Source organism: Hyperoodon ampullatus (assembly GCF_949752795.1).
Source record: "Hyperoodon ampullatus genome assembly, chromosome: 2".
Classification (NCBI taxonomy): domain Eukaryota; kingdom Metazoa; phylum Chordata; class Mammalia; order Artiodactyla; family Ziphiidae; genus Hyperoodon; species Hyperoodon ampullatus.
The window spans coordinates 188,655,596-188,727,684 of NC_136915.1; the positions used below are offsets into that span (position 1 = coordinate 188,655,596).

Here is a 72,089-nt window from a genome sequence, read left to right on the forward strand (position 1 = left end):
AAATAATAGAACACTGGATTTGACAATATGTAGTGGTGATGACTTGACAGGAAGAGATTGCAGAGTTATGGGTACTGAAGCTAAATTGTAATACTATATATAGAGAGAATGATGAGTGAGAAAATGCAGACTGTGGGCATACAAAACTCATTTGAATAATTTGCTTTGAAGAACAGCAGGAAAAAAAGGATAATAGCTGGAGAGTAATATAAGGAAAGTGAGGATTATTTAAGAGTTAAGATACTAGAGTAGATTTCTGTGCTAACAAGAATGTTCCAAGTCCAAAGGGCACAAGTTATGACAGAAGAGAGAATGGGAGAATTCATAAACACAGAAACAAAAACTGCTCATTAGAAAATATTCAGAGCCACATAAAGGTAAGTGATATTTTGTAAAGATAACTCTTAACAATTAGATATTCTGTTAATATAATCCTTGTAAGTAGCTAACTCTGATTTTTTTTTTTAAGCAACTTTAATTGAAATAGCATGGACTCAGACTATTAGGGCTCAGAAGCAAATTCTGCCAATTCAATAGCAGTGAATGCCCTGTAACTAGCATGTGAAAAGAAAATGATTATCTAACATGGTCAAGATAGACAGCACTCTAGCTAGTCTTGGCTGATAGTTTCATCAAAACCTTCGGGAGAATCTGTGACAAATTATGCACTTTGCATTGTAGTTTGCATTATTTATATGCTACTCGTAAAGTGTATGTAATTAATCCCGAGTATATGTTCAGGGTGGGGGTCAGTATACATCCTTCTACTGCCTTTGTAAATGAACCACAATAAAAGAATTTTTAAGGAGAGAAATCAACTGGTAGTCATAATCGTTCCTTTTTTTGTTTTTGTTTTGGTCATTTGTTTGTTGTTCCTATTTTTCCTGGTTTCTGGAGTCCAGAGTACATCTGTCACCTTGTTAGAAGTTTCTCTTTGAGTGTGCAGAGTGTCTCAGTTAAAATAGGATCACAATGCAAGCACAGTCCAGTACTTCTTTTTAAGAACATTTGGAACATACTCCTATTACAACTAGAAATGTGACAGAAAATGTGCCTGGACATTTCAACACTGGTACAGGAATCCCTTCAGACACTCGCCCTTTCACTCACCAGTCCCTTCTGGTTTACAGCTAAACTTCTCATTGCCTCATCCTCCACCACATAGTAACATGAATCCAGACATCTTTCTCATGGCTAACAGGTACTTCCTTAGGACATTAAAAGGGGCTAATCTTGATGTGAACAATGTGAGAAAAAAAAAGCAGCAGCACAATAAATGAACAAATTTTATTTCATTTTCCTTCATTGAATCTTGCTTTTTTACCTTTTTTTTGACATTTTGAGAAGATACCATGACTTTTCAAGTAACCTTCAAATATTAATAAGCATTCTTATTTTTCAAGTGTTAAATATTCATCTCCAGCTTAATAAAAACTCAAGCCTTATTGATAACACCAAATGCTGGCAAAGATGTGATGCAACAGGAACTCTCATTCATTGCTGGTGAGAATCTCATTGCTTGTGAGAATGCAAAATGGTACAGCCACTTTGTAAGACACTTTGACAGTTTCTTATAAAATAAAACATGCTCTCACCATAGAATACAGCAATCATCTTTCTTGGTGTTTGCCCAAATGAACTGACATCATATGTCCACACAAAAACCAAAATCCACATGTTTATAGCAGTCTTATTCATAATTGCCAAGGCTTGGAAGCAGCCAGAATGTTCTTTGGTACATGAATGGATGAATAAACTCTGGTACATCCAGACAATGAAATATTATTCAGCAGTAAGAAGAAATGAGCTATAAAGTCATTAAAAGCCATGGAAGAGAATGTTATGCGGTTGAAATCATACAGTATGTAGAACTTTCAGACTGGTTTCTTTCACTTAGTAATATATATCTACCATTCTGAGAAAGGCAAAACTATGAAGACAGTAAAAGGATCAGACCAGGGTTTAATGGGGAGGGTGGGATGAATTGATAGAACACAAAGGATTATTAGGGCAGTGAAATGTCTACTACAATGGTGGATACACGTCATTATATCAAGTCATTTGTCCATACCCATAGAGTATGTAACACCAAGAGTGAACCCTAATGTAAACTATGGACTTTGTGCAATCACGATGTGTCAATGTAGGTTCATCAACTATAATAAACATGGTGGGAGATGTTGATAAAAGGGGAAGTCATGCATGTGTGGGGACAGGGGTATACAGGAACTCTCTGTATTTTCCACTCAATTTTGCTATGAACCAAAAACTGCTCTAAAAATAGTCTATTTAAATATGTACATACATACACCAGAAAATTTAAAGGTATACTATCCTGGTTATATGAAAAACATTTTTGATTAAACTGTTGAGATAATTGTAAATTCACCTGCTTAAGAAATAATTCAGAAAGATCCCATGTATCCTCTACCCAGTTTCCCCCAAGGTAACATATGGCAAAACGAAGACATGGATATTGCTATAATGTAATAAATACACAGAACATTTCTATCACCACAAGTCTCCCTCAGATTGTTAAACATTAGGAATTCTGCTCTTCGATTTGATGGAAGTTCTTCCCATACTCTTTTTAAGTATGCCAGCTGACCTTTTAGAGCTACTCCCACTCTCACTGCCTCTTTAGCCCCTGGCAAGGACTAATCTGTTCTTTATTTCTACGTATTTTTTTAAATTCCAAGAATGTTATATAAGTGGAATCATAAGTATGTAGCCTTTTGAGATGAATTTTTTTCTCTCTTGTCCTTGAGACCTATCCACATCGTTGTGTGTATGAATCATCTGTTTCTTCTTATTGCTGAGCAGTATTCCATGGTATGGATGTACCATTGTTTGTTTAGTTACTCACCTGCAGAGGGACATCTAGGTTGTTTCCAGCTTGGGGCTACGAAGAATAAGGCTGCTATAAGTATTTTTTAAAAATCAAGACTTTGGACTTCACTGGTGGAGCAGTGATTGAGAATCCACCTGCCAATGCAGGAGACACAGGTTCAAGCCCTGGTCCAGGAAGATCCCACATGCCACAGAGCAACTAAGCCCATGCACCACAAGTACCGAGCCTGCACTCTAGAGCCCACGAGCCACAACTACTGAGCCTGCGTGCCACAACTACTGAAGCCCACGTGCCTAGAGCTGTGCTCCACAAGAGAAGCCACCACAATGAGAAGCCCCTGCTTGCCGCAACTAGAGAAAGTCCGCACACAGCAACGAAGACCCAATGCAGCCAAAGATAAATAAATAAATAAATTTATGGGAAAAAAAAAATCAAGACTTTATCCAACCTACATATTTGTGTCTTACAACTCAGGCCTGACACAGGGCAGGAAACCTACAGTGGGTGGGGTACCATGTCAATTTCTACTCACTTTTCAGCTTTACTTCCTCTCCCATTTAGTAGCATGGCTCCTGGGTGGGAGCAATTGGAGATGGTGGATAGAGGGTTTAGGACATATTCTTCCTCCAGGTCACATATTCCTATAATCTGGTTTGGTACATTCTGTGTGGCAGATGCTGGCAGTGGGGGAACTCTTGCAGACTCTTCAGAAAGTTCCCCAACAGAGAATCCTGGACTTGAATTTTCTCAGTTCCAGAGATTCACTCCCCGGGAGCTTGTCTTCAGATAGCACACTCCAACACAGATCACCTCTGTGAGATCCATGTTCCTAGGGCATGCTGCCTCATAAATAGTACCCTTTCAAGCTGATTCAAGCCCAGGTAAATTATCTGATACTTGCTATGGAATAGAGGAAAAAGTAGTTTCTCCTTCGGGAAATTGGATATAAAGTTATCCATGTGTTAAAGCTCTCTCTTTCCCCTGTTAACATTAACATGCCTAATTTTCCTTCTTCATCATATAAAATAAAGTTATAGACAGATGCAATTTTCCAGAATTAGTACCTTGTTCAGGAGAGAGAGATTAGACATTTGCTGTCTTATGTAGTTAATTATATACAGCTTATTCAATGTTTTAAAAAATGTTTCTCACTGACTTCCCTCTTATATAACTGATAAAGTCATATCTAAAGTAATTGTAAAAATGAATAACGTAATTGTATATATTTTGTCATGCTTTGTAACAAAAGAAAAAAAAACTTATAAATGAATTTGTTATGAAAATGACTCAGTTTCCACGTACAAAAAGATGAAACGGACACAGCTAAGATTTACAAATTTATTTATATATTTAGATGGTCAAAGAATATAGGTGTGTATGCACAAAGAACTGCATTCAATATTTTTAATTTTTGAATTATTTTGTGATGATAGAGAGCTCATTTAAAAAATATAAAGTACTAAGCTACTGCCTGTACTTACTACCTTAAAACTTTAGCTATTTTGAACCTTTTTTTTTAGACACGAGAGAGAAGATATGGGGATATATGTATACGTATAGCTGATTCACTTTGTTATAAAGCAGAAACTAACACACCATTGTAAAGCAATTATACTCCAATAAAGATGTTTAAAAAAATTTTTTTTTAGCTATTTTGGTTAAACTAGTGGGATTCACAATAACCTGAAATATTATTATATGAGACATAAAAATTTACAAAAAGGTACTGAAATCTCAAGAGACGAGACAGCAAGTATCTTCCTAAGGATAGAGATTTTCTGAATGGAATGAGATATCAAATACAGTGCAATACCTTCCTTTCTGAGTTAGGGCTATACCTCAAATAATTTGTGTGTGTGTGTGTGAGAAAGTAAACAGAATTTGACCATTGCCTCCAACCACACATACTTATACTAAGCTGTTTAAAAATTATAAGAAATAAATTTTTCAGCCTATTAAAATTTATTTCAGAAAATAATGTCTTTATTTTTGTAAATGTAGATACATTTTTTTCAAATCACGAATAACCTCAAACTTAAGACAGAGTGATAGTTTCCTGCAGTGTCATGCTGTAATGTGATGCTTGTCAAATCACCTATGTTGAAAGTCATACAGAGAAAGAAAGAGGTAGTTGGGCTATAATTTTATTGTTATGTTTACTAGATTTGTTCATCTGTTGAAAAATCAACACTTTCTCTCTATTGTGTTTATTCTTTTCTTGTAAAAATCTTATCTTATACTGACAGAGATGTTCCTTACATTTTTCACTTGATTTGAAAACTTCTTCATCCTGTCTCTTTCGTTTAATGGCTCAAGTGCTTGAAAACAACATAAGATGAAAATCTTGAACTAAGTGCAGATGTTGCACAAATACTGCACAAGACTGTTTCACCATAATAGGCAAAAATATTGATTGAACATAACACTGGCAATTACAGTCCTGAAAGAATATGACTCTTCTATTTAGCAATTCAATAAATCTATTTACCACTTCAATCATTAAACAAATTTGTATTTCCAGAAATATTTCAGGAAAACACAGTAGAGTCTTTTTGTATTCATAACTACATCTCAAAAAATTTTTAAAACAGCAATATAAATCAATATATAGCTGTTAAAAGCCCTAACTAGGAATACACAAATACAAATACACACACACAGACACTCACTCCAAATTTGCGGCATTTTCAGTGACAGGTAGAAATTTCTGTACTGGTTTAAATAATAAATCCAACAATGGATGAGTTCTCTAAAACCACACATATGTTATCATAAACAAATATTATGCAGTCACATAGTCTGCCTAAATTGTAAATTAATAATGAAAGTAAAATTAATTTAGCTAGGTAATAGAATCCCCAAGCAAAGAATGAAGACTCAAGATTAGAACAAAGAAAGAACTTAAAGGAAAAGAGGGTCATTACATAAGGATAAATATTCAAATTATCATTAAGATGGTGTTGGGGTCCAGGGTAGGCCACCCCCAAAATGTATCTCCCATGGCATATTGATTATTTTGAATTAAAGTTACTAAAAAATGGCCAGTGCAAGAGGGACAGTCTGACTCTTTCTGTCTCCCTGAGAGCAGGAAATAAATCTCTCATGTGAAAGGCGCACTCCCTACATCTGAAGGGAGATGGACACCATTATCTTATCACTAGAGACAGAGAATTCAGGGCTGAGAAGCCTATATAAAGAAGTTACAAGATTTGTATAATTCACAACCCCAGTCCAAACTCTCTTTAGATTCTTCACTGAGTACCTGTGAAACCTGAGTTTCTTTATTCTGTCAATTCCTCACAAATGTATTCTTTCTTTGTCTAAAAAGTATAAAAGCTGCCTTCTTTGGCCACTTCTTCAGTCCCATTTCTATGAGACTGAACTGAGCAGGACCCTGTGGGGATCCACAGAAAGCTTTCTGTCCCCCTGTTCCTTGTAGGCAAGACTCCAGCCTCCAGGATCTTCTCTGAGTTCCAAAGGGCAGATTTGAACAGTTGCTAATCAAGGGAGGAACAGCCAAGAAACCACCTGAGGCGAGATTAAAGGGACCAGAGAAGCTCATCAAGACTAGGAGACCTACCACCTGAGACCCAGCGCACACCCTCATCTTGCCAGCAACCCCGCCCTTGAACTACCGCTATAAAACTCATCAAATCCTCCCGGGTTAGGACACAGAGTCCTGAGGGCATTAGTCCACTGTGTCCCCCTTTGCCTGGCAAAGCAATAAAGCTATTCTTTTCTACTTCACCCAAAACTCTGTCTCCAAGATTCGATTTGGCACCAGTGTACAAAGAGGCTGAGCTTTTGGCGTCAAGATCTCCAGGCACATGAATTAAAATTTGTTTCTTTTTCTCCTGTTAATCTGTCTTGTGTCAACTTTCTTATTAGTCCAGACACAAGAACTCAAGAAGGGTAGAGGGGGAAATTTCCCCCTCCCCAACAACAGAAACACTAGAAATGTGTGTGCACTTACTAATACAACCTTAAAATATGTGTAACACAACAAATGACAGAAAATTAGGTGAAAAAGATAAAGTCACAATCGTGGCAAGAAATTTTAACACGTCTTTCAATAAATAATAGATTAAAAAATAGTAAGTAAATATATAGATTTAAGCAATACAATCATCAAGCTTTGTGTGAGGGTCATGCTTAGAAGACTGCATCAAAAGTATCAAGGTACAGGACTTCCCTGGCGGTCCAGTGGTTAAGACTCTGCACTTCCCCTGCAGGAGGCCCGGGTTCGATCCCTGGTCAGGGAACTAAGATCCTTCATGCTGCACCACGTAGCGCCCCAAAAAAGAATCTAGGTACAAATATTTTTCAAGTACCTATAGAAAGTTTATTTTAACATGAACTCTACAGTTAGACATATCATTTAATAAAATATATTTACTACCTGATAAAAATATAACAGGACTCTTAACAGTAAGTATTCTGTATGAGAAAAAGAATAAAATTACTGCAGCTCTTAGCTAGCATAATAGGACAAGTTATAAAAAAAGCAAGTATTGAGAAAAATATGTAGTTATTCATGCTTGATAATTTTCTACGGTCTACATAAAATCTGTAAATAAATAATTAAAATATCTGGGCTTTGTAAAGCTGCTAATTGTAAAATCAATATGTAGAAATAAACTATTTCTATATAGCAACCAGAGATTTCAAAATTAGAATTTTAAAAAGATAACATTTATAGTTCATCAAAAAAATATAAAGCACCTTGACTAAATCCAACAAAAATGCTAAAATCTTGAAAAGAGAAAAATAATAGTTTTTAAGGATATTAATGAAGAAAACATAAAAGAAATGTGCAGTGTTCATGGTTCAGAAGACTAAAAATTATAACTATGTAAATTCCCCAAATTGATCAAAAATCTATAAGACTCCATTCAAATTTCCACCAGCTATTTATTCTCCTTTTTTACTTGTTTGTTTTTGTGCTTGGAAACTTGACACAGTTATCATAAACTGTATATAAAAGTACAAAAGTTCAGGAACAGACCTGACACACTTGAAGACCAAGAAGGATGAACTGCCATCTCATGTAAAAAGACATAGTCAAAATAAGAGAATTTAACGTTGTGTGAAATTGCCAACAAGATAACTAGAACAAGGGAACTGAACGGAGAGCCCCCAAGTAGCCATGAATATATCAACATTAAGATAAAAGAGAACTCTTACAGGCCACTCTTGAAAGAGTAGAGGACAGTAGGACAGCTGGTTTTGTATTTTAAAAATATTTACTTTTTGGTTATTTTTCCGTTTATAGCCTCATAACAGTTCTCTCCCCTTCTCTACCGTTTTTGTTTCCTGGGGAAGCTGACTTTATCGACTGTATGGCATAGTCTTCCTTTCCCTCTGGCTTCTGGCTGAGTTTAACCAATAGCAGGCAAAAAGTAATAGGAGAGAAAGACAGACGTAGTATTCTCCTCTGCAGCCTTACTGCCTCAGCTGCCGCTGTCTCTCCATGACCACAGCCCCTTCTGGGTGGCCCCTTCCCATTTACTCCAGTGACTAACAGACTCCTTCAAACTTGGGGTGGCAAGGACTGCACCAAAGGCTGAAATCTGCATGCCTAAACATTCCTCATTTGTTTTATTAATTCCGTTAGCACCTCTGTAACAAGGCTCTTAAATAATCTCTTTGCCAAATCCAAGTTGACTCCACCTTTTGTCCCTGGCTGCTCCCCTGATTAATATAGAACTATAATGTGCAGTCTCACTTCATTTTTGATATTTGACTGCTGACAGCTTTCAAGCCTCACTTTTCCCTCTTCTCCCTGAGTGCCACATCTGGGAAAGCTGGTAAGAAGGATGCTTCCTCCTTCTGTGCTGGCAGGAACTCAACCCATGTGAGCCCAGCCCCATTCTCTAACCACAAGAAAATCCTCAAGCCAGTCTCCTTTCCCTCCTTTCTCAAGGCATTTCAGACTTACTTGAGAGATACACCATGCTCCACAGACAAACCTCAATATTGTAAGTAATAAACACTTCATACCCTCTTAGCATGTATGTGGCATCATCTATTGCAACATCTAAGCCAAATTTTTAGTAAGAGTCATTCTGACTCTGCAGGGTAGTCCCAACAGTTGGTGGATAAGCAGGATGACTGGGCAATGGTCACTACCACCCACCTGGGGTCTTTAGTTTCTTGCTTTGACTTGCTAACTGGCTCTGATGCCTGAACGCAAGCATGCACTTGGGAGTTATAGCCTGCTGACTAGCTTGACCTTCCAGCTGTGCCCCTTGTGTTGCACTGGTGAGTCCTCCTCAGCCTCTGCTATAGAGTTAGCTGACCTAAGTCAGAAATTTCTATGTTTGGCATTTAGGGACAGGAATATGAGATCAGAGCCCTCCTTAAAGTGGCCCTGGGTCGTGTGTCTTAGCCCAGACCAATCTCTGTGTCTTAAAATGAATCTGTGACTGACAGTAGGCTCAGGAAAAAAAAACTATATCCTGTGATGCCATGGGTGTGTGTCTCAAACAAGCATTGACTCTGATCTATGTCACACTGAGAGGAAAGACTCCCTGTGGGAGACACAGATGCATCAAGTGGTCACTTATGAAAGAGAAGTCAAAAAAGAGGGAGGAGGCGGGGAGAGAGAAGAGGATAATATAGGAGTCAGTATGTAACCTGCTGAGATCCACACTTCTAGGAGCAGATTGCTCACCAGGATCTGTAAATATTGCTGCTATGCCTCTGTTGCAACAAAGATCCTGATTTTCTCTGTTACAGGAAAACCATCCAGAGCACCAAAACGAAGGGGGTGATCTAAACTAGAGCTTGCAGTCATTAAATTCTATAAAGTAACTATTTCCATTGTTAAAAAACACAAAACTCAAGTAAATTTGAAGATCTGACTTTACTCAAAGACCTATAAATCAGGCAGCATCCCATCAGGCAACTGGAAGGACACAGAGTGGTACAGACTGGGAAGTTCTTATAGGCAGGAGGGTGGAGCAAGAAGGTATTAGCAAAAAAGAAAAAAAAAAGAGAAAGAAAGAAAGGATTGTTTCAGGTCCAGCCTCTTCTTTGGGGGTAAGGGATCTGCAGGGGTCTCTATCATGCAGATCCCTCACTAGTGTTGATCGGAAATTTCAGATTGACTGTATTAAAGGTCACATTTCTAGGAGGGGTTGAAACCAATTAAGTCTTGGATAGCTGCAGTGGGGGGCAAATGACTCCACTTGGACCCTGCTGCTGCTTTAACACCATGAAGGAAATTTATAAATAAGAGCATGATAGAGTTTCCTCCACCCTGAAATATATCCAGTGAACTAGATAAACAAAAATAAAAAAAGAAGGAAGGAAAGGGAAGTAGGAAAGAAAGAAAGGAAGATAGAATGGAAGGAAGGAAGGAAGGAAGGAAGGGAGGGAGGGAGGGAGGGAGGGAGGGAGGAAGAGTGGGAGGGAGGGGGTGGGGGAGGAGGAGAAATGCAGAATGAATCTTGGATACAGGAGGAAAAAACAAAAGAAAAACGCAAGCAATGAAACAGAGGTCCACAATATGATCCAACTGGAAATCTAGATAATTACAAGAATTTATACAACCAAACAATAAATGGTTTTATGCCTCTACAACATAGGTTGATTTAACATCTACGTCTGCTGAAGTTCATCAACTGGCAAACTTCATGGACTTAATCAGTACTGGAGATGGAGTTACTTATACATGGGGACCCCACTAAATGTTAACAAGGTATTGCCTATAATCTTAGGAGACTTACAATACATAAAATAGAAGACAAGTATGCCTCATCTGAACTAAAGTCTTGCCTAAATTCTCCATGGTAATGCCACCCATTGCCCTTAAATATCCCATAGTGAGTAAGAACACTGATCCAGTAAGTAATAAAGTAAAATTAAGTTTTTGGCACTTCCAAACTGGCAGGACAAAAATGGAACACAAGGACCGTTCCTTAAATGTAAATAGTGAATATGGCCTAACAGGGCTTTCAAGATTGAAACAGAGATTTCAAGGTTCAAATCTTAACACACCAGGCCTAGATTGAAAACGAGTGATTATCGCTCCACTACTTCTCCACTTAACAACACAATTTGGTCTCTTTCTACACTTGGAAATAATCAGTGGTGTGCCTCCCTCGTGGTGGATTACTGAAATCTTAATATTGTCCTTCTATCTATTAAGGTCTCATATACAATATTATTGAAATTACTGAATTACCCAATCAGCAACTAGGAAATATTTTTCTATGATAAATTTGGCTTACGTGTTTTATTACATGTCCATTTTGACAGCCTCTCAGCCTCAGATTCTTTGACCTCCAAAGGGGCACAACATCCCTTTACCCATGGGTACCTCAATAGCCTTTGCACTGCATACAACCTTTGCAAGCAGGATCTTAAGTGCATTCAGTTTTCTCCAGAAGCACAGGCATTGCATCACATTAATGACATCCTCCTCTGAGGACATTCATCTGGCACACTGATTCAGGACAAACACATACAAAGGAGCTCTACAAAGGGGATGGGCGATTGTCCCACATATAATGCAATGCTCTCCACCTCGGTTAAATTTCTGAAACTTATTTGGTAAAGTGAGAGCTGCTCCATGCTGAGAGTGTCAATAAATAGCTACTGATCAACTCAGCACCCATGATATTAAAACAAGCCCCCAAATTTTAGGTCTTTCTGGCTTCTGGAGGCAATATGGTTTGCACTTACACTGTTATTTGCAAATTGGCCCACCTTGAATGGGGCCCCCTCCAACAAATGGCTCTAGAATTTATCCAGATTGCAATGTGACAAACCATACCACTAGTACCCTTCAGAGACTCCTTCACTCCAAGGGCATACCAACTTGATGTCATGTCTCTTGGAGACTCTGGACATCCACATCACAGTCACAAGTTGCCCATGAACTTCTTATGCAAGAAACTTCCCTCATTAGCCCCGCATTTCACTCCAGTAGAATGGCAATTGCTGGCCACATAATGAGCTCTCATAAAATAAGAGGAGCTCACGGGCTCAGAGACCATAACCCCTCCATACCCGGTTACCCATTGTGCTTTGGATCATGGAAGCAATGCCCTACAAGTTCAGCATGGCTAGTGAACCCTCCTTGCTATAGATGCAGCCAATTCTGAGCCCTGTGGTATACCCCAAATGCAGGAGAAGGTGGCCTCCCCTATCTTCAGTCCCCTATCGGGTTCTGGAGGGGATCATCCCTCTTCTGGACTTTTTTTTTTTTTTTTTGCAGTATGCGGGCCTCTCACTGTTGTGGCCTCTCCCGTTGCAGAGCACAGGCTCTGGACGCGCAAGCTCAGCGGCCATGGCTCACGGGCCCAGCCGCTCCGCGGCATGTGGGATCTTCCCGGACCGGGGCACGAACCCGTGTCCCCTGCATCGGCAGTCAGACTCTCAACCACTGCGCCACCAGGGAAGCCCGAGACCATTTTGCTTCTTGGGAACTGCTGGGGATCAACTGAGTGTTCAACATCGGGAGTCCCTGTATTTTATGGATGCAATCGCCACCATACACATGATGGATCTTTGCTGGATAGCTGCTGATTTTCATCCCTGAAAACAAAGAGGCCCCCAATAAGAACCAGCATCCAAGTCTCAGCACAACTGGCCAAACTTCAGGCAGAAATCTTCGTACGAGATGCCCTTTTCAACAAGCTGCACATTTTTACATTCTTGGACCATTGCCTAAGAGTTTCCGTCTTTGGAGTGGAGAAGTCTGGGAATCCCTTGCCTCACACATACTCAAGAGGTAAATCAAGGTAACACATCTCTACATATACTGAGAACATAAGCCAAGGTCTCACCAGAACCCTCCCTGTATGGTTCTCAACGTTACTGACAGTGATCAAGTCACTCATTTTACGTCCCAGAATGTGCAATGCTGGGCTCTTGAATTAGGCATACAATGTAATGTCCATCTTCCTTACTAGCCTCAGGCTAAAGTCTCACAGAGCAACATACTTGCTTATTTAAATGTTTGAGTTCAATTAAATAAAACATGGCATATTTCAGCCATTAGTCTAACATCAGGAGAAAATTTTCATGAGGAATTTGACTCCATTTCTTGGTATCTGACCACTGACGTCTTTTAACCTCACCCTCTTCCTCTTACCCTTTGTTTCTCAGATTTCCTTGAAAGAGTGAATGTGTAATTGAGTTGCAGCCGATGGAACTAGAGTGAATTAATATGTACCACTTCCACCGCTGGCCCTTAAAAACATGCCATATTTGATTCTCCGTGATCTTTCCTCTGCCTTGCTTTGAGGCAAATGAATATGTCGACATTGAAAGAAAATTTTTGAAGAGAGTAGAGCCATAAAATGGAAAGAATCTGGAATTCACGTATAATTGCTTAGAGGAGAGTCATCATCAACCAGAAACAGTTGGAATTCGTAAGAAATTAATGTCTATAGCTTTGATCCATTAAATATTTTAGAGTTTGCTTGTTAGAGCAGCTACCGTCATCTTAAAAATGCACTGCAAAATTCTGTTCATATGAAGTTTAAAAACAAGTAAATCTAAGTCATACACTGCTTTTTCAATAAAGATGCAGGAGATAAACTATGAAGAAGTCAAAGGCATGATTAACAAAAATATCAGGAACGTTGTTACCTATGTTAGGGAGGAAGCAGGATATGATTAAGTAGATACACTGAGGCTGTTCATTTCATTTGTAGTTAAACTTCACGTACTTTATAGCTACAGCTGACCCTTGAACAACATGGGTTTTAAGTGTGTGAGTTTACTTGTATGTGGGTTCTTTCAATCGTATATACTACAGTACAACTTGATCTGCGGTTGGTTGAATCCAGAGAGGAACCGTGTATATACAGAGGACTGACTATAAGTTAAATGTGGATTTTCGACTGTGCAGAGGGTCTCTGCCCCTAACCCCAGCCTTGTTCAAGGGTCAACTGTACCCTTTTATAGGTATGGTATAGTTCACAGTATGCATTTTTAATGAATTGGCATTAGCTCTGATATAGAATATATAAGCAGAGAATGAAGGAAAATATTTGGAAAATTAAAGCATACGGTATTAGAAATTTGATATTCAGAAAATAATGTAAGGGTAAAAGCACTGTAGTATAGTGGAAAGAATAGGTCCTGAAGGCATACTATCTCACACCTGGACATACTGCTACAGTTCACATACTGGTTGACACAAAAGGCTGACAGTGCTAAGTGGGACCTAAAGTGGTGCAAGATTCCTCAGCAGATAGAGGCTTTGGTACTTGGGCCATAAGGCATAAGATATCCTATCATATCAGGTAACTGTGATAAAAGAAGACGCTATGCACAGTTATGGTAATGCCAAATGGGAGAATCACAATATGGATGCTTAGGATCCTTGACTATGCTATTTTCAGTGGAGAATTATACGCTTTTTAAAAGAACAGCTCCTAGTGTGCTGTTGGAGCCTGACAGAGATGAAACACCTGAAGATAAAACCTCTATAAACCATGTGGTCAAAACTGTTCATCGTGAGATGGGTTCTGCAAAAATCACCAAGTCATACAACTATGCAAGTCCAAAAAAAAAAATCATAAGATAGAAGGAAATGACACATCTAGGACTGGGCATGAGTTACAATCAGAGGGCAAAAATAAACTGCACGATTAGGTGGGCTAGATACCCATGTCATCCATCAGAGAAGACGCACCTAAACATCCAAGTAAAGAAATGGTGTGGCTATCACGTTACTGGCACAATGTGCAGCTTACACATAGACCCTCATTCTTCAACAATAACTAGCTACTTCCACTGAGAAATGTCAAACTTGCCCACAACAGAGACCAGCACTGAGTCCTCAGTATGGAACCATCCTTAAGGAAACCACCCAGCCACTTGATGACAAGTTGACTTCATTGGACTCCTCGTACCACTGAAGGGGCAGAAATTCATCTTACCTTCACTGACACATATTTTTGGTTTGGGTTTGCTTTTTGTGCCCATAGATCTGAAGTTAGCATCACTATCCCAGGGCTAAAGTGCAGGATCCATTGGCATGGAATTATGCATGATACTGCATTGGCTTCAAGAAATCACTTTATAGCAAAGGAGGTAAAAGTAGTAGATGCATGACCATGGGCTTCACCAGTCTAATCTCACACAGTATCACTTAAAAGCTGCTGGCCTCATAGAAGAGATAGCCTATAGAAGAAACAGCTGAAGTGCCATCTTGGACAGGCTACTTTTAATGAATGGATCACCATCATCCAGGATGCAATATACACTCTATAGCAATCACTGTGATATGGTCTGCAAACATTAGACTACATGGAGCTTAGAATTTAACAGTAGACATAAGAGCAGCCTAACTTATTACAAATCCCAGTGATCGACTTGCAGGATTTGTACTTCCCATACCTGCAACTTTGAGCTCTGTAAATGTAGAGGTCTTGGCTTGCAGAGGGTAAAATACTTGAATCTTACTATCAACGGGATACAGAGATGCTGCCATATAATGAGGGCAGGGAAGACCTGAGGAAGGTATGGTGACCAGGGTGTAGCTGTGTGGGTCCAATCAAGAGACAGAAGCTAGACAGTAGGTTAAACAGGTTGTTTAATATGTATCATGATTAACTACGATGAAAAAGTAACTACGAAGCTTAAGGGCACTTTAGATGGTATCCTTGGACTTGAGAAAGAACAGATTTGAAAGGATTTCTGACCTCACTGGAGAAGGTATGGTTCAATCCATCAGATAGCAGAATTATATCTGGTTTAGCTAGTTTAGAGCTGGTCTGAAGTTGTTGTATAAGCAATAGACTACTCGCCACAGGTGCAGGTGGAGGAGCAGGAGATTAACAAGTGATGGGACAGATATTCAAAGGCACCCCAGGCACTGGTGGGACAGGAGACCTTCAAAGCATACAGCATGCAGGCCCCATGGGGGCTCGCAGAGGGTGTCTGGGTGTTGGTCTAGGCAGGAGGTCTTCAGAGCTTGTAAACTATGCAGGGACTTTGCTTTCTGTGTCAAGAGGGCTGCAGAGAGTTTATCACCAGGCCAAGGTTGCAAAGGGACAATATTCCAAGGCTTATAACCAGAGGCATATTCATACCACTCACCCCCAGCGAGTCTGGGGCACAGCAGCGGAGCCTCTTCCTCCTGCAATCCCCTCCAATGCACTCTCCTAAGAAAGCTTAATATCACACTCCCTTTAAAGCAGACATGCTTAAAAGAATTCCTTTGTGACTCACCAGGCATACAGTGAAGAGTGTATTGAAGCTGAGAGGCAACATACTGATAATTGACACACTAGATTTTGGACTCTTTAGAGATGAGGGTCTGCGTTATCCCACCAGTATGCCACCAGATTAAGCAGGCATACCATACTGTCCAACAGTGAGGGGAGTCTAGAATACACAGTGGTCCCTCTTAATCCATGGGGGACACGTCCCAAGACTCCTAGAGGATGCCTGAAACCATGGATACTACCAAGCCCTATATATACTGTGTTTTTCCTATACATACATACGTATGATAAAGTGTAATTTGTAAATTAGGCACAGTAAGAGACTAACAATAACTAATACTAAAATAGAGCAATTACAAAAATATACTGTAATAAAAGTTACATGAATATAGTCTCTCTCTCCTCTCTCTCGAAATATCTTACTATACAAATTTAATGCCTTTTCCATCTTAATTAGTCACTGTGGATGCAACTTTTGCAGTTGGAGGTGCAAGAGCAAAACTAGCATCTTTTTCTTTCTTCACAATTTCACAGACAGAAGACTCATTTTACCAAAGATCTTAGCAATGTCAACATATGATTTTTTTCTTTCCTTTTAGTCAAGAACTCTCATCTTTTCACTGAATGGAAGCACTTTACAGCTTCTATTCAGCATATCCAAATTGCCAGCATCACTACTCTTGTGCTTTGGGGCCATTACTAAGTAATAATAAGGGTTATTTGAACATAATAACCCACTGTGATACCCCGACAGTCAATCTGAAAACAAGACAGCTACTAAGTGACTAATGGGAAGGATACTTTGGACAAAGGAGTGACTCACATCCCAGGTGGGACAGAGTGGAACAACACAAGAATCATCGTTGTTTAATTCTGGAATTTTCCATTTAATATTTTTGGACCTCAGTTGACTTCAGGTAACTGAAACCATGGAAAGAGAAACAGTGGGTAAGCAGGAACTACCGTACATACTGTGAAGGATAAAAATGGTGAATATCAGTTGGGGTCATGAGAACAGCTGCAATTTTAGGAGGTGACTATATTTTGTACCATTAACCATAAGGCCCTCCCCCCAGGAGAACAGGTCCCGCAGAATCCTGAAAGAGCTGTTCTCAAAAATGTTATGAGTCAAATGGGACCAAATAACCCAAAGGGTAGACTGTAGTAGATGCTATAGTGCTGAGCAAAATCCGTCCCTTCTCCCTCACTCTCTGGCTCCTGAGAATGGGACTGGCATCTCACAGCTGAGATTGCCCTCCAGTGAAGAGAATCACCTCACACAGTGTCGTGTCCCATTCTCAGGAGCACCTCCCATCCAGTGACTGTTGATGAGAAGTTTCAAGTCCGGCCCACTTTGTCAAATTTGGGTCAATACTGTTGGTCTATCCGGCTCCAAATTTTCCCACTGGATTGGCTGAGGCCTTTGTCGTGACTAAGCTGCAACCCAACATCTCCCTTGGCCTAATCTTGATTCTTTCTACACAAGTATGTGTCCACAACACCAGTCCTGCACACTAACACCTACCTCCGAGTCTGCTTTACAGGAAATCAACCTAGGGTAGTTGTCAAGCCTCTGGAAAGTATACTTGGCCACAGAATTCTAAAACCAATTAATATCAATATCCCAAATAGCAACTGATGAACTAAAAATTGTTAAACAATGATGCTTTCTCCCAGATGTTATTAAAAAAAGAAAACACTGTAGAAACTCCTTAAAAGTTTTTATATTACTTATTACTAATATCAAGTACTATAAACTTGAGGGTAAAAAGTCTATTTCAATGGGATACTTCAAATGGACAGGCAGTTCAGCATTTGGAAAAACAAAAGCTTAACTTCCAGATTCCCTGCTACCTGAAAAAAATCTCCTAGTACTGAGTTACTATTACCTCTCTGTCACCTCCTGAGTACTAGTAAAGGCCCTATTAACCATTTGTGCCTAGGTGGTTGCTTTTTATCTGTTACATGCTCCCTACATGTAGGCTGCTTATGAAAGACTTTTGAAAATAGTTTCATTTAATTGAAATATATTTTAGGTAGCAAGGTGGTCATGACTTTTTCATACATGATCCACCACAGAGAGCGTGTTTTAGAAAGCATTTTGCTTTTTTTTTTAAGTTCTCAGAACAGCCCACAAGACATCATTTTAAAATTAAAAATTTTCATATGTCTTCAATTCACACAACTTCTGTAGAACTAAACTATCGCAAAGTACATCTGAGAAATTCACTTCCTTAAAAGTCACCAGAAAGTATTGCAACCAGAAAGTAAGTAAACATTGCATGATGAAATAAGACAATATGCTGAGAAGTATTACTGTAAAGTAAAACTGCATGGCTTTATCTTCCTACCAGCGTCAAACAAGGGAGTACCTTAGCTTTCTTCTCAGCTCTCCCAGATGAGGGGCAGGAGGAAAAGGAGGAGTATCTGGGCTTAAAAACTACCAGCAGTCAAACATCAAAAAAGGAGGGCTTCCCTGGTGGCGCAGTGGTTCAGAGTCCGCCTGCCGATGCAGGGGACACGGGTTCGTGCCCCGGTCTGGGAAGATCCCAAATGCCGCAGAGCGCCTGGGCCCATGAGCCATGGCTGCTGAGCCTGCGCGTCGGAGCCTGTGCTCCGCAACAGGAGAGGCCACAGCAGCGAGAGGCCCGCGTACCTCAAAAAAAAAACCAAAAAAAAAACCCATCAAAAAAGGAGTCATACACTTACTATTCCTCTCTACCAGATAAAAACCTTTATCAATCTTGCTTGAGCCTTTTGCCCCTCTCTACCAAATTTACCAGCATAAAGTACATTTTTGGTTTTTTACATTTTCAAATTATAATAAAACCAATCATTCCAACAATATCATACTTTCCTTAAACCTTGACTTTTCCTCAAATCAATTTCATTCTATTATAATGGAAAAACATCCTGTGCTATGCTTTTCTTAGTAGCAGCTTTACTAGTTCAAAAATATGCACTTAACATTCAACTTCAGAGAAAAATTCTATAGGGCAATGCATGCATAGATTTTCCCAGGAAAATAACATTCTGATGAAAAAAAATTAAGGCTAAAAAAATGAAATTTGAAGCAGTACCTTAGAATCTAATAGCTCAAAATAAATAACCTAAAGATTTATCTGACTTCAACACATTCATGCAAGAGAATGTTAGGGAATATCAGATTCAAAGAAGGTATATTTTTGGTGTTGACAGAGGACGATGAGTTTACCTTCAAGACTTTAATTCTTTTGTGTGAATCTACACAGATAGGCCCAACCCAATTTACAGTTCGATGCACAGAGCATGCAATTACTTTCTGAGCATCAAACTCCAAATAACTTGTGAATTTCATACCTGTCAGCACCCTTACTTGGTACTTTATGAGATACACTAGGATTTTACATTAGAAAAGTGATTCACCTAAGTGATTTTGAAGATGTTTTTATTCTGTAGGAAAAAAATACAGAAAAACTTCCTATTTAGATGTCTTTAAAGTAATTCTTGGCTTAGGATAGAGGTTAATTAATGTTTAATTGCTGCTTTGAAATTATTCTTCCAATTAAATTCACACTATATGACTAACAATAGTATCAGCAATAAAATTTAACTATTCATGTGTGTATATGTATGAATTAAGGATAGTATTCCTTTTATAAATGATGCCCCAATGTCTGTGTTTCTTTGTGTGTGTGTGTGTGTGTGTGTGTGTGTGTGTGTGTGTGTGTGGTACGCAGGCCTCTCACTGTTGTGGCCTCTCCCGTTGTGGAGCACAGGCTCCGGATGCGCAGGATCAGCGGCCACGGCTCACAGGCCCAGCCGCTCCGCGGCATGTGGGATCTTCCCGGACCGGGACATGAACCCGTGTCCCCTGCATCGGCAGGCGGACTCTCAACCACTGTGCCACCAGGGAAACCTTGTGTTTCTTAATGAAGTGAAATAATCCATTTCAAAGCTAAGTGATTAATCCTAGTAAGGTTTATTTGAAAGAAGTCAAAGAAATGGACTGTAAACAAGCATGTTACCTGCTCCGCAAGCATATAAACTTCATGAGGAAATTTCTCTTTTTTTCTTGTTTTCCTTCTATTCCTCAACACCTAGATAAAGCACTACCTTATACATAGTTGGTATACAGTAAATATTTATTGAATGATTAATGAGGAATGGATGTTTCAAAAATGAAATCATAATCTCCATTTCTGGAATCTGCAGAGGAATCAAGTGGTATCAATCATCAAGAAGTAAGAAGAGATGATATTTGATATCACTTCCTATTCAGAAATGAGCATTTGATTATGACTTGGTTAAGAAGATGTATCTAAGTAGATATTTGTGGAAAGGAGCTTGAACACAAGTGAGGATTAAAATTATCCCACTGAATATTTAAGAATGACAGAGTTCATTTGTAGATGAAACCATTTAGGACTGTGTAAAGATCATGGGGTGGTAGAATGATCACCATCGGTGACTTGACTGATGGTTCAGCTTTTCTGGTTCTACACTATCCTATCATCTAACCTTTACTTACTAAACATCTCCAAAATCTGTGAGTTGTACCGGAAGCTTCCGTAAAGAAACACAAAGAAGGAAAGTACTGATAGGTAGTCTCACAATCACTTGCTTAAGAATATAGTGTAAGACATAAAATACATACACAATTATAACACAAGGCAGAAGAAAAATCCCACCTGCAGAGCAAAATCAGTGTCCAAAAGAAAGATCTGTATTGAACTAGAATTCATCTCAACAATATTTCAAATCTTGTAAAACTGCTGTTTTAAGCTTTAATATGGTGTGTGTTCCCTAAATACCTTGGAATTCATATTTATACAAAAGAATGTTTTCCTCTAAAAGAATCCTGTTAATAGTATTTAAGTTCTCAATTTAACTTACAAATTAGTCAAAATATTTTTTCAATAATAATGGAAAAATGTCTGTTTTAATACAATTTGAACAAAATAAATAACCAAAGGAGGCACTTTTCATCATTTATAACGAATGCTACAACTTTAACTACAAATATTAGATATTTACTTATCCAAAAATTAATAAAATAATAATAATGGTAACATCAATTTCTGTCCTTGATGTTGTCTATAGGAAAATAAACTAATCCCTTTATGAGAATGTTTAAGGCCTGACATCATCCCATCCCTAATGTTCCATTTTAACCTCATTTCCCACACCCTTTACCTATGCAATAAAAATACCATCATTGGGATTAATTGTTGATCTCCAGCATGTGCTATGTTTGTCTACTTCTGCGTCCTTTTTTGCATGTGTTAGGTTCTACATAATCTGTAAAATCTTCATTATCCTTTACAGAGCCTAGCTTAGATGCCCTGTATTAAAAATATCAAGATCTAAACCTTCATTATAAAATTCTTCACTACTTCTTTGTGTGTTGTGTTTGGTTAATTCTGCCAGCCTAGGCCTAGGTTTCCTAAGTGATGGATGGTTTATTATGTTTCTCCTTAAGAGCACAGATAGATTCTTATCCATATTTGTATTCCTTTGCATTGAGCTCGATATGTAACTGATTTATTTGATTAATTTAAGTCATATGTAATTTTTAAAATGTAGACACCCCTGTATCTTACTGGTAAAATGCTGTGTCAGGAGCTCAGCTGAGCTGGAGAGAGAGCTGACTTTTTAGGTGTTATAGGAGCTGATTAAGGCAACAAGGTAAAAATGAAAGAGTTAAAACCTTTAATTACTTACTGAGATAGTATAATAAGCAAAAGCTTAAAGAAACTGGGAAAGCACCTATTCCCTCTGTTTCATTTTCCCCTGTGGAACGTCTGACTGGTCATAGGTCAGATGAATCCAGAAGATGTGGGGTTCCTCTCACTGTTGAGGGATCCCCAAACAAGTCTCTGGCAGATTTATAAACTATGAGGTTAGGGGGAGTGTGATGGGGAAGGGCTGGTAATGGAAAAGTACTGGGTACTCAGTCATGAGTAGGGAAATGTGTCTTCCGATTTCCCTTTCTTTCTCAACCCTCCCAATAAGGAGGCATCTTATGAAGAACTTTAAGGGCCCAGGTTAAAAGACCTCGAAACAAGGCATCTGGGCTAGGAATGCAAGTATGCAAAGAGCATGGATGGCCTGGGGGATGGTGGGATGGCACTGAGACCTTGGACTGCAGCTTCCTTCAGAGACTACAGGGCTCTGGTTTTGCACCCACTTTGGTGTGGGGAGGGCAGCTTTCTCCCATGAGGCTTGCCAGGTAAAACCTTTGTAATGGCCTATGGTCTGGCCTGAAATATCAAGCAAAGGATTTTAACCAGGAGCCAGATTCCTCATACTGCTGTTAATAGTTAATAGTTTCTTAATATTATCCGTGCTGACACTTGAAATTTTCAGTTTTCCTACTATGTGATATATATCAATAAAAACTTCTTTTTTTTAAGTGACAACACTAAGTGTTGACGAGAATACACAGCAACAGGAACTCTCACATCCTGCTGGTGGGGATATAAATGTTCACCACCATTTTGGAAAACTTTGTGACACTATCTACCATAGCTGAACAAATGCATACTTTATAACAGCCATTTTGTTCCTTGGTGTGTGTGTCACAGAACTGCACAGACTTGTACATCAATAGATAAACACTTGAGGTTTATGGCAGCATTATTAAAAACAGCTCAAAACTGTAACAACCCAGATATCTATCAATAGTGGGATGCATAAATAAATTATAGTACATTCATGCAATGGAATATTTTATAGTAATAGAAATGAATGACCTACTATAACATACAAGTTACATTTGTAGATCAGTCTCAAATAAAATGAGTCAAAGAAGACATTAAATAACACATTTTAAACATTCCTGTTCATTTAAAGTTTTTCAAAGTAAAACATTGTGATATGAGAAGTTTAGCTTGGGAAAAGGGAGGATAGTAATTGAGAGAGAGCATCAGAGTGTCTTCTGGTGCATTTACCTCAGTGGTGCTCATACAGATGTGTTCACTATTTGATTATCATTTGAGAGCTGTATGCTTATATTCTGGGCACTTCTTCTACATATGTTATGTGTTTTTGAAGTTTTAAAAAAGTTTTCAAGTATATAAGAAGTTTCATCATGATTCTGGTTGTCTATTATCTCCACTGTTACAGAAAAAAGACCAGGTTATCCAGGCAAAAGGTAAACTAGACAGAGGTAATGAAACAGTAAGAATACTCTGGTGAAAGTGATATTCTGTGAAAAGAAACTTAATAAGAAATATACAATAAATAAAGAAGAAGAGAAGCACAAGTGGCTCCAGAAGACAAAAATTCAGGGTGAGATCAGAAATGGTAATCGCAGGTAACAATTATCTATGTTGGGAATGGGGACATATTGATTTAGAGTGGAAAGGAAAGAAGGAAGAATCTTACAATTGACCATTTACACAAATCCAAAAATAGCTTGTGGGGATTTTATGACTGTAGAAGTATCTTATTTTAAAAATTATTTTCTTTTCCATAATTGTTTTAGAAACACAAAAATCATCCAATAAAAAGAGCATTTTAAATTACAGTAACATTTATTAAAAAAAAAAAAAAAAAAAAAGACCAGAGCTGGTATAATTTAGGCATGTTGGTGTGAGAAAAATAAAAAGTTTTAAAGAATCTAGATGAATATTTGCTAAACAATATTAAAAAATTATAACATTTTTTGTTGAGACAGATGTACTTTAATACAATATTGTACATGGTAATGTTGATGAAATATTATCTTATGCTTAACCTACTATTGGTCAAATTCATGTAGGTATAAGGAAATGAAAAAGAGAAGGCCAGAAACTGACATTCTTATACTCTTTGCCATAATTTCTAACAGATACTTCTCACAAATCCCAGCAGTTGGAGGGACAACTTTTATTGAGAAAACTAAAAGCATTTTCCATCTTTTACTATGGAACCGTGTGCTTCATGATGGCATAGAGCGATTGTCAATTTGAGAAAGTAAGGAACAGAAAACTGCTCAATGAATGAATAACTTAATGGCAGGAGCATTGACAGGCAAAAGCTTTTGGAGATAAAGATGCTTTGACTCCAAAGGCCTTGTCCTGGCCCCACACTGGACTCACCTAGTCACTCCAAGTATGTAAACTGTACTTTCTTCAACAACTACTACATATTTCAACAGAGAGAATAAGCTCACAAATCATTCAAGTAAGAGGTCAGAAAAGAGCGATGCAAGGATCAAAAGTCTTCAGTTGTTTTGGAAATGACTCATCCCACATCCCCTCATTAGCAATAAGGCCAGTATGGAAAGGCTATTAAAGGGTCCAATCTGGCTCTTCATTATCTCATGGATGAACTAGTAGAGAAACCACACAGAAGTTGGGAGGTTCATAACATGCTGGGGGAGAGAGATGGGAATAGTTATTTGTCATGGAAGAGTTATTCCTAAGAATCATTTAGTTTAAAATTGCAAGCACATTCAGCTAAACTTCTTCAGAGTAATCACTGATCATTGGGAAGAAGTCAGCACTTCTGGAGGGGCATTCACTCTTTGGCATCATGGCCATTTAATGCACAAACATTAACAGTTCACTAAACAGGACCCTGATGTTCTAATAGGACCAACGGGGAATACACTGGAAGGAAAGAGTTAGCTATAAATAACTTCCTTCGTTTTTTAAAAATATATTTGTCCATCTGTGAAATGTTTCTCTGAAGAAAATTAATTTAATTAGAAATGGCATATTAATTGTCACCTTTTTGTGAACATATTTTTCCTGGTTCTTAAAAATCATTTTAAGCACAAGTTGTTAACATTTTTTTCTTTTTCTTTTCTATTTTCTTTATTTAAATAAAAATTATAGTAAATTTGAACACAAATGGAAATCTAATACCACTAACTATATGCACGCTGCACTGATTAATGAACAGGTTGTCTGGAATATGTGATAACCAAATACTCCATAGGCTTATACAATCTCACGATTTCCTTGAAGCCTCAGAGTGGGGGAGAGCTCTGGTTAAGCAGATATAGCAAGCTTTCCAGTACCAGTGCTCACTTTTCTTGGCTTCTCACTGAAGAATCCTGTCCTGAGGATCTTATTGTAGTAAATTCCAACCCACTGAAGACAATGAGCATAAGGGCCTGTGGGTTATTAAGTTCTGATTTTTGTCTCTATCTCAGTTTACCCACTTTTACATTTTGAACTGCTGTCTGTGATTAATTATCTCCACCCCTCACCTTTCCAGTAACAATCTGAGCTGATAACATTTTAATTATTCTACAGTATGATTTTTTTCTTAAAGCATACATTTTAACCTGCCTTATTTCTTAAAAGTATCTTTAATTTTGTGTTTTTGTCTTATCATTATTAAACCTTTAAAAATTTGGATTTTTTTTCCATAATTACCTTCATTTTTGTATTTGTTGACTTTTGGTATTGGTTGAGATTAAATAGGAACAAAATATCTGGTGACTTATTTAACTTTTTTTAACATCTTCTATATGCACTTTTGAATAAAATTCACTTTTCCTTAGAGCGTATTTAGCATTCTTTTCCCATTTTAAGGCCTTGGTTTGTATTATTTTAATTATATTAATTTATTCAACTTCTTTTTCTTCTGGACCAATTTCATTTCTTTATGTTGTGTTTTAGGTATACATTTATTCACTGTTAAAATTTTTTATTTTATTTTAGCTTTTGATTATTCTAAAATACAGGCATTTGAGAATAGGTCCTATAGCAGTTCATTTCCTAGGCTAGAAAGAAAGCTTTTTTCTCCTCCTTTTGTTCGATTCTGTATGGGACTTTTAGTGCTCTAATCCCATGGCACTAAATTCTTTGAGATAATATAATAAATTAATAGGACAGTATTTCTTTACAGGTATTCTCCAGGGATTTTCAGCTTGAAACTCTGGTATTTTTTTTTCAATGATAAATTAAATTTTTGGACTCCAAAATCCATCATTACTTCCTTATGCAATTATACAATTAAATAAGTCATACAAATGATATTTTATGAAATAAGAGTGGGAATTGGTAGGAGGATATCTATCACAGGGAAGACCTCATTTCAATCCCCTATGGTTAATCTTAGTGAAAAAGTAAGACAGAAGGAATCTGTGATCAGCAGATCTGTCCTTAAAAAAATGTTTAAAACAAAGTTCAGAATTATTATGAATCAAAAAGACAACTGCTTATAATAACAATGTATTGGATGATTATAGCATATCGGTAAGTAAAATGAATGACTGCAATGCCGAAGGGGAGGGAGCGAGCTACTGGGAAAACTGTTATAAGATACCTGCACTACACTTGAAGAAAAATAGCTTATTTGAAAATGAGTTATTATTAGTTAAATATATATATTGCAAAATCTAGGGCAACTTCCACAAACTTTTAAAGTAAGTATAAATGATATAATAAGGAAGGACATAAAATGGTTATTTTATGAAGTACTCAATTAAACCAGAGGAGACAGTAAAATATAGAGGGGGAAAGAACAAATACTGGGTTAGCCAAAAAGTTCATTCAGAATTTTCCATATCATCTTATGGAAACCCCTGAATGAACTTTCGGGCCACCCCAATACAAATGAAGTGAAAATAGTTAAAACACAGTATAAACCCTTCAACAAATGATGCCAGGAATACTAGATATCCACATGTAAAAGAATGAGGTTGGACCCTTACCTTATACTAGATACAAAAACTAACTCAAAATGGATCAAAGACCTAAATATAAGATGTAAAACTATAAAAGAAGACCTAAGGAAAAAGCTTCGTGACTACAGGTTTTGCAATAATTTCTTGGATATGACAGCAAAGGCACAGGTAACAAAAGAAAAAATAAACTAACTGAACTTCAAAATTAAAAACTTTCATGCATCAAAGGGCACTATAAATAAAATAAAATGGGAGCCCACAAAATGGGAGAAAATACTTTTAAATCACATATTTGACAAACAATCAATATCCAGAATATATAGAGAAATCCTAAAATGCAACGACAAAAAACACAAACCAATTCAGAAATGGGCAAAGGACTTGAATAGACATTTCTCCAAAGAAGATATACAAATGGCCACCAAACATATTAACAGATGATCATCATCACTGCTCATTAAAGAAATACTATGATCAAAATTACGAAATACCACCTCATACACACTAGTATGGCTGCTATCAAAAAACCAGAAAACTAACAAGTATTAGTGAGGATGTGGAGAAACTCGAACACCTGTGTTCGTGGGAATGTAAAATGGTGAAGCCACTATGTGAAACAGTGCAGCAGTTCTCAAAAAATTAAACATAGAATTACCACATGATCCACAAATTCCACTTCTGGATATATATCCAAAAGAACCCAAAACAGGGTCTCAAAGAGGTATTTGTGCACCTGTATTCATAAAAGCATTATTCACAACAGTCAAGAGGTACAAGGAACCCAAGTGTACTTCCATGGATAAATGAATAAATGAAAAAATGTGGTATATACATACAATGGAATATTATTTAGCCTTCAATAGGAAGGAAATTCTGACAAATGCTGCAACATGGATGAACCTTGAGAAAATTATACTAGGTGAAATAAGTCAGTCACAAAAAGATAAGTACTGTATGATTTCACTTATATGAGATATCTAGAGTAGTCAGTTTCATAGAAATAGAAAGTGGAAGGTGGTTGCCAGGGAGTGGGGAAATGGTTAGTTATTGTTGAGTGGATAGGCAGTTCCAGGTTTGCAAGATTAAAAAGTTCTGGAGACTGTTTGCACAATAAAGTGAATATATATAACACTATTAACTATACACTTAAAATGGTTAAGATGTTAAATTTTACCTAATGTGCATTATACAATTAAATTTTTTAAAATCACACTAGATATTAATCCAACTATATCAAAAATAATTTTAAATTAGAATAGTCTAAATAATACCAGTTAAATGACACATTATCAGAGTAGGTTAAAATACAAATACACAAACAAGACCCTGCTATATACTGACTACAATAAATCCACTTTAAGTATGAAGACTCAGGTTAAAAATAAAGAAACAGACAAAGATATACCACGTTGACACTAATCAAAAGAAACTGGAGTAGCTATATTAATTTCAGACAAAGCACACTTCAGATCAAAGATACATGAGGCAAAAAATGATAAAACTGCAAGGAGAAAGAGATGAATCTATTGTTACAGTTGAAAATTTATTATTCCCCTTACAGTTGTTGACAGATCAAGCAGTCGGAAAATCAGTAAAGATACAAGTGACCCGAATACCACTATTAATCAATCAATATAATTTATATTTATAGAATACTTTATCCAACAACAGCACATTCCAACACATTCTTCTCAAGGTCAGATGGAAAATTCATCAATATAGTCCACACTGGGCCATCAAACACACCCAAACAAAATTAAAAGTTAGAAATTTATATAAAGTAACTTCTCAAACCACAACAGAATTAAACTAATAATAAATAACAGAAAGATAGTTGGAAAATCCTCAAACACTTGGAGATTAAATAACATACTCCTAAATAACATATGGATTAAAAAGAATTCTCAAAATATTTTAAAATATATTGAATTAGTAAAAATGGGGTGCAGTGAAAACTGTGCTTAGAGGCAATTTATATCATTGAATGCATATCATAGAAAAGAAGATCTAAAATTACAAATCTAAGCGAAAACTTCAGGAAACTAGAAAAAGAGCAACTTAAGTCCAAAGCAAATGAAGAAAAAAAAGCAGAGCTCAATAAACTGAAAACAGTAAAATAACAGAAAAAAAAGTCATGAAACCCAAATGTTAGTTCCATAACAAGGATTAATAAAATTGATTGAACTCTAGCCAGACAAACTAAGACAAGAAAGAGAGAGGATAATAATTATTGATGTCAGAAACAAAGTCGTCATCATGCCTGGCCCCACATACATTAAAAGGATAACAAACTCTATGTCCACAAATTTGATAACAGATGAAATGGTCCAATTCCTGAAGAGACACAAACTATTAAAACCCACTTAAGGAAAAATAGATAACCTGAGTAGGGTTTTTTGTATTAAAGAAATTGAATCAACAATTAATAACCTTCCAGAAAAGAAAGCACCAGGCCCATATGGTTACACTGCTGAATACTACCAAACATTTAAAGAATAAATAACTATTTATGACAATCTTTCAGAAAATAAAAGCAGAACGAATACTTCTTCACTCATTCTACGAGGCCAGCATTATATTCATACCAAAACTAGATAAAGAGTAATAAGAAAGAAAACTAGAGACTAATATCTTCATGAACCTAGATGTAAAAATTTTCAAAAATATATTTGCAAATCAAATCCAACAATGTATAAACAGTTATACACCACAACCAAACGGGATTAATTCCAAGAACACAAAGCTGATTCAATTATCATAAAGAAATTTTTTTAATTAATGTATTTTACATATATTTACCACCTCTAGAGTTCTACATTATTTTCTGTATTTCTAAATTTCCAACTGGTGTCATTTTCCTTTTGTCCAAAGAACTTCCTTTAACAATTTTTGTAATGCATACATATCTGAAACTTGAGATGATGGTGTGGGGGGGCATCTTAGAGTTTAAAGGGCTATTTTACTTTCACATTTTTCTAAGAATAATCAGAATACCATATGAGACCAATTTCCAGTTTTGCAAAATATTGATTACTCTATATACCTTTGGACCTTATATTTGATCTTCCACTTATTATCAACTGAGATTCACAAAAACCCTCTCCTGAATGATAGTTGCCCATCATATATAGAAATTTTTGAACTATATAAAATTATCTTGATACATAAAGCTTTATTCCTTGGCCCTGCTGTGAGATTTTTTTTTCCAAATATTCTTTCTTTAGCATACATATACCCAAATATCTGTCAGTAGAACCAATTTAACCTTCTCACTCAGAGTACCCAGCTATTCTCATTTAGCCAACTCTACAAAATCTCTTCCCTGTCATAAGCTACCCAGCCTGGGAAGTGAAGAATTAATAAACCTGGTTATATTCTACCTCAAATACTTGAACACTCAGTGTATTAGTTTTCATTTGTTCTGTAATAAATTATCACTAACTCAGTGGCTTAAAACAACTCTCAGTATTTTCTCACATTTTGATGGATCAGGAAGTTTGCGCACAGCCTAGCTGACTCCTCTGCTAAAAGCCTCACAGGACTGCAACCAAGATGTTAGCCAGGTCTGGATCAAATTTAAAGTTCTCTTCCAAGCTTATGTGGTTTGGGTAGATTTATTCCCTTGAAGTTGTAGAATATATGATGACTCATTTCTTCCAGGATAAAGTAAGAAAGATTTTTCTCACCTCTAGACTATTTGTTGAAGAGTTCACCTCATCAGTCAGGACCACTGGGATAATTTCTTTTTTATTAACTTAAAGTAGACTGATTAGGGACTTTAATTACATTTGCAAAGAACTCACCTGTGTGATGTATACGAGTTAGAAGACAGGAACAGGTCCTACCCATGCTCCTTGGGTGAGGATTATAAAATGGTGTGGGTCACTGGGGATTTTCTTAGAATTCTTCCAAATATACTGAAAAAAATCCCCAAAAAACTCTATGAAACAACTGGGTATTCAAATTAATTTACAAAAGAGAAATATATGAAATCATAATATCAGAGACACTTAGTCTGTTTCAAGCCTCTCAAAAAGAAGTAATATCCTACACATTTATTCAGATAATTAATTATCAACATTCTACACATTTATTCAGATAATTATTCAAATCTTCACTGAATGTTTAAAACCATTTTTCACAATGAAAAGATCTCTCTCCTTTTTTCTACTTTTAAAAGAAATTAATGACATAACCTCCCAAACTTCACCTTTAAAAAAATCTTGCTTCTGATATAATTTAGGTATTATCACATTCTTTTATTGCTCCACAACTTTTCAGAATGATCTTCTCTGCATGGGTTCAGAGTATAGCATTTAAAAAAGCATGAAAGGACATAGGATTCTCAATTTGTTAACAAATAAAGGTGCTAACTATTTTCAGAAGAGAAGCAAAAATGATGAAGTCAGAACTATTCTCTTAGTAGGCAAATAATGCATTCATTAACTGGATTTTAAATACGTGAATGCAAGAAGAAACTGCATGCAGTTAAGAAATAAGAAGTTCACTACAGTAAAATGTTAAGTAATAGCATAGATAAATTCAAGACATGAACATACAAAATTTTCTGATTTTCTTTGGCTTTGAGATTCTTTCTAATATTCTGTACATCGTGGTAATGTGTGGTAGAACTAATGTTTATTTACACCAAAAACTTAGAAAAAGCTAAGCAAATTTACCAGTGTTGCTGATAAATAATAATTATAAACATTTATAATGATGCTTAGTAGAATTAACTTTTGCTACAATTTTTTGCAAAAAAATACAAAAACAAGACCCATATATATGCTGTCTACAAGAGACTCACTTTAGACCTAGGGACACATACAGACTGAAAGTGAGGGGATGGAAAACAGATATTCCATGCAAATGGAAATCAAAAGAACACTGGAATAGCAATTCTCAGATCAGACAAAATAGACTTTAAAATAAAGACTATTATAAGAGACAAAGAAGGACACTACATAATGACCAAGGGATTGAGCTAAGAAGAAGATATAACAATTATAAATATTTATGCACCCAAAATAGGAGCACCTCAATACATAAGGCAAATACTAACAGCCATAAAAGGGGAAATCGATAGTAACACAATCATAGTAGGGGACTTTAACACCCCACTTTCACCAATGCACAGATCATCCAAAATGAAAATAAATATGGAAACACAAGCTTTAAATGATACATTAAACAAGATAGACTTAATTGATATTTATAGGACATTCCATCCAAAAACAACAGAATACATATTTTTCTCAAGTGCTCATGGAACATTCTCCAGGATAGATCATATCTTGGGTCACAAATCAAGCCTTGGTAAATTTAAGAAAATTGAAATCGTATCAAGGATATTTCCGACCACAACGCTATGAGATTAGACATCAATTACATGAAAAGATCTGTAAAAAATACAAACACATGGAGGCTAAACAATACACTACTTAATAACGAAGTGATCACTGAAGAAATCAAAGAGGAAATCAAAAAATACCTAGAAACAAATGACAATGGAGACACGATGACCCAAAACCTATTGGAGCCAGCAAAAGCAGTTCTAAGAAGGAATTTTATAGCAATACAATCCTACCTTAAGAAACAGGAAACATATCAAATAAACAACCTAACCTTGCACCTAAAGCAATTAGAGAAAGAAGAAGAAAAAAACCCCAAAGTTAGCAGAAGGAAAGAAATCATAAAGATCAGATCAGAAATAAATGAAAAACAAATGAAGGAAATGATAGCAAACACCAATAAAACTAAAACCTTGTTCTTTGAGAAGATAAACAATATTGATAAACCATTAGCCAGACTCATCAAGAAGAAAAGGGAGAAGAATCAAATCAATAGAATTAGAAATGAAAAAGAAGTAACAACTGACACTGCCGAAATACAAAGGATCATGAGAGATTACTACAAGCAACTCTATGCCAATAAAATGGACAACCTGGAAGAAATGGACAACCTGGAAGAAATGGACAAATACTTACAAATGCACAACCTGCCAAGACTGAATCAGGAAGGAACAGAAAATATGAACAGACTAATCACAAGCACTGAAATTGAAACTGTGATTAAAAATCTTCCATCAAACAAAAGCCCAGGACCAGATGCTTCACAGGCGAATTCCATCAAACATTTAGAGAAGAGCTAACACCTATCCTTCTCAAACTCTTCCAAAATATAGCAGAGGGAGGAACACTCCCAAACTCATTCTACAAGGCCACCATCACGCTGATACCAAAACCAGACAAAGATGTCACAAAGAAAGAAAGCTACAGGCCAATATCACTGATGAACATAGATGCAAAAATCCTCAACAAAATACTAGCAAACAGAATCCAACAGCACATTAAAAGGATCATACACCATGATCAAGTGGGGTTTATTCCAGGAATGCAAGGATTCTTCAATATACGCAAATCAATCAATGTGATACACCATATTAACAAGTTGAAGGAGAAAAACCATATGATCATCTCAATAGATGCAGAGAAAGCTTTCGACAAAATTCAACACCCATTTATGATAAAAACCCTGCAGAAAGTGGGCATAGAGGGAACTTTCCTCAACATAATAAAGGTCATATATGACAAACCCACAGCCAGCATCGTCCTCAATGGTGAAAAACTGAAACCATTTCCACTAAGATCAGGAACAAGACAAGGTTGCCCACTCTCACCACTCTTATTCAACCTAGTTTTGGAAGTTTTAGCCACAGCAATCAGAGAAGAAAAAGAAATAAAGGGAATCCAAATCGGAAAAGAGGAAGTAAAGCTGTCACTGTTTGGAGATGACATGATACTATACATAGAGAATCCTAAAGATGCTACCAGAAAACTACAAGAGCTAATCAATGAATTTAGTAAAGTAGCAGGATACAAAATTAATGCACAGAAATCTCTGGCATTCCTATATACTAATGATGAAAAATCTGAAAGTGAAATTAAGAAAACACTCCCATTTACCACTGCAACAAAAAGAATAAAATATCTAGGAACAAACCTACCTAAGGAGACAAAAGACCTGTATACAGAAAATTATAAACCACTGATGAAAGAAATTAAAGATGATACAAATAGATGGAGAGATATACCATGTTCTTGGATTGGAAGAATCAACATTGTGAAAATGACTCTACTACCCAAAGCAATCTACAGATTCAATGCAATCCCTATCAAACTACCACTGGTATTTTTCACAGAACTAGAAAAAAAAAATCCCACAATTTGTATGGAAACACAAAAGACCCTGAATAGCCAAAGTAATCCTGAGAACGAAAAATGTAGCTGGAGGAATCAGGCTCCCTGACTTCAAACTATACCACACAGCTACAGTAATCAAGACAGTATGGTATTGGCACAAAAACAGAAATATAGATCAATGGAACAGGATAGAAAGCCCAGAGATAAACCCACACACATATGGTCACCTTATGTTTGATAAAGGGGGCAAGAATATACAGTGGAGAACAGACAGCCTCTTCAATAAGTGGTGCTGGGAAAACTGGACAGGTACATGTAAAAGTATGGAATTACAACACTCCTTAACACCATATACAAAAATAAACTCAAAATGGATTGAAGACCTAAATGTAAGGCCAGAAACTGTCAAACTCTTAGAGGAAAACATAGGCAGAACACTCTATGACATAAACCACAGCAAGATCCTTTTTGACCCATCTCCTAGAGAAATGGAAATAAAAACAAAAATAAACAAATGGGACCTAATGAAACTTACAAGCTTTTGCACAGCAAAGAAAACCATAAACAGATGAAAAGACAACCCTCAGAATGGGTGAAAATATTTGCAAATGAAGCAACTGATGAAGGATTAATATCCAAAATTTACAAGCAGCTCATGCAGCTCAATAACAAAAAAAACAAACAACCCAATCCAAAAATGGGTTGAAGACCTACATAGATATTTCTCCAAAGAAGATATACAGATTGCCAACAAACACATGAAAGAATGCTCAACATCATTAATCATTAGAGAAATGCAAATCAAAACTACATTGAGATATCATCTCACACCCATCAGAATGGCCATCATCAAAAAATCTAGAAACAGTAAATGCTGGAGAGGGTGTGGAGAAAAGGGAACCCTCTTGCATTATTGGTGGTAATGTAAATTGATACAGCCACTATGGAGAACAGTATGGAGCTTGCTTAAAAAGCTAAAAATAGAATTACTATATGCCCCAGCAATCCCACTACTGGGCATATACCCTGAGAAAACCATAATTCAAAAAGAGTCATGTACCACAATGTTCACTGCAGCTCTATTTACAATAGCCAGGACATGGAAGCAACCTAAGTGTCCATCATCAGATGAATGGATAAAGAAGATGTGGCACATATATACAATGGAATATCACTCAGCCATAAAAAGAAATGAAACTGGGTTATTTGTAGTGAGGTGGATGGACCTAGAGTCTGTCATACAGAGTGAAGTAAGTCAGAAAGAGAAAAACAAATACCGTATGCTAGCACATATATATGGAATCTAAGGAAAAAAAAAAAGGTCATGATGAACCTAGGGGTAAGACAGGAATAAAGACACAGATTTACTAGAGAATCGACTTGAGGATATGGGGAAGGGGAAGGGTAAGCTGTGACAAAGTGACAGAATGGCATGGACATATATACACTACCAAACGTAAAATAGCTAGCTAGTCAGAAGCAGCCACATAGCACAGGGAGATCAGCTCAGTGGTTTGTGACCACCTAGAGGGGTGGGATAGGGAGGGTGGGAGGGAGGGATACGCAAGAGATATGGGAACATATGTATAACTGATTCACTTTGTTATAAAGCAGAAACTAACACACCATTGTAAAGCAATTATACTCCAGTAAAGATGTTAAAAAAAAAAAAGAAAAGAAACATAAAAATCAGGATAGTAGTAACTGTTGGGGGTGAGGGTGAGGTTAGGGGGTTGCATTGCAAAGAGATAAGGAAGTGGGAAAAATGAGAATTACCTAAGTGACTATTGAGTCGAGTAGTTCTTGAGTCGATTGATGGGATTACAAATGTCTATTTTATTGTTATGCATCTCAACATATTTTAAACATAGTGTTTTGTAAGTATGATTTGTTATATTAAATATGATAAATATTTTTTAAATAAAGATCATAATATCCACCAAACGTAACATATACAAAAGCCTATAGGCAAATCGCAACCAGCAGCTTCAAAATCTTCTTGTCAGCCTAGGCAGAGTTTTGTTAATTTTGAAATTGTTTAGTACTTTGGTTTGCCTTTCCAGTTATCATGTAATGCACTAAATATATACATATTTTACTTTCTAAAAAAAAAAAGGAACTATCCATTTCTAAACAGTAAGTTAAAAAATCACATTTCAGTTCACATTTTACACACACACACACACACACACGCACGCACACAAAACACAACTGCAAGAAATATATCCAAAATCAAGAGATTACTTCCTATTTCAAGATGTTTATCGATGTGTAGAATAAATGATTATTATTTGCAATAGGCTAGCAAAATGTTGCAAGAAAAATACTCTCAAATCTTCTCCACATACGAGCTAACACTTAAAATTGCTGATCCATCTTAATTTTAGTCACTCTAGTCAGTGTTAGTAGAATCTTATTGAGAATTAAATTTGAATTTCCCTACTGAATAAAATTTTGAACATTGTTTCACATGTCTATTAGACTTCTATATAGCTCATTTAGTGAAGTATGTGTTCAAACATTTTATTGATTTATTGCTGTGACATTGGCCTATTACTCAGTTGTAAACATTTATTACATACTCTGGACACAAGTCCTTTGTCAGTTATGTTTCAGATATGTGTGTTTTCCCTTATCCTTTTCTTATTGGTGACTCTTGAAGAGAAATTTTAATTTTGAGGAATTGTAAATTACACGTTTTTTTAGGATTCATGCTTTTGTGTCTTTGCCTAACCAAATGTCATAAATAATTTCTCCATTCTATAATGTTTTGAGTAAGTTTTGTATAGAATTTTATATTTTCTTTTCTGATGTAGTAATTTGATGCTACATACATCCTTCAAAACACATATTTAGCTATACCATCATATGTTGATGTATTGGGTATTCAGTTTCATTCATTTCAAAATATTTCTGATTTTTCTTACCTTCTTTTTAATTTTCTAATATTTGTAGATATTTTCCTGTTATTTGCTTTCAGTTTAATTCTGTTATGATGAGAGAAAATATTTTTAGTAGATTTTTAATCGAAGTATAGTTGATTTACAATGTTTCAGGTGTACAGCAAAGTGATTCAGTTATACATACATACATATGTATACATTCTTTTTCAGAATCTTTTCTATTATAGGTTATTACAAGATATTGAATGTAGTTCCCTGTGCTATAGAGTAGGACCTTAGTGTTTATCTATTTTATATATAGTAGTTTGTATCTGCTGATCCCAAACTCCTAATTTATCCCTCCCCCACCCCCTTTCCCCTTTGGTAACCATAGGTTTGTCTTCTATGTCTGTGAGTCTGTTTCTGTTTTGTAAATAAGCTCATTTGTGTCACATTTTACATTCCACATATAAGTGATATCATATGATATTTGTCTTTCTCTGTCTGACTTACTTCACTTGGTATGATATCTCTAGGTCTATCCATGTTGTTGCAAATAGCATTATTTCATTCTTTTTTTATGGCTGAGTAGTATTCCTGTGTGTGTGTGTGTGTATATATATATACATATATATATGTATATATATATACACCGCATCTTCTTTATCCATTTATCTGTTGATGGACATTTATGTTGCTTCCATGTCTTGGCTATTGTAAATAGTGCTGCAATGAACATTGGGGTGGATGCATCTTTTTGAATTAGAGTTTTCTCCAGATATATACCCAGGAGGGGAATTGCTGGATTGTATGGTAGTTTTATTTTTAGTTTTTTAAGGAACCTCCATGCTGTTCTCCATAGAGAAAAAATATTTTTACATTTAACTATTTTTCAATTTATTAAGGATTTATATAATCTATATGATATGCCATATGGTCTATCTTGATGAGTATTTCATGAGTACTTGAAAAGAATGAGTAATCTTGTTTGATTGAGAAAGAAGACTGTCCTATAACTGACTATCAGGTGATGCTTTTGATAGTGTTGTTCAAATCTTCTACCTTTTTTAAGAGAGAGCATTTAAATTTACAACTGCAATTTTAGATTTATCCATGTCTCTTTTCAATTATACCACATTTTACTTCATGTAAAGCCATTTAACTTTATCATACCATATTTCTTAAATATGATTTTATCAATTTATTTCTTTTTTTGCCATTACACTACGATTTTATTAGAATATATATATATATATATATATATATGTATTGGGGAACATTAAATATCTTGGATGTGCTAATGAGAAAATCATTTTCTCTACATGGACTGAATTTTTACTTGGAGACATGTCTTCCTACTAAAGGGAAGACTAAAGAAGGATTTTACTGTCGACCAGGCAAGACACCTCCCCAAAGATGACAATGCCTTGGACAGTGTTGATGGCGGGCTGGGGCACCTGGAATCCTTGGCCCATACTGGCAGGTACTAACTGGAAACAAACTCTTCTTGGGGGGCAAGGAGGGGAGGCACCTTAGGCCCAGCTGCTCATCGTCGAACCTTACACTTTTCAAACTATGTTGGTGTCTGACTTCCCTTTCCCTGATAGAACAACTCTGGCCCTTGGAGGTGGTTTTATGACTGCAGGCTGTATAACCCATCATTCTCCCTTGCTCTGGGTAGGAGGTAAGCCTATGGTAGCAGAAACACCCACATACTGGGACTTGGAATTCCAGTTTGTGTTCATTTAACTTTGTGGCATTAAGTCCATGGTGAATTGCTCTTTGTTCTTCTAGGATCTGTCCAACAGCTGTCATGAGTGCCTGACCCTCAGCAGTCTCACTCTTCAAGATTGATCTGCTTTTGACTGATCTGTGACTCCAGGCAGTGGCTGATATGAGCTTTTTTTTTTTGCAGAGCATCTCGACCATTGACTTTTTTATTGGGGAAAATCCACTTTAAAAATAGCCTCATCCTTTTTCTGAAGAGGCTTTCTGGAGGGCTATGTTTCTTCTCTGGCATGAGCTGGAGACATCTGCTCCCAATAGAGTCTGTTATTCCCCTGACCTGGGCAGGGTGGCTCATACTTCCAGCTTGAGAGGTCCCTAATTCTTTAAACCTTTCTTCATGCTCTCCTGGTTTATGCCTCCTACAGTCCTCTCTTTTGTAAGTAGGGGCAATCATCTTGCTCTGGCTCTTCCATGAGTCTTGGAGTTTTGAAGTTTTGGGCTCCTGCTGCCCTAGGTTGCTCCTTTGGGCTTCCATAAGGCCACTTGGCTCCTGGGAAGCTAACCTGTCTCTGTTGGGGACTCTCTGGGGATGGCACTGAGGCACCTGAGAAGCCAGGTTGTCTGCAGCAAGGAACATGTGTTTGGGAAAGTCCTGAAGCTGGTTGTCTGACTGTACCTTTACTTTGGAGTTAAACTCACTAGCAACCTCCATGTTAAGGCATGGCTCACCTGGATGTTGGAAAACAGACATTCTAGGTAGTAGGAAACTTTTACTGGCCCATGGCACCTCTAAACTCCTCATATGTACATTTGTGGTTTGGGATTTTGTCAACACTTTGGTTTCCAAGATAACACTAGACTGTGGTTGAAGAGCAGGAGACTCCTTGGCCTCCACAGCCTCCCTGGCCTCTTCACATCTCAAAGATTGGGATCCTAAGTTCACCTCCATCACTGTTATCCTATGGCAGGGGTCTCGTGAGGCCTGACCACCACTCTCCTCTCTTGGCTCATTCCTGACCATTGCTGAACTTGGACCTGGCTCTAGGCTGTCCCTCTTGACCCATTCCACAGTCTCACTCTTCCAGGTTCTGCCCACAAGGCTGAGTGTGAGGGACTGAGAAGGTGGCCTGCCCTCCTGTCCAGTCAGAGAAGCCTTTGAGGGCCCATGGTAGTCAGCAGATGGAATCGCTTCCAGGGCACTCTGGATTTCCTTACACACAGTTGAGAGGACAAGGAGAGGCCTCTTCAGGGTAGGAACTGACTCTTCTGTTATCACCTTCTCTCCTGAATGAGCCTGAGGAGGTTTCTCCAGGAACTCAGCAAACTTGACTGTTGAGTGGGACCCAGATACACAGGTGGCTTTGCAGGAGTGAAACCAGGTTGTGAGTCCCCTCCAGTTCTTCCAGGCAATCTCTGCAAGCTTTCAAAGATCTACTTTTCTTCCTACTCCTGCTCCTCCCCTTCAGCTCTACTTGATGCTTCCTGATGTTTCTATGTTTCCTAGGTGGTGCTAAGAATGGATTACTCTGGAAGCAGGGGAGTAACATTAGGAAGAGCCCCAGTCCACACAGGAACCCAAGGATGATATCCTCAATTTATTTCTTGGTCTCTTCTTAAATAGGTAAGTTTTAAACCATTTCACATTTTAAAAGGATTTGTCCTTCATTTTCAAATTCCTTTATCACTTTTTTCACTCTATTTGTCATTCTTGGATAATTTCCTTAGTTGTTGTATTTCATAATTCAGGGTTTTGTTGCATTCAGTCTGATGTTTAACATATGAAAATTTTAACTTCCATGATTTTATATTTTTTCTCTTCCAATAAATAATTGTTCATTTTCAAAGCTGTTCATTATTTTTAACTATTGTGTCATTTTTAGAAATTTAATCTGTATTTGAACATCTTATCAATTTAAACATACTCATTTTTTATCCAGTATCTAAATACATAGGGGCCTATTTCCCATGTTTTTGGTATTTGCTATGTTTCACTCCTAAAATTTATTTTTCTCGTGTATTTTGCTATATTTTACTTTTCATTTTGACATCACCTCAAGGAGAGTTTTTGTGTGTTGGTGAACCCTGTGCCTTCTCACTCTCAGTATTAACTCAAGGATTTGTTTTACATTGATTTGCCCAGGGCAATTCAGTGCACCTGAGACCAATTTTATGACAATTTATTGACAAGACAGTTGCTATTTTATACACTATAACAGGAGTGTGAACATTTCTTATTTTGCATTTTTTCTATCCAGAATTATAGAAGCTTGTCTCTCCTTGACCAATGACTGCATTAATCAGTCCAACTTACCGTGGAATTACATTTTTAAAGTGTTGTGTATTTATAAAGATTTGTTACTGTTCACCTCCCACCTTGTTTTGGCCTGAGGTCTCTGCTCTGCTCTGGGATGAAACCCAAGCAGCTGGCAGTTATGCCAGTACAGCCAGGTGCTGCCAGGAGGGAAGATTCTATGGCTATGTCTCCCAACTCCCTTTTTGCTTAAGGAAATTGGTTTATCCCTTTTCTTCTCTTACTGGTTCATAACGCTTTCAAAATAATTTTGCTCCAGTTTGTGGAACATTTCTCTGTTTGTAGTGGGAATATTTCATATTAAGAAAAACAAGTATTCAGGAAGCTTTGCATTTAAAATTTCCTTCCTAAACTTAGATATAACACTGGAGTAGGTTCTGAAATACTGAATACAATTTTAAGAAGTAGAGATAAGTGCATTTCAAGTTTACAGAATGAATTTTAAATATGCGCACAGTGAAGTGCAGGGTGTTCTCAGTACACAGACACATTTGCTAGAGAATTGGTTACTTAGAAAGATTTTGATGGTGAAATATGAAACTAGAAATTTAGATAAGCCAAATTTCATCAAAAAAAAATCTTTCAAACAAAAAGAAGAAATTAACATTTTGTCCATGCTATCATTGTATTATTGTTTGTGGTGGTGGTTTCTCCAATACGGGAATACCATTACTGTACTCATCTTGTAATTAAACCAAAACTAAAAACAAGTCAACAGATCACTTTGTAGCCATGTGCATGTTGAATGGATGCTTGGGTGTTGGGGGAGGTGGGATCTAGTGAGGTCAATTACTGGGTACTCTCAATGTTCTCAATACATTTGAGGGAAATAATCACACCATCTATACAACCTTAGAATAATCTAATTTGGCCTTATTTTTTAATTTCAAGATATGAAATTGTACTTAAAATGTTTACAACTTATGTCTTTATTTCAGACTTGAATCCCCCAAAAGTATTCCATTATGTTAGTCAAACATACATAATGCAGTTTAAAAGTAAATATACACTTTTTGAGAATTAAATAAATGCAAAAACCACAAATCATTCTACTGCCCTATTTATGATAAACCACCCTATTATCCCATGCTAAAATTGTCAGATAATTTTGTATCTTAAAATTGAGAAAGCAGTTTAATATTGTAAATATTTTCCTTATGGCGTATTATAAATTCAAACTTAGTTGATTCAAACTAATTAGGGGATTAAATCAGTTAAAATTAATTTAAAGTAATAAATCATCACATACTAAGAGTAATCAGGAGTCAGAATCTGTCTGCGAAGCTGGGGTGAGACACAATTTGATTCAAATTAGGAGACAGTAGAAATAAAATACTTGAATCAATCTTCAATCCAGTAACAGATCAGAAGCAGATTTTCAAACAAAAACCAAAATCAGGAACACATAAGAAACGCTATTATTCTGAGGTCAGATCTAGGTACCTGTGGAGTGAGAAATCATAGTGCTTCAGATTTACCGAAGTGATTGAGGCACAAAGTTCACAAACAAAAACAAGGAGTCACAGAAAAAAATGCCTGAAAGTCCTATGTAGGTATTTGACTGTAACTTTATCTCTCTCTTAATCAAATTTCTGTGTGTCAATCTGCTTCATAGATTCATCAAGCAAAAATTTTCTGTTGCTCTGAAGTTTGTTCTAAGGACCCAGAGCTGAGGATGACTATCAGCAGTCATTTCTCACCCTGGCCTTCAGAGTTCTTGAAACTGTAATAGCATAACTGCTTCTCATTTCCCAAATTTCAAGATTCCTTATGAGTTTGACTTTTAAAAAATGAGTTTTAAATAACTGGAAGTTCCTTTATCTCAGTTCAACATTCAAAAGAATCATGAACATGAAGTTAAGTTAAACTTTGGCAAATGAAGAATTAAACAAAAAAAATAAATTATGCCATGAAAGACAATGTAACTAATATATGGACACATTTGGGATAAACCCTTAGTATGCAATTTTATTTACTTGAAAGATTAAGTTTGGGTAATGAAATTGTCAAAGGTGTCATTACTGTTGCTCGTGAAAAATGAGGATATACCTGAATGTACAATTCACTTAGCTACTTCATCTCAGTTATGTATTTTTCTACTATCTTACAGGTAAAGACAAGTACTGTATGATACCACTTATATGAGGAATCTAAAAAAAGTCAAATCTGTTAAAAAAAACAAAAACAGTAAAATGGCTTTTACCAGGGCATTGGCAGAAGGTGGGGATAAGATTGATGGTATTTAAGGTACAGACCTGTAATAAGTAGTAAATAAGCCACAGAGATCTAATGCACTGTAAAATGAATACAGACAATAATATTGTGCTATACAGTAGTCCTCCTCTTATCTGCAGCTTCACTTTCCCCAGTTTCAGTTACCCACAGTCAACTGCAGTCCAAAAATACTAAATGGAAAATTCCAGAAATAAACAACTCATAAGCTTTAAACTGCACACCATTCTGAGTAGGGTGATGAAATCTCACGCCATGCCACTCCATCTGCCCAGGATCCCCAACCATCAACATCATCCTGACCTCCAGCCATCAACATCATCATCGCTCAATGATCCAGGATCACCCAAAGCAGATGATCCTCCTCCGGACATATCATCAGAAAGTCTACAGCAGCCTAACGCAATGCCACAAAGCCTCTGTCTTTCACCTCACTTCCTCTCATCACATAGGCATTTTATTTTGTGATTTTTAGCCATCACATCATCACAAGAAGGGTGAGTATAGTACAATAAGATATTTTGAGAGAGAGACTACATTCACATAACTTTTAATATAGTATATTGTTATAACTGTTCTATTTTATTATTAGTTATTGTTAATATTTTACTGTGCCTAATCTATAAATTCAACCTTATCATAGGTATGTATGTATAGGAAAAAACAGACTATATAGGGTTCAGTATTCTCCACAGTTTTAGGCAACCACTGGGTTCTTCTAACATATGGATAAAGTGGATGGTGGGTACTACTGTAATTATGTAATGTGATAAATATTGCTATATAAATATATCAAAGTAACATGCTATATACCTTAAACTTTCACAATGTTACATGTCAAATTTATTCAATAAAAAAAGAAATGGCATAATAACCATAGTAACAGTGCATAACAATGTTTGCTATGCATCAAACACAGTTCTAGACACTTTAAATGCTTTAGCTCACTAAATTCATAAACTCTATGAAAGATTATTTTCCCCATTTTGTTAATAAAGATCCTGAACCACAGAGAAGTTAAGAAACTCATTCAAAATTACCTGACTAGTAAGTGGCATGCCTAAGATTTGAACCCAGATGCTTGGCCCCCAAATCTGTCCACTTCCCCACTACGCTATACTACCTATTCAGCTTATAGCAGCATGGAAACTGGCCTGAGATAAAAGCCTTATCTGATCAGAAACTATAATAAAAACTTTACCAACAACTACAGGCAATCAATGTTTATTTTTTTTTTTTATTTTTTTTTATTTTTATTTTTTGCTTTATCACAAATTTAATCAGTTATATGTATACATATGTTCCCATATCCCCTCCCTTTTGCGTCTCCCTCCCACCCTCCCTATCCCACCCCTCCAGGCGGTCACAAAGCACCGAGCTGATCTCCCTGTGCTATGCGGCTGCTTCCCACTAGCTATCTACCTTACGTTTGGTAGTGTATATATGTCCATGCCGCTCTTTCACTTTGTCACAGCTTACCCTTCCCCCTCCCCATATCCTCAAGTCCATTCTCTAGTAGGTCTGTGTCTTTATTCCTGTCTTACCCCTATGTTCTTCATGACCTTTTTTTTTCTTAAATTCCATATATATGTGTCAGCATACAGTATTTGTCTTTCTCTTTCTGACTTACTTCACTCTGTATGACAGACTCTAGGTCCATCCACCTCATTACAAATAGTTCAATTTCATTTCTTTTTATGGCTGAGTAATATTCCATTGTATGTATGTGCCACATCTTCTTTACCCATTCATCCGATGATGGACACTTAGGTTGTTTCCATCTCCGGGCTATTGTAAATAGGGCTGCTATGAACATTTTGGTACATGTCTCTTTTTGAATTATGGTTTTCTCAGGGTATATGCCCAGTAGTGGGATTGCAGGGTCATATGGTAGTTCTATTTGTAGTTTTTTAAGGAACCTCCATACCGTTCTCCATAGTGGCTGTACCAATTCACATTCCCACCAGCAGTGCAAGAGTGTTCCCTTTTTTCCACACCCTCTCCAGCATTTACTGTTTCTAGATTTTTTGATGATGGCCATTCTGACTGGCGTGAGATGATATCTCATTGTAGTTTTGATTTGCATTTCTCTAATTAGTAAAGATGTTGAGCATCCTTTCATGTGTTTGTTGGCAGTCTGTATATCTTCTGTGGAGAAATGTCTATTTAGGTCTTCTGCCCATTTTTGGATTGGGTTGTTTGTTTTTTTGTTATTGAGCTGCATGAGCTGCTTATAAATTTTGGAGATTAATCCTTTGTCAGTTGCTTCATTTGCAAATATTTTCTCCCATTCTGAGGGTTGTCTTTTGGTCTTGTTTATGGTTTCCTTTGCTGTGCAAAAGCTTTTAAGTTTCATTAGGTCCCATGTGTTTATTTTTGTCTTTATTTCCATTTCTCTAGGAGGTGGGTCAAAAAGGATCTTGCTGTGATTTATGTCATAGAGTGTTCTGCCTATGTTTTCCTCTAAGAGTTTGATAGTGTCTGGCCTTACATTTAGGTCTTTAATCCATTTTGAGCTTATTTTTGTGTATGGTGTTAGGGAGTGATCGAATCTCATACTTTTACATGTCCCTGTCCAGTTTTCCCAACACCACTTATTGAAGAGACTGTCCTTTCTCCACTGTACATTCCTGCCTCCTTTATCAAAGATAAGGTGACCATATGTCCGTGGGTTTATCTCTGGGCTTTCTATCCTGTTCCATTGATCTATCTTTCTGTTTCTGTGCCAGTACCATACTGTCTTGATTACTGCAGCTTTGTAGTATAGTCTGAAGTCAGGGAGCCTGATTCCTCCAGCTCCATTTTTCGTTCTCAAGATTGCTTTGGCTATTCGGGGTCTTTTGTGTTTCCATACAAATTGTGAAATTTTTTGTTCTAGTTCTGTGAAAAATGCCAGTGGTATTTTGATAGGGATTGCATTGAATCTGTAGATTGCTTTGGGTAGTAGAGTCATTTTCACAATGTTGATTCTTCCAATCCAAGAACATGGTACATCTCTCCATCTATTTGTATCATCTTTAATTTCTTTCATCAGTGTCTTATAATTTTCTGCATACAGGTCTTTTGTCTCCTTAGGTAGGTTTATTCCTAGATATTTTATTCTTTTTGTTGCAATGGTAAATGGGAGTGTTTCCTTGATTTCACTTTCAGATTTTTCATCATTAGTATATAGGAATGCCAGAGATTTCTGTGCATTAATTTTGTATCCTGCAACTTTACCAAATTCATTGATTAGCTCTAGTAGTTTTCTGGTAGCATCTTTAGGATTCTCTATGTATAGTATCATGTCATCTGCAAACAGTGACAGCTTTACTTCTTCTTTTCCAATTTGGATTCCTTTTATTTGCTTTTCTTCTCTGATTGCTGTGGCTAAAACTTCCAAAACTATGTTGAATAAGAGTGGTGAGAGTGGGCAACCTTGTCTTGTTCCTGATCTTAGTGGAAATGGTTTCAGTTTTTCACCATTGAGGACGATGCTGGCTGTGGGTTTGTCATATATGGCCTTTATTATGTTGAGGAAAGTTCCCTCTATGCCTACTTTCTGCAGGGTTTTTATCATGAATGGGTGTTGAATTTTGTCGAAAGCTTTCTCTGCATCTATTGAGATGATCATATGGTTTTTCTCCTTCAATTTGTTAATATGGTGTATCACGTTGATTGATTTGCGTATATTGAAGAATCCTTGCATTCCTGGGATAAACCCCACTTGATCATGGTGTATGATCCTTTTAATGTGCTGTTGGATTCTGTTTGCTAGTATTTTGTTGAGGATTTTTGCATCTATGTTCATCAGTGATATTGGCCTGTAGTTTTCTTTCTTTGTGACATCCTTGTCTGGTTTTGGTATCAAGGTGATGGTGGCCTCGTAGAATGAGTTTGGGAGTGTTCCTCCCTCTGCTATATTTTGGAAGAGTTTGAGAAGGATAGGCGTTAGCTCTTCTCTAAATGCTTGATAGAATTCGCCTGTGAAGCCATCTGGTCCTGGGCTTTTGTTTGTTGGAAGATTTTTTATCACAGTTTCAATTTCAGTGCTTGTGATTGGTCTGTTCATATGTTCTATTTCTTCCTGATTCAGTCTTGGCAGGTTGTGCATTTCTAAGAATTTGTCCATTTCTTCCAGGTTGTCCATTTTATTGGCATAGAGTTGCTTATAGTAATCTCTCACGATCTTTTGTATTTCTGCAGTGTCAGTTGTTACTTCTCCTTTTTCATTTCTAATTCTATTGATTTGAGTCTTCTCCCTTTTTTTCTTGATGAGTCTGGCTAATGGTTTATCAATTTTGTTTATCTTCTCAAAGAACCAGCTTTTAGTTTTATTGATCTTTGCTATTGTTTCCTTCATTTCTTTTTCATTTATTTCTGATCTGATTTTTATGATTTCTTTCCTTCTGCTAACTTTGGGATGTTTTTGTTCTTCTTTCTCTAATTGCTTTAGGTGCAAGGTTAGGTTGTTTAGTCGAGATATTTCCTGTTTCTTAAGGTGGGATTGTATTGCTATAAACTTCCCTCTTAGAACTGCTTTTGCTGCATCCCATAGGTTTTGGGTCGTCGTGTCTCCATTGTCATTTGTTTCTAGGTATTTTTTTATTTCCTCTTTGATTTCTTCAGTGATCACTTCGTTATTAAGTAATGTATTGTTTAGCCTCCATGTGTTTGTATTTTTTATAGCTCTTTTCCTGTAATTGATATCTAGTCTCATAGCATTGTGGTCAGAAAAGATACTTGATACAATTTCAATTTTCTTAAATTTACCAAGGCTTGATTTGTGACCCAAGATATGATCTATCCTGGAGAATGTTCCATGAGCACTTGAGAAAAATGTGTATTCTGTTGTTTTTGGATGGAATGTCCTATAAATATCAATTAAGTCCATCTTGTTTAATGTATCATTTAAAGCTTGTGTTTCCTTATTTATTTTCATTTTGGATGATCTGTCCATTGGTGAAAGTGGGGTGTTAAAGTCCCCTACTATGATTGTGTTACTGTCGATTTCTCCTTTTATGGCTGTTAGTGTTTGCCTTATGTATTGAGGTGCTCCTATGTTGGGTGCATAAATATTTACAATTGTTATATCTTCTTCTTGGATCGATCCCTTGATCATTATGTAGTGTCCTTCTTTGTCTCTTCTAGTAGTCTTTATTTTAAAGTCTATTTTGTCTGATATGAGAATTGCTACTCCAGCTTTCTTTTGGTTTCCATTTGCATGGAATATCTTTTTCCATCCCCTTACTTTCAGTCTGTATGTGTCTCTAGGTCTGAAGTGGGTCTCTTGTAGACAGCATATATATGGGTCTTGTTTTTGTATCCATTCAGCCAATCTGTGTCTTTTGGTGGGAGCGTTTAGTCCATTTACATTTAAGGTAATTATCGATATGTATGTTCCTATTCCCATTTTCTTAATTGTTTTGGGTTCGTTATTGTAGGTCTTTTCCTTCTGTTGTGTTTCTTGCCTAGAGAAGTTCCTTTAGCATTTGTTGTAAAGCTGGTTTGGTGGTGCTGAACTCTCTCAGCTTTTGCTTGTCTGTAAACGTTTTAATTTCTCCATCAAATCTGAATGAGATCCTTGCTGGGTAGAGTAATCTTGGTTGCAGGTTTCTCTCCTTCATCACTTTAATTATGTCCTGCCACTCCCTTCTGGCTTGTAGAGTTTCTGCTGAGAGATCAGCTGTTATCCTGATGGGGATTCCCTTGTGTGTTATTTGTTGTTTTTGCCTTGCTGCTTTTAATATGATTTCTTTGTGTTTAATTTTTGACAGTTTGATTAATATGTGTCTTGGCGTATTTCTCCTTGGATTTATTCTGTATGGGACTCTCTGTGCTTCTTGGACTTGATTAACTATTTCCTTTCCCATATTAGGGAAGTTTTCAACTATAATCTCTTCAAATATTTTCTCAGTCCCTTTCTTTTTCTCTTCTTCTTCTGGAACCCCTATAATTCGAATGTTGGTGCGTTTAATGTTGTCCCATAGGTCTCTGAGACTGTCCTCTGTTCTTTTCATTCTTTTCTCTTTATTTTGCTCTGCATTAGTTATTTCCACTATTTTATCTTCCACCTCACTTATCCGTTCTTCTGCCTCAGTTATTCTGCTATTGATCCCATCTAGAGTATTTTTCATTTCATTTATTGTGTTTTTAATCGATGCTTGATTCATCTTTAGTTCTACTAGGTCCTTGTTAACTGTTTCTTGCATTTTGTCTATTCTATTTCCAAGATTTTGGATCATCTTTACTATCATTATTCTGAATTCTTTTTCAGATAGACTGCCTATTACCTCTTCATTTGTTAGGTCTGGTGGGTTTTTATCTTGCTCCTTCTCCTGCTGTGTGTTTTTCTGTCTTCTCATTTTGCTTATGTTACTGTGTTTGGGGTCTCCTTTTTGCCGGCTGCAGGTTCGTAGTTCCTGTTGTTTTTGGTGTCTGTCCCCAGTGGCTAAGGTTGGTTTAGTGGGTTGTGTAGGTTTCCTGGTCGAGGGGACTAGTGCCTGTGTTCTGGTGGATGAGGCTGGATCTTGTCTTTCTGGTGGGCAGGTCCACGTCTGGTGGTGTGTTTTGGGGTGTCTGCAGACTTTTTATGATTTTAGGCCACCTCTCTGCTAATGGGTGGCGTTGTGTTCCTGTCTTGCTAGTTGTTTGGCATAGGGTGTCCAGCACTGTAGCTTGCTGGTCGTTGAGTGAAGCTGGGTGCTGGTGTTGAGATGGAGATCTCTGGAAGATTTTCGCCGTTTGATATTATGTGGAGCTGGGAGGTCTCTTGTGGACCAGTGTCCTGAAGTTGGCTCTCCCACCTCAGAGGCACAGTACTGACTCCTGGCTCCTCAATTTGGGATGATTTGTTGTCTATTCATGTATTCCACAGATGCAGGGTACATCAAGTTGATTGTGGAGCTTTAATCCGCTGCTTCTGAGGCTGCTGGGAGAGGTTTCCCTTTCTCTTCTTTGTTCTCACAGCTCCCGGGTCTCAGCTTTGGATTTGGCCCCGCCTCTGCGTGTAGGTCGCCGGAGGGCGTCTGTTCTTCGCTCAGACAGGAAAGGGTTAAAGGAGCAGCCTCTTCGGGAACTCTGGCTCACTCAGGCCGGGCGGGAGGGAGGGGCACGGAGTGCGGGGCGAGCCTGCAGCGGCAGAGGTCGGCGTGACGTTGCACCAGCCCGAGGCGCGCCGTGCGTTCTCCCAGGGAAGCCGCCCCTGGATCCCGGGACCCCGGCAGTGGCGGGCTGCTCAGGCTCCCGGAAGGGCGGTGTGGACAGTGACCTGCGCTCGCACACGGGCTTCTTGGCGGCGGCAGCAGCAGCCCCAGCGTCCCACGCCCGTCACTGGGCTCCGCGCTTTCAGTCGCGACTCGCGCCCGTCTGTGGAGCCCCTTTAAGCAGCGCTCTTAATCCCCTCTCCTCGCGCAGCAGGAAACCAAGAGGGAAGAACAAGTCTCTTGCCTCTTCGGCAGCTCCAGAGTTCTCCCGGACTCCCTCCCGGCTAGCTGTGGCACATTAGCCCCCCTCAGGCTGAGTTCTCGCCGCCAGCCCCAGTCCTCTCCCTGCGCTCTGACCGAAGCCCAAGCCTCAGCTTCCAGCGCCGCCCGCCCCGGCGGGCGAGCAGACAAGCCTCTCGGGCTGGTGAGTGCCGCTCGGCACCGATCCTCTGTGCGGGAATCTCTCCGCTTTGCCCTACCCAGGTATGTGGGGAGTTTCTTGCCTCTTGGGAGGTCTGGGGTCTTCTGCCAGCGCTCAGTAGGTGTTCTGTAGGAGTTGTTCCACGCGTAGCTGCATTTCTGGTGTATCCGTGAGGAGGAAGGTGATCTCCGCGTCTTACTCTTCCGCCATCTTACCCGGAAGTCAATCAATGTTTATATACTCATTAATTCCTTTGTATCAGTACAAATATTTTTATATCATGTATCAGTTTGATCTATTATTTTATAAATCATTTTAAGCACAGTACTGGTCACAGAGGTGACACTCAATAAACAACATTTGTTGACTGCATTGCCCAAAATGTTTGTATGCATTATTGAGGCAGTATATGTACTGGTGGTTCTTAAGTCCAGCTCTGTCTGTTACTAGCTCTGTGAACTTGGGCAAGTTGCTCATCCTTTTGATGCCTCAAATTATTGCCTGGATAATGGGGACAAAAATACTACCTGCCTAGTAAATTATTTTATTAAATGGTAAATGCATAAAAATATTGATTTCAATGGTTGGCAGAGACAGAGAGAGGAGAGAGTGAGGGAGAGAGAAAAGAGAGGGAAATTTGGAGCAAAACTAAAAAAGGAAAATTTTGCTATAGACCTAAACCTTATAAATTCATATGTAATCATTCTTTTTAGTTTAGCTTTGGTTTTTGTGGTTTCAGTTTCTGCTGGAGTTTCTCAGAGATGTTCAGTTCATTTTAACATGGTGTTTGCATTCTCCCACTGGTTCCTGACCTCTGTTGGGTATTCGTTTGTATTCTTTACCCGTATCTACTAATGTTATTCTTCATCACAGTGGCTAACAGTCTGTGAGCTACTGACTCACAAAATGGGGAAGAAAATGATCCTATTTTGTACGATCATTTCCTAGAAAATTATAAATAAACTCTTTAGTCTTCAGATAACCCTGTTTACCGACTCTCTAGAAAACTGTTGTATACTAAGTGCTAATTCTAGTATTTGATACCCAATATTGAAAATAAAAGATCTGATTTTATATGATTAGTGAAAATATTTTACCGACTATATTATCTAAATTTATGTATGAAATATTTTTTATGGTGAGTTCCCCGATGACAATGGTACTAATTAAAATATTTTTGTTAGCCATTTCTATTTTTAATGTACTTTGAAATAATACTTCTTTAGGGCAGAAAGCTCCCATGTGTACAGACATGTTGGACTGGCAGTTTAACACCTGTAGTATTGCCCTAATGTGGAAGTGTGACAATTTTTTTTTCTGTTTACAAGCAAGGCCTTCAAAAACCTATTTAAATCAAGTTAAAGTGTACATACAGAATAGAGAAGAAAAACCTATTTTCTTCAAAAATAGATAATCTATATCTCTTCATAAATCTCGATTCCTAAGACATTTATATTTTGGACAACTAAGCAAAATAAAAAGCTCTCTAACAGCAATGAATGTATGATATATTAATTTAAACACAAGCAAAAAACTGTAATAAAGCAAAACAAAAAACCATGTTCAGCTACTGCTTGTACTTTAACAATAAAAGCAAAAGAAAACAAAATGAGAACAAATGGAAACTAGATATATATTTTTATCTGCATAATGTATGCATTGTATATATGCCAAAAGAAGAATAATACATCCATTATTTCTGGAAACAGACCACTGCTACATCTCCAGAATGTAAAACATAAAATAAACCAGCATATTGTGAAAAAGTAATTGATTGAGATTGCTGACCTGTTGGCTCTAAGATATACAGCTTAGAAGTAGCATATAGCAACTCTCAGTTCCTAAGCATCCTATAAGTTCCATGTTTTCACTTAATTTATCCTGAAAAAGGATAACTTGCTGACTAGTATTTCAAGATTAGATAATGTCATTTAAAATTTGTAAGTAAATATTCCAACTACTATTTTGTCTCAGAAAAATACTGAATATATTTAAACAGGAAAGCAAATAAACAACTAAGACCAAAAGAAATTCTGGATCACCATTATGTGTGGTAACCTAAATGAGACCAAGGGACCTCAGCATGTCCCAAATTTCTTGTCCTGATAGGAGGAAAATATTGACATCCCATTTTGTTGCTGTTATTGTTAAGGTAGAATTATATTAAACAGAAATATAGAAGGAATGTAACTTCCTACTCCTCAAGTACAGGCCTCACATAATAACTTCCTCCCAAAGAGGACAGTACAGAAATGGGTAAAAAGTGTAACTCTGCAGCAGAGAAAGCTGACGAACACTACTTCAGCCAGGAGGTCAGGCCAATGTCAACAGTTCTAAGCCATGTTGATGGCGTGTTCCCTCTACATGTGGTGGTGATGGAGATGGCACTTTACCCCTGTGGTCTTCCTCCCCAGCAGCCAAAGCCCAGCCTAGTTACCAGAAAAGCACCAGATAAACCCCAGGGGAAGGACACCTCCAAAATGTCTGACAAACTCTCCTCAACCACTGTCAAGTTCATCGGATACAAACAAAATCTAAGAAACTGTCCCAGTCAGGAGGAGCCTAAGGAGACAATGTCATATGTCATCCTGGATAGAACCCCAGAACAAAAAAAAGGAAAAAAGGTAAAACTGAGAAATCTGAATAATAATATTCAGAGATCAGATAATAATAATATATTAATACTGGTTCATTAACACAGTGACACATGTACCCTACACATGTAAATATTAATATTAGGGGAAACTGGATGTGGGAGATAAGGGACATTTGGAATTTTTCTGTACATATAGAACTTTTCTAAAAGCAAAAGTTTATTAAAGGCAAAAAAGAAAAGGAAATATAGAAAAAGGAGGAGAGTAAAATACAAAGTAAGTTGTTAAAACAGCGCTAAATATTTCAGTAATCTAACAAACATGAAGAACTGCCTATTCCAAGTTAAAAGATTGTCAAATTGGTTTAAAATAATCAAGTGATATTCTGTGTTAAGATACACATATAAAACAAAAATTAAAAGTCTACAAGTAAAATGTCAGAGGAACTCTATCTTACCAAGTCTAAGCAAAAGAAAGCTGGCATGGCTAAATTAATAGCAGATAAATGGACTGCACTGCAGCAAATGTCTTTTTGAATGAAGCGAATCATAACAAAGTGTTAACAGATTTACTTCACCAAAAGGAATTAGCAATTGTGAACATGTATGCATCAAGAGTATATGAAGAAAAATTGAGTGGCTTACTATAAGAAAATGACAAATCACTATCAGTATGATATTTTAACATCTCTCTTTCAAACACTGAGAACACTATCAGTCAAAAATGTAACAAAGGTAGAGAGGAACTGAATATCAAAAACAAAAAGTTTAACCTAATGAATGGCTATATAGGGAATTTTGTATGTATCCAACACTTGGAGAATATCAACTCTTTTCAATCAAACATCAAATACTGCACTGGTAATCATTTTTCAATATGTACACATACAACACGTTGTACACCTTCAACTTTTAAAATGAGATTTAAAATGGAACATTTACAAAAATTGTCATATAATGGCTCTAAGCAAATCTGTCCCAATTTTGTGGAAGATAGATATCATATAGAGCATACAGAGTTAGAATTAGAAATAAAATAATTTAGTTTTAAAGAATAGAATTTTAAAGATTAAATATCATAAAATGTGCCAAGTTAGAAGTTAATAAGAAAATCACAAATATAAAAATATTAGTATTATTGTAAATTTAAAAATATGTTTCTAAGTAATATACTGGTCAAAGAAAAATCATAGATGAAGTTTTTTAATACTTAGTACTGAAAATTTTTAAAAAACAAATGAGAACTGTGGACACAGTGTTTTTTCAAATGAAACTATGTGTCCACAGTGTGGACACATTTGTTTTTTCATTTGTTTGTTTTTTTCTTGCACAGTGAAGCTACTATGATGCTTCCCATAAATTTTTATACCTATATAATTACACCTGAAAATATGATAGGTTAAAAATGAGTTAGTGAGAGTTAGAAAAAGAACAATAGCAAACAAAGGGAGAAAGAAGTATATAATATATAGAAGATGCAAATCAATGAAATGGAAAACAGAGTTAGGAGCCAGTGTTTCAAGCAATGATAGATTCTAACAATAAAGGTGCTACTGGATCAATCCCTGCAGAAAACAGGTATAAAATCTGTATATAATACCAATAAAAAGCAAGCAGATCAGGGAGGCTGGGGGGGGATGTATGCCCAGAGGAGAAGACAACTACTTCCTGTTTTTTTGTTTGTTTTTATTTTCTTTGCAGCTTTTAGCTTGGAACTACGTGCAGTTGGCTGGCAAATGCCAGATGGCAGCAGTGGCACCAGGGGAAAGACCAGTCTTTCTGGCCTGGGGAAACTAGAAATGCCTAAATAATCCTATAGCTTATTTAAAAAGAAATAAAACAACAAATATATCAAAGAATTTTAAATATTTCAACAAAGATATGTTACTAGCTTCAAGCAACAAATCACTTCAATCTTATTAAACTCTTCTGGACAATAAGAAAAAAAAAATCTTACTTCCCAGAACACCTTCTATGATGTCAGCATTGCTTTGATAAGGGCAATACAACAGAAAAATTTTATAAATACATTTAATTTATTAATAAGTATTTTTAAATCCTCAATGAAATATTAGCAAATAAAATGCAACTTTACAAAAGATAATAAAGGATAAATTAGACTATTTATTGAGAATGAAATAATATAACACCTAATGACAATTTATGACAATAAAATGTTAAAATATAAAATTAATTTGAGCCTCTCAATAGACGTAGAAAAAATATATAGAACTCATTATGAATTTAAAATTAAAAAAATAAGTACATTGGGAATAAAAGATAGCTATCTTATCCTGGCAAATTATATCTACTAGAAAACAGTCTAAACACCATCTCAGCTGTGTAAAAAGCATTCCTTAAAATCCAAAATAAGACAGGCATACTGCTGCAAGCATTTGCCATTGTTGCAGCCAGTCTAGTAGAACAAGAATAAAAAATTAAATAATTTCTAACAGAAAAGCAGGAAAAAAAAAACCCTGCAATATTAATCTGCAAACATCAGTTGCAGTTTAATAAAACAACAAAGCATTAGAAAATGTAATTAAGAAGAAAATACAATTGGAAATTGCATAAAAAGGCAAGTACCTAGGAATAAATCTTAAAAGAAACAAGCGTTTCTTCTACGTTTAAAATTTTAAAGGTTGATTGTGAGATACTGGAAAAAAAACAGACCAAACATAAATATCCAATATTATAGAGATGATAAAATACACTTTGATGCCACATGGCAAGTACAGAACATAAATTTTCTGTATGCCTAAAACCTGAGATTTTCTTAATTTTTCTAAGTTTCCCTTTCTTTTTTTGTTTGGTGTGAATAAAACCTGCCTTTTGGATTGCTGAGACGATGAAATGATGGTAAAAACAAAGCTCATATTTCTTGAAACATAGTAAGATCTTAATTATTCAATCCAACTCTTACATCATTACTAATACTGAAAAGACAAATTAAAAAGTTTAGGAAATAACATGAAAACCTTTTATGAAAAAATTTTTCAAGAAAATGGACTTTGTGGAACACTTGAAAGCTGAGCTATTTTTTGAAAGATTCTTGGCCACTACTTTGACTTGAGTTTCTAATTTAAAATGAAGATGTCTTTGCTAAGGTTGAGGTTGTTTTAGGAAGCAGGAGAACCGAGTGACTGTATGCATTCCTTTAATGCAAGCATGTAGATGTTTGTGAATTCCTGGATGAGGGTGACAGTACAGTGAAAACCGAGCTTCTCATAGCCAGCAAGTCACTTCCTTGATCAGCGTCACAGCAGCAGTGTGCCAGCGTCTGGAACTCTGGGAGTATGGGGACCCATGACATGCCACCTCTCTTCTCACTCAGTGTGGCCACCTTGATTCCACTAAGTTTCCAAACTCTTGGCTAAAATATCAGTGACTTGATCTTATCTGAAAGTGGGTGTGAATGTGCATGATGTGTCACTACAATAAGACATTTCAAATATTAAATGATATTAGTGGACTATGAAATGGTGCTTGCAAAATGATTGCAAATTACACACTGAGTGAGAATACTTAAAAACTTAAAATTGATGTATTATCTTGTTGGTTTTTATCAGTTATGTCATTATGATATATAATATTTAATTCAAATTTTAATAAAAATAAGAAAAACAAATGTACATTTGTTTGAAAATAAACTGCTCCTGAAAGGAATCCCTTAAGAGTATATCAGGTAAATACTCTCAAAACAACAGAAGTGGTAGGTGTAATTTTATTCTTCAGTGCTCTTTCTTGACAAATTAGATAGCAAACTACCCCTGTCAATCAGTTGCTGATTTTAAGCCAAGAGCACTATGTCATGACAGCACTGTGGTTCTCTACAACAACTGTTATAAGAGCGATGACACAAAAGTACCATTAAGTGAAGAGGCTTACTAAGTAACTTTTTGGAGCAGAAAATGTACAACAACATGATGACTTTAAAAAAGAAAATTATGTACGTTGTCTTCGAGAATAAGAATTTACCTTCCACTTCCATGTATCTTTTGCAAAAACACACCAAAGAATTTTAATTATCCAGTCGAGGGCATTTTCACTTTGCCAGTTACATTGGTGCTGAGTGTATAACGGTGGTAGGAAGCAACTCATGACTGATCCTATATCGCAGACCAGCGGTTAGGCCTTGGAGAGAAAGAACACAAAACTGTTCCTAGCAATCTTCATGGATGTAAAATCAAGGGAGATTGTCCCACTCATATTGGTTTTGGTGAAGTCATATAAGGACACTAGGAAGATGAATGAAAAAACCATTAAAACTCCAAATGTGTAGGGGCTTCCCTGGTGGCGCAGTGGTTGAGAGTCTGCCTGCCGATGCAGGGGACACAGGTTCGTGCCCCGGTCCGGGAAGATCCCACATGCCACGGAGCGGCTGGGCCCGTGAGCCATGGCCGCTGAGCCTGCGTGTCTGGAGCCTGTGCTCCGCAATGGGAGAGGCCACAACAGTGAAAGGCCCGCGTACCGCAAAAAAAAAAAAAAAATCTAAGTGTGGTTTGTGCATCAGCATGAAACTTAAAACTGGCTGAGTGGCTGTTGGCTTATGTAATAAAATCATTATCAAGATCAAGCTAAAACTATTCCAATTATATTTGAATTGTGCACCCCTCCACCCTCAGCCATTCCACCCTATTCTGGAAGCAATCCAGTACTTACATAATTGCCTGAACAGCTCAGAAATAAGTGGTGAAATAAGATGTTTGTGCTTTTGATAGCATCCTTCAATGGATCTACAGCTTTAGCAATAATGTGTAATAAGACACTAAATTTAAATATGTTACTCTCTTTCAGGGCATGGTTTTTATTAGGTTCCCATTATATTAGTCAATACAGAACATCTTCAGTTCATAAAGTATTTTTCAAAATAAAACAAAACCAAATAAACTGAAAACAATATATTTTCATATAAAGTTTATACTGTCATTTAAAATTACTAGCCTGAGGGTCAGATCACCATGAGGGAACAGAAGGACATGGAGCTCACCTCTTCCCACAAATACATTCAAAAAAATACATCTAGATGTGGAACAATTCTCACACAATACCTGCTAAATGCTGGCAGAAGATCTCATAAAACCAAAACTGCAAGAAAGACTGTCACATAACTGGGTAGGATGAAAGGAAAAAAAAAAAGAAAAAGGAATCAGGGCGGGACCTGCACCCCTGGGAGTTAGCTGTGAAAGAAGAAAGGTTCTCTCACCTGGGAACCTCATTCCCTGGCAGGAAGATCAGCCAGCACAGAAAGGTAGCTTCATAGGCTCAGGAGAGTGGAGCAGCCGGGTTGCATCAGGCAGAACAGAGACCTGCACAGAAGATCTTGACCATCTCACTACAGTCCCCAGCCCAAGACATGCATCTGCTGGTGCACGCAGGGGCTGGGTACTGAAACTCGGACTTCAGAGGACAGACTCAGGGAGAGGACTGTGGTTGGCTGCACAGAGACAGCCAGAAGGGGACAGAGTGTAGTCCAAGCCACAACCAGCAATGGTGCAGAATGGAGCCCAGGTCCACCACTGAAGCTCCACAGCACACTCAAAGGGAGGGGCAGGGCCCACCCTAGCAGTCTCATTCTCCCTGTGCTCACAGTGGGCCCGGCTCTGCCTCTATAAGCTCTGGGCCCACCCAAGCTCCAGGATGTTGTCCACACTCAGGGGTGGGGTTGAAATCCAAGCCATCCCCAGGGGCTGCATGACTTCTGAAGCAGGGCTGAACTTCAGTTTCCCAGCAACTATGTCATCTGCTGATTTAAACACCACAGGCTGCTTTGTAAACTCATTGCCTGAGGGACATCCAAGAGGATTACTGGTGTTCCCATGCCTGGGGTGGGTCCTGCGATGGTGACTGCAGGCTCTGTAGGTACAAGTTAACACAGAGGTGGGGCTGAGGGTCTGGGCTGACTCAGACCCCCCATGGTGGGTCCAGGTGCACAACTATGGCAGTCCCAGTGCCTGACCTCAGTGGTTCTGCAGCAACAGATCTAAACTAGTGGCTCTGTGAGCACAGTGCTTAAGGAACAGCAGGGTCAATTGCCTGTTTTCCCACAGCTGAGGCAGGGCCCAGGGCAGTGCCAACAACTGTACTTTGTGAGCCCACACACAAAGGTGACACCTCAGAGCGCACTCCCCAGTGGACAGCTCCCGTGGAGGAATGAATACTCAGTGGCTTCTCTCCCAGTGGGAGCACTCCAGTCCCACCTACCTCACACCGCAGTTCAGAAGCAGAACTGGGGTATATATTCCAACAACTGGGGAGCAGACCCTGTCCCTGACAGGGCTGTGAAAACCAGAGAGCAAAGAGGAGGCCCTGTTCAACATCCAGTACAGGCTCTGGTCACCACAACAACAATCATACCACCATCAAGGTGATAATAGCCAGCACACACTGAGGAGAGATGTGGCAGGCATTCATACTAAAAATAGACCTCACACCAAAAACAGATTCATGGACACTCCCACATAAAAACAGCCCTTAAACACCATAGTAGATAACTATTTCTCCTAAACTCACAGAGCCAGAGAATAAGTAAAATGAAGAAGCAGAGAAACCACTCTCAATTAAAAGATATAGAGAATTTCCCTGAAACAACAATTAAACAGATATCTCCAGTATACCAGATCCTGAGTTCAAGAAGGAAGAAATGAAAATACTGAAGGGATTAAGAAAGGCTATCAATAGAAATGCAGATTACCGTAAAAAGAAATTAGAAACTATAAAGAAGAAGAGCCAATTAAAAATTAGAGAACTCATTTGCTGAGACAAAAGCTGAGCTAAACGCAATAAACAGAAAACTGGATAATGCAGAAGAACAAATAAGTGATCTGGAAGATAGAATAATGGAAATCACCCAATCAGAACAGCAAACAGATAGACAAATTAAAAAAAATAAATAAATGAAAGCAATATATGAGGCCTATGGGATAATATAAAGTGTCCCAATTTATGCACAATAGGGATCCTAGAAGGAGAAGAAGAAGAAAAGGGGATCAGAAATGTATGTGAAAGAATTATGGCTGAAAAGTTCCCAAACCTAAATAAGGAAACACAGAGGAATGGGGACAGGAAGCACAGAGCGTCCCAAACAAGACGGACCCAAACAGACATACACCAAGACATAATGTAATTAAAATAGCAAAAGTTAAAGACAGGATTCTAAAGGCAGTTAATGATAAACAAAAAGATAATTACAAGGTAATCCCCTAAGGCTATCAGCTGATTTCTCTAAAGAAATACTGTCAGCCAGAAGGGAGTGGGAAGATATATTCAAAATCCTGAAAGGGAGAAAGCTGCAACCTAGGATACTCTCTACCCAGTAAGATTATCATTTAGAATAGAAAGAGAGATAAAGAATTTCTCAGACAAGCAAAAACTAAAAGAATAAACCAATACTAAACCTATCCTAAAAGAAATACTGAAAGGTCTTCTATAAATTAAAAAGCAAGAATCTACAGGAAAGAGAAAATTCACAATTGGAAAATAAATCACTTGAATAAGCCAGTACACAATTTTAAAAAAAATCAAAAAAATATGTATGAAAGTGATGATAACTACAATGAACAGCAAAAGAAAAAACATGAAAATGTAAAAGAGTACATCAAAATCATAAAATGGGGGGAGGAGAGTAAGGAAATGTAGATTTTTTTCTAGAATGTGTTTGAGTCTATATGTCTACCAGTCTAAAGCAAGGAGATACAGTAATGGGTTAACATACTTGAAAAACAGAGTAACCACAAAACAAAAACATATGATAGATTCACAAAAACCAAAAAGAAGAGGACACAAGCATAATACAAAAAAAACCCCATTAAATCACAAAAGGAAAAACAAAGAGGAAAAGGAACAAAGAAGAAATTAAAAAATCAACTGGAAAACAAGATTTAAAATGACAATAAATACACATCTATCAATAATTACCTTAAACGTCAATGGACTAAATACCCCAATCAAAAGTCATAGAGTGGCAGATTGGATAAAAAAAAAAAATGGCTACAATATGCTGCCTACAAGAGACCCGCTTTAGGGCAAAGAAAACACATAGATTGAAAGTGAGGGGATAGAAAAGATATTTCATGCAAATGGAAATGACAAGAAAGCAGGGGTAGCAATACTCATATCAGACAAAATAGACTTTAAAACAAAGGCCATAAAGAAAGATAAAGAAAGATACTATATAATGATAAAAGAATCAATAGAAGAAGAGGATATTACACTCGTTAACACATATTCACCCAATATAGGAGCACTTAAATACATAAAAGAAATATTAACAGACATAAAGGGAGAAATTGATAGGAATACAATAATAATAGGAGACTTTGACACCCCAGTCACATCAACAGATCTTCCAGACAGAAAATCAATAAGGTAACAGGATCCTAAATGATACACTAGAACAGTTAGACTTAATTGATATTTTCAGGACATTACATCCAAACAAAACAAAACAAAACAAACAGAATACACATTCTTTTCAAGTATACATGGAACATTCTCTAGGATTGACCCCACACTAGGACACAAAACAAGACTCAACAAATTTAAGAGGACATAAGTTATTTCAACCATCTTTTCTGACGACAACAGTATGAAACTAGAAATCAACCCCAGATACAGAAATGAGAAAAAAACATTACCTGAAGACTAAACAACATGCTACTAAGAAACCGATGGGTCTGGCTTCCCTGGTGGCGCAGTGGTTGAGAGTCTGCCTGCCGATGCAGGGGACACAGGTTCGTGCCCCGGTCCGGGAAGATCCCACATGCCACGGAGCGGCTGGGCCCGTGAGCCATGGCCACTGAGCCTGCGTGTCCGGAGCCTGTGCTCCGCAATGGGAGAGGCCACAACAGTGAGAGGCCCGCGTACCGCAAAAAAAAAAATTAATTAATTAATTAAATAGAGATTAAAAAATAGAAAAAAAGCAATAAAACCAAGAGCTGGTTCTTTGAAAGGGTAAATAAAAGCAACACACCTCTGGCCAGGCTCACCAAGAAGAAAAGAAAGAGGACCCAAATAAACAAAATAAGAAATGAAAGAGGAGAAATCACAACTGATACCACAGAAATACAAACAATCATCAGAGAATACTATGCACAATTTGATGCCAACAATTGGACAACCTAGAAGAAATGGACAAGTTTCTAGAAGCAAACAGCTCACTAAAACTGAATCAAGAAGAAATGGATAATTTGAACAGACCAATCACTAGAAGTGAAATCAATTCAGTAATTAGAAAAAAATGAAAAACAACTCCCTACAAACAGACCAGATGGTTTCACCAGGGAAGTCTACAAAACATACAAAGAAGAACTTATACTGATCCTTCTCAAACTCTGCCAAGGGATTGAAGAGGAGGGAATGTTCCCAAAGTCATTCTATGAAGATACTATCACCCTGATACCAAATCCAGACAAAGACAATGCCAATAAAGAAAATTACATGCCAGTATTTGATGAATACAGATGCAAAAATCGTCAACAAAGTATTAGCAAACTGAATCCAACAACACATGAAAAAGATCATACATCACAATCAAGTTAGATTCATTGCAGGGTCAAAAGGATGGTTCAACATACACAAATCAATCAATGTATACACCACATCAACAAAAGAAAAGAAAAAAAAACACATGAGCATTTCAATAGATGCAGAAAAAGTATCTGATAAAATTCAAAATCCATTCATGATAAAACTCTTACCAAAATGGGTATAGAGGGAACATATCTCAACATAATAAAAGCTATTTATGACAAATCCACAGCCACCATAATAGTCAGCAGAGAAAGTTGAAAGTCTTCCCTCTAAAATCTGGAATAAGACAAGGATGCCCACTCTCACCACTTCTCTTCAACATAGTATTGGAAGTCCTAGACACTGAAATCAGACAAAAAAAGAAATAAAAGGAAACCATATTTGAAAAGAAGTAAAACTGTCACTGTTTGCAGATGACATGATACTATATATAAAAATCGTAAAGACTCCACACAAAAACTATTAGAACTGATATACAAATTTAGCAAGGTAGCAGGATACAAGATTAACATAAAGAAATCTGTTGCATACCTTTACACTAACAATGAATAATCAGACAGGGAAAGTAAAAAAAAAAAAAAAATCCCTTTTAAAATTGCATCAAAATCTATAAAATACTTAGGAGTAAACCTGATGAAGGAGGTGAAAGACTTATATGCTGAGAACTATAAAACATTAATAAAGGAAATTTCAAGATGATTCAAAGAAATGGAAAGCTGTCACTCCCATGCTCTTGGATTGGAAGAATTAACATTGTTAAACTGGCCATACTACTCAAAGCAATCTACAGGTTTAATGCAATCCCTATCAAATTACCCAGGACATTTTTCACAGAACTGGAACAAATAATCCTAAAATTTATATGGAACTGTAAATGACTCAGAATTGCCAAAGCAAATGAGAAAAAAGAACAAAGCGGGAGGCATAATCCTTCTAGATGTTAGACAATACTGCAAAGCTACAGTAATCAAAACAGTGTGCTAGTGAACCAAAAGCAGACATAAGGATCAGTGGAACAGAATAGAGAGCCCAGAAATAAACCCACACAACTAGAGTCAACTAGTCAACTAGTCTTTGACAAAGGAGGTAAGAATAAACAATGGGGAAAAGGCAGTCTCTTCAGCAAGTGTTGCTGGGGAAGCTGGGCAGCCACATGTAAATCAATGAAGTTAGAACACACCCTCACACCATACACAAAAATAAACTCAAAATAGCTTAAAGACTTAAATATAAGACATGACACCATAAAACTCCTAGAAGAGAACATAGGCAAAACATTCCCTGACATAAATTATACCAATGTTTTCTTAGGTCAGTCTTCCAAGGAAAAAGAAATAAAAGCAAAAATCAACAAATGGAACCTAATTAAACTTATAAGCTTTTGCACAGCAAAGGAAACCACAAACAAAATGGAAAGACAACCCACAGGATGGGAGAAAATATTTGCAAATGATGCACCCGACAAGGGCTTAATTTCCAAAATATTCAAACAGCTCACACAACTCAGTAACAACAACGACAAAAAACCCAGTTAAAAAACAGGCAGAAGACCTAAATAGACATTTCTCCAAAGAAGATATACAGATGGCCAATAGGCACATGAAAAAATGCTGAATATCACTAATTATTACAGAAAAGCAAATGACAACTACAATGAGATATTACCTCACATCAGTCAGAATGGCCATCATTAAAAAGTATAAAAAAAAAAATGCTGGAGAGAGTGTGGAGAAAAGGAAAACCCCTCCAATGTTGGTGGGAATGTAAACTGGTGCAGCCACTATGGAAAACAGTATGGAGGGTCCTCAAAAAACTAAAAATAGAGTTGCCATATGATCCAGCAATCCCACTCCTGGGCATATATCCAAGACAAATATAATTCGAAAAGATACATGCACCCCAATGTTCATAGCAGCACTATTTACAATAGCCAAGACATGGAAGCAACTTAAATGTCCATCGATAGATAAATGGATAAAGAAGATGTGGCATACACACACAATGTAATACTACTCAGCCATAAAAAAAAGAATGAAATAATGCCATTTGCAACAACATGGATGGGCCTAGAGATTATCATTCTAAGTGAAGTAAGTCAGACAGAGAAAGACAAATACCATATGATATCGCTTATATATGGAATCTAAAAAAGTGACACAAAGAAACTTATTTACAAAACAGAAACAGACTCACAGACATAGAAAACAAAATTATGTTTACCAAATGGGAAAGAGGGTGAGGGAGGGATAAATTAGGAGTTTGGGATTAGTATAGCAAATTACTATATATAAAACAGATAAACAACAAGGTCCTACTATAAAGTACAGGGAACTAGATTCAGTATCCTGGAATAAAACATAATGAAAAAGAATATGTATATATACGTATAACTGAATCCTTCGCTATATACCAGAAACTAAAACAACATTGTAAATCAACTATACTTCAATTTTAAAAAGCCATAAAAAATATTAGACTGAAAATAGTTTTATATTTTCCTGAATTGACTCACATAGTTGTTCACAAGTGTATTAAACTTTGGATAAAAATTCAGATATGGTATTTAAATTTAGAAATGTTCCATTCATGTATTCACTCATTCATTCAACAAAATGTTTATTGAGAGCCTATTATATACCCAGGATTGCAACAGAGATTGGTGACAAGAACATGTTCTATTCTTCATTCTCTCATCAAGATAGTCAATATAAATATAAATAAGTGCAAAAACCCATAATGAATGTTATAATGTGTGTGTGTGGATATGTATTATATGAGAGAGACACACATATATATATGAGGGTAGTATGAAGAGAGTTGTCACTAAGTGGAAGAAGAGGGTACAGGCACCTGTAGACATGAACACAGGGTACAGAGGGGTCTCATAAGTATGGATCCTTAACTACCTCAGCAACACTACAGCATAACTACTAGAAATGGAAGGGAGAGCTGAGAATTAAATTTTGGGCAGGAACCTCATTACAAGAGTTCTGTGTACCATAGGGGGACTTCAGTATTTATGACTGCTTTCCTACATAACAGCTTGAGGGTCAAACGTTCTTCAGCTCCATTTTGTCTTGGACTAGAGACTTCCAAAAGAGGTTACAGTAACAGACAAGATAAGCTAAAATACAGAAATTCATATGCAAGTATGAATACATTGAAGAATATTGAAGGGAGTACATTCATGCCAGGGGAAAATCAAGAAATATTAGCGACTATGATAATTTTAAAATGAACATTAACTTACTTATATCTTCAACAAGTAGTTCTCCATATGTACATGGACTAGGGTGTGAGCAAAAATGGCACAGTCTCTGCCTTTGGAGGTCTGCTTGGAGAGACAAGTGTGTATTGATCACCCAAATACAATCCCATTAGTATAACTGGAAAAGTGTCATGTATAAGAAATATAGGCTGCTATTTTAAAATATATTAAACCTTGATTTAGACTGGGGAAAAGAAACAAACTTTTTGAGGGAGTGGTTCTTAAACTGAAGACCAAAAGATAGATACACAGTTGCTAGAGAAACAAAGTGGTAAAACAATTTGTGTCTCAACCTGGCAAAGGGCATTATCAAATAGGTATCACTGATAGTATTATTTAAATTCTACTATTTAAATGAATTAAATTTAAGTAGAGATTAATAAAATAATTTTTATTACTTTTATAAAAATGACACATTTTAGGTCAATTTCATTTGAAACCGATTTGGCAAGTTCAATACACCATTACACAACTGAATTTGAGAAGTTCTCCACTCAGCAATCTGAGAGTTCCCCTCTTGTTTTCTTTCATTAAAGATCTATTAAATTCCTGAAGAGCCAAGAAGGTTGCTAAACGTGGAGGAAATGACTGCTGAATTTTGAGACTTTACACATCAGCGTGGCAGACAAACAGAAAAGTGGAAGGCTGCTAACTCTGAAGTACCAATTCTATCAATATGTGGTCAGGAAAATAAGCAGCTGCAAATGAAGTTCTTGGCTTAGCCAGGGAGTTGAGAGCTGAAGGTGCAATTCAGAATGGCTACTGCAGCTGAGGATACAGAAGTGAAGGGTACGTCCCACTGCCCGCAGTTCCATTAGGCAGAGGTGAGCTATACAGCCATTCCCCTAATCACCTGTCCATAGTGAGGAGTGCAACTCCTGGTGTAAATCCTATGCATTATCTCTTAGACTTCCTAGAGATGATTAAAAAGACTTCCTCTGGCAAGCCTCATGGCAGGAAGCTGCCCTCTCCACACTAGGCTGGGTGCTCCATCCCTGAGGAGGTTGCAGTCAAGAAGCCTGACCCCTTGGCCATGGCTACTCTGATGGTATCTGCATTCCTGGTCCAAGCACCTCCATTCAGATGCCTCTTTATCAAGAGGCCTCGGCTTAGGCCCTCCCCAGACACCTCTGCTGAGACCTCCTTACTGGAGGCAGGAGGGAGAGGGGTCTCAAAGACACTTTTCTCCTCTCTCAGTACTCAGTACCTTTCCTCTCCTAGCCTCTCCTTTTCTCCCCTGCAGGACCCCGGGTCAATACAGGAGCCCTTTTATTGGTGTTCCCTCAACAGTGAGACAATCCCCTTATTTGTGCTGACACTTCTGGACCTCACTAGGTGCATCCCATGGGGGAAAAACGTGGATCACTGAGGCAGCTGGTGCTTTCTCCTTTTGCTTCTACTATCACAGTAAGTGACTAAAGGCTCCAGTGTTACTTTTATTTTGACTCATTGTCTCAATGGACAACTCCACCCCTGACAGTGCCTCTCTCTCCACGTCAGCCCAGCTCTTGACACATAACATATATTTATAATTAATCACTGCACTCCTTCAAGTGGGTTTTGAAAAAGGTCTCAAAAACCCTTCCCAACAGTTTCTTAGTCTCGCAATACCAACTGTTTAAGGTGGGCACACAAATTAAAATCTATTCATTCTGGGTACACAGAGTAAAAAGGAGGGTAAGGATAGAGTTCATGAGCATATTAATATTTAAATATTCTGGAACAGAAGAAAAGGCAGCGGAAGTGCCATCTTGTTTCATGACTATGAATTTGTTGGCAAAGTAACTACACGGTCATTAGAAAATCCCAATTAATTAATGTCAGTGCTAATGGCTTTAAATATATGGAGGGCTTACGAAGCACTTTCCAATCAATGTCCTCACAGACAGAGAAGACAGAGGGAGTATAATTCCTAGGGAGAGCTGGAGACTGTCAAATGAATGGCCTGTGTGAGAGGAGAGAATACAAATAGCATCATTTAGGTTATTCTGCAGTGTTCTGCCCTTCCCCTAATACTTTAACTGTTCAAGCCAGATTCCACTCCAGCGGTCCTTAACAGCAACAATTTAATTATGAAAATATTAGATTTTATCATTTATAAATGATTACAGGCTGGAATTTCATTAATTCAAAAATTTAAGCTACAGAGGTGTGCGTGTCTAGAACAATGAAATGGATATTTTAAGTAAGAATAAAAACCATAAATGGATATAGCCTACTCCATTGGAATTACAAATGTGAGTAGTTTTTCACCCAAGAGATGAAGAAACTTAACTGAGTTTTAAAGGCAGTTGTATTGATTAAATGCTGTATTTTCTAAAGCTGTATATGCATCATATATATGTGTGTATGTGTGTATATATGCGCATACATATAAACACATATATATTATACTTCTGAGGTGGAGGAAGTTTTCTTTTTATTTTCATTTGTAAAATGAGGATAATAGCTTATTAATAGGACTATATAAAGGAAAATGAGCAATGTAAAGTACTTAAAACAACAGTGCCAAGCATCCATCGACAGATAAAATATATATGTGTGTGTATATATACATGTATGTATATATATGTGTTTGTGTATAAATTTATGTATCTATAGTACATGCCATTTTCTTATGGTTGAAGAATACAACAGACTCAAGCGACACAAAATTGTATGTCTGAATATTAAGAGAAAGAGAGAGATACAAAGAGAGATCATATTTAGTTAAAGGATTTGGAATCGTTTCATAAAGCAGGGTATTTTAAGATAAGCCTTGCAGGAAATGAGGTATGTACCTATCAAAATACTAGGAAGAGTGCTGGTAGATAAGGAAACAGCATGGGCAGAGGCAGAAATGCCTCCAGCATAATGGAATAATAGCAATGTTATACCATTACTTTGTTTTAAGGGTTTTAAAAAAATTATTATTGACTTTACTATGAAAACTGCCACATAATTAAAGTCACATAAATAAGTAAATAAATACAAGTGGAACAATAAACTAGATATGATATGACTCATGTATTTAATAAATTGGATGAAGTGGTAATATAGAAGACATATTCAACATGTTATTATAATTTGCTTGTTTTGGTTTCTGAAATTTCACTTTAGAAAATGTGTGTGTTCTAAAAGAGGATTTTGAGAAATGAAAAATTTGCAGGTGGATGCCAATATTATTTAAGGAATAAGGGCTTGAACATTCTTCATACAATTATCAGATACCCATTTGTTTCCATGCAACACCTGTCCCTTATGTGCTTGTTTTTTTTTATTATGATTTTTACTTTCTATTACCAATGGTGATTTATCATCTCATTTATTTCAGGTCTTTGGTAACTACATATTAAAATGAAATACAAAAGTGTTTTGGGGGACTTCCCTGATGGTGCAGTGGTTAAGAATCCGCCTGCCAATGCAGGGGACACGGGTTCAATCCCTGGTCTGGGAAGAACCCACATGCCACAGAGCAACTAAACCCGTGCACCACCACTACTGAGCCTGTGCTCTAGAGCCCGTGAGCCACAACTACTGAAGCCCGTGCACCGCAACAAGAGAAGCCACCACAATGAAGAGTAGCCCCCACTTGACGCAACTAGAGAAAACCCGCGCACAGTAACGCAGACCCAATGCAGCCAAAAATAAAAATTAATTAAAATGTTTTTTAAAAAAGCAAAAGTGTTTTGCTTTGTTTTGTAAGTAAGAAACACATTCCTATTCATCCAGTTTGGGAAAATCATAGTTATGTGTAAAATATTGATTTGTTGCTCGATTGTTTATTTTTAAAACATCATTTCACACCTAGAAGTAATAGCTTTCATTAGCATATACTTTATGCTGCAGCACAGAATTTCAATATTGCAGGCAAATTATATGTTAACAAAATTGGCTGTGTTTCCTATCTGAAAAAATGAACCACAGTACATTGCTTTAAAAAATCATCATGGGCTTCTGCCTTAAATGCATTGACAATAATCTCAGGGCACAATGTGTGGCAAAGCACATAGTTAAGCATTAGCTTTCTACTCAGAAAAACAAAACAGAACAAAACACCTGCATTTCCCATAGCCACGTCACATACGGCTTAGGTGGGACCACCAGGTAGAATTAAAATGATGGCAAATAAACTATAGAGCCAACACTTCCTTTTTACTACCAACTTTAAGCAAGGTCACGCCCAGTGAGTTATGGGACTTATGACCATCCTTAGGGATGGCCGGAGTGACACTTTTCTCACATCAAAAATCAAGTAAAGGGGGGCTTCCCTGGTGGCGCAGTGGTTGAGAGTCCGCCTGCCAATGCAGGGGACACGGGTTCGTGCCCCAGTCCAGGAAGATCCCACATGCCGCGGAGCGGCTGGGCCCGTGAGCCATGGCCGCTGAGCCTGCGCATCTGGAGCCTGTGCTCCGTAACGGGAGAGGCCACAACAGCGAGAGGCCCGCGTACCGCAAAAAAAAAAAAAAATCAAGTAAATATCAATTCCCAGGGCTGTCTTAGCAGAGAAAAGTAAGTCATGATTATGAGACTACAGATAAAGCATAAAATAAATGGGGGATGGGTATCAGGGAGTTGATTATAGGATTGTATGAAGGTAATTAAAGCTAAGATATTTTAAAGTTTTTTCCGGAGATGTGCATATATATATGTGTGTGTGTGTATGTGTGTGTGTGTGTGTGTGTGTGTGTGTAAAACTAAGCTAGGCTCTTTCTCTGAATGACTGCCCCCCTCCTCCCCCTCTGACCCTCTTCCCAGACACTACTATTTGTTTCAGTAGCACAGTACCCTCTAGCTCACTTTCCACTTTATCAGCTTAACTCAGAGAACTCTTAACGCCTCCCGTGAAGGGAGGAAAGAAGAGAAGGTGTTAATTGTACTCTCTTCTTATTTTACCTCAGCAGCTACTGATGACTTTTCTAAGCAAGCTATTCCAATGACATCAGTATAGGGCAAATGCCCTTACAAGCATAAAACAAACAAATCAATGCTTTGGTAAGGTTTCCTAGGTCTGCGTGCCTTATTAGAACATCCAGTGTTCTCAGGATGTCAAATCAGCTACACTTTGCCTCCGCCGAGGCATTTACATGTCTCCTTCCTGGCACCCTGCCACAAGTGAGTTGCTTTTCATTCATCAAACACCGCAGCACACACCACTCTAACTAGGCGACTGCTCCTCATTTCTGCCCAAATCTCTTTATCATGGAATTGGGCTCCTTTCAAAAAGTTTATCATGTTGAAAAGGGCCTGCAATGCAAAAACAATGCCATTTATCAGCTTAGGCAAGGAGACTGCTAGAAAATGATGAATTTTCCACACATGGCTGTAGTTTATCACCAGTTTATTTTAACTTCTCCTTGTACTTGCTGGACACGTTTGTATGACATGTAAACTTTAAGTACCTCATGCCCCTCTCCCCTGATGAATGCACTTAATAATGCAGATGTGCACTTATAAAGTTGTCTTCTACCAGAGAGTGTACAAGAAAGGCAAACTGTAAGAATTATAAAATGTTTTAAAAATACATGATCTTAGGAATCACTTAGTTCCTGCCAGAACAAAAGGCAAAAAATAACATCAAAGGAAAAACTGCTTCCAAAAAATATTTTTACATAACTAAATGAACTGAACGGTTAGAAAATGTTAAGTGTTAGTGGCGTACAGTGAAAACACAGACAGTATCTAGGGTTATTAGTGAACCGGTATTTCACTGCAAACACCCCCACTCTCTTGATGAGAGATGCCTTGAGCGCCATTAGGAAGCTTCCATGAATCCTGGTGGGGCTGGAGAGTCAGGCTACTCTATCAGAATCAAGTATATTTCAGGAGTGGTTCTCCATGAGACATCACTGACACTCACTCACACTAGGCACAGTCTCTCACTGTGACACTGCACCTCTGAAAACTATAATAGATGCCCGTGAAGGTCAGATCGCTCCAGGAGGGACTCTGTGCACTGTCTTTTTTTTGGGCAGGGGCCACTGCTCAGCGCAGCGTGCAAGATCTTAGTTCCTCGACCAGGGATGGAACCCGTGCCTCCTGCAGTGGAAGCGTGGAGTCTTGACAACTGGACAGCCGGGGAAGTCTGTGCACCGCCCTCTTTACCCCATA

General features: G+C 37.2%; 1 protein-coding gene across 1 annotated transcript; it reads right to left on the bottom strand.

Annotated features, from left to right (window-relative positions):
• Positions 1-38,114: 38,114 nt before the first annotated feature.
• LOC307066733 (spermatogenesis-associated protein 31A6-like) lies at positions 38,115-43,327 on the bottom strand (the record flags this gene model as incomplete). The annotated part of the gene is given in 3 exon segments (XM_079723977.1): positions 38,115-38,627; positions 38,629-39,818; positions 43,255-43,327. Coding segments are annotated over 3 exon segments (1,776 nt in total).
• Between the last annotated feature and the right edge of the window lie 28,762 nt (positions 43,328-72,089).